At 35.5% G+C, this 72,089-nt stretch overlaps 5 protein-coding genes across 7 annotated transcripts; 1 reads left to right on the forward strand and 4 right to left on the reverse strand.

Annotated features, from left to right (window-relative positions):
- Nucleotides 1-11,077: 11,077 nt before the first annotated feature.
- LOC121266152 (protein PLASTID TRANSCRIPTIONALLY ACTIVE 14) lies at nt 11,078-19,214 on the reverse strand. Of its 2 annotated transcripts, none has more exons than XM_041169888.1 (13): nt 19,055-19,214; nt 18,802-18,951; nt 18,226-18,363; nt 17,902-18,027; nt 17,591-17,719; nt 17,231-17,320; nt 16,969-17,119; nt 15,721-15,830; nt 13,644-13,715; nt 11,975-12,080; nt 11,670-11,867; nt 11,427-11,469; nt 11,078-11,291 (listed from the first exon to the last, which is right to left on the reverse strand). In XM_041169888.1, the coding sequence occupies exons 1-13, from the start codon at nt 19,109-19,111 to the stop codon at nt 11,213-11,215; spliced, it is 1,449 nt and encodes a 482-aa protein (XP_041025822.1). In that variant the 5' UTR covers nt 19,112-19,214; the 3' UTR covers nt 11,078-11,212. The 2 variants fall into 2 exon arrangements, with proteins under 2 accessions (XP_041025822.1, XP_041025821.1); XM_041169887.1 differs by having other exon boundaries at nt 11,670-11,870.
- Nucleotides 19,215-23,799: 4,585 nt separating this feature from the next.
- LOC121264139 (vacuolar-sorting receptor 6-like) lies at nt 23,800-30,033 on the reverse strand. The gene is made up of 13 exons (XM_041167214.1): nt 29,335-30,033; nt 27,841-28,533; nt 27,658-27,746; nt 27,277-27,346; nt 26,573-26,656; nt 26,386-26,465; nt 26,169-26,250; nt 25,781-25,863; nt 25,555-25,618; nt 25,295-25,423; nt 24,284-24,387; nt 24,075-24,192; nt 23,800-23,982 (listed from the first exon to the last, which is right to left on the reverse strand). Exons 1-12 carry the CDS (start codon nt 29,663-29,665, stop codon nt 24,076-24,078), a joined length of 1,926 nt encoding a protein of 641 aa, XP_041023148.1. The 5' UTR covers nt 29,666-30,033; the 3' UTR covers nt 23,800-23,982; nt 24,075.
- Nucleotides 30,034-32,131: 2,098 nt separating this feature from the next.
- LOC121265711 (disease resistance protein RPM1-like) lies at nt 32,132-34,957 on the forward strand. The gene has a single exon (XM_041169398.1). The coding sequence runs from the start codon at nt 32,132-32,134 to the stop codon at nt 34,955-34,957; it is 2,826 nt and encodes a 941-aa protein (XP_041025332.1).
- A 2,577-nt stretch (nt 34,958-37,534) lies between these two features.
- Nucleotides 37,535-43,724, reverse strand: LOC121264141 (vacuolar-sorting receptor 6-like). Its single transcript, XM_041167215.1, has 13 exons — nt 43,071-43,724; nt 41,578-42,270; nt 41,395-41,483; nt 41,012-41,081; nt 40,308-40,391; nt 40,121-40,200; nt 39,904-39,985; nt 39,516-39,598; nt 39,290-39,353; nt 39,030-39,158; nt 38,019-38,122; nt 37,810-37,927; nt 37,535-37,717 (listed from the first exon to the last, which is right to left on the reverse strand). Exons 1-12 carry the CDS (start codon nt 43,399-43,401, stop codon nt 37,811-37,813), a joined length of 1,926 nt encoding a protein of 641 aa, XP_041023149.1. The 5' UTR covers nt 43,402-43,724; the 3' UTR covers nt 37,535-37,717; nt 37,810.
- A 15,098-nt stretch (nt 43,725-58,822) lies between these two features.
- On the reverse strand, nt 58,823-67,539 carry LOC121264138 (vacuolar-sorting receptor 6-like). 2 transcript variants are annotated; one of them, XM_041167213.1, is made up of 13 exons: nt 67,008-67,539; nt 63,017-63,709; nt 62,834-62,922; nt 62,477-62,546; nt 61,773-61,856; nt 61,586-61,665; nt 61,369-61,450; nt 60,972-61,054; nt 60,734-60,797; nt 60,474-60,602; nt 59,464-59,567; nt 59,227-59,344; nt 58,823-59,135 (listed from the first exon to the last, which is right to left on the reverse strand). In XM_041167213.1, exons 1-12 carry the CDS (start codon nt 67,339-67,341, stop codon nt 59,228-59,230), a joined length of 1,929 nt encoding a protein of 642 aa, XP_041023147.1. In that variant the 5' UTR covers nt 67,342-67,539; the 3' UTR covers nt 58,823-59,135; nt 59,227. The 2 variants fall into 2 exon arrangements, with proteins under 2 accessions (XP_041023147.1, XP_041023146.1); XM_041167212.1 differs by having other exon boundaries at nt 58,823-59,152.
- Nucleotides 67,540-72,089: the final 4,550 nt, after the last annotated feature.

Below are 72,089 nucleotides of genomic sequence, written 5' to 3' on the forward strand. Positions count from 1 at the left end.
AGTATTAAATCTAAATCTAAATTCTTAACTATTTCTTTTTCAATATAGATAACTAAATTATTTGTTAGAAACTCATCTTCAATTTTATTACAAAGTCTTGTTTTAACAATCTTTATAATTGAAAATGCTCGTTTACTGGTCATTATAAATACTGAAATTTCTTAAATCGATTAAATTTTTTAAATTAAACTTATAAGTAACTAATTTATAAGATAAAAATAATTTTGTAAAAGGGGCCAAGATAATTTTTTAGAAAGAAGGCCAACACAAGATGATATTAATATTATCTTATTAAATCATAAAAAATTAATATTTATTTTTTTTTTCCAAACTTTTTGCCTCTGAGTGTGGAGTTGAGGTCCCTCTTTTGTTTGAAAAATGTAATTTGCTTTATTGAAAAAGGCGAGGCGGTGGATGAACTAATAAGTAATGTGATTAGCCGATGGTGGATCTCTTACAATTTTCAAAACTCTCCAAGCTCCGTAATGGTAAGAAAGTTAAAAGTATTGAAACAAAATTTAAAGTAATAGAATGAACAAGTTTTTAGCAATGTGACGTAACACAAACGATCTCTTTTGGAGGAGCTATAGGGGTTGGAAATAGAGAATGAGGCAAGATCTCTCTTTGAATCTGAGAGAACTCACAAGACCCAGGTAGCTATAGAATTTGAAAGAGTAACTTTGCTGGAGATCTCTTAGCGACAAAAATCAATGAAGTTATGGTTCAAGAAGGGAGATAAGTGGATGAAATTCTTTCATAGGGTGACTAATTCACATAAGAGAAATAATGATATTGATATGTTGATGGTAGATGATGCAATGACCTCGGATCAATCAGTCATCAAGATCTCTAAGGTGTTACAGACAAAAATATATATTTTATCTTTAAAATATCATGTCCTTTAAAATTATATAGTAATTTAACAAATAATCAATGAGATGGTTTAAAATGGACAATACTAATACTTCAGAATTTATATACGGAGATCGAAAAGGAGTTCAAAATTAAAATGTAAAGAAAATAAAATGTTCATATCCTTTAAAATTCCACGACCTTTAAATTTAATATAAATTTATAATCATTTAACGTAGGAAAAGATGAAGTGGCTCAACTGAAAAAGATAAAATATTATAAATAAAAGAAGACGAAATATTTCTAACTTTTAAAATCTCATGACTTTTTAAATTTATTTTAAAATTTTCATCATTTTTGGCAAGTAGAAATTGAAAGGACTTTTCAAATCGGAGCTGAAGGGTCTTTTATGTACTGAATTAGATAAAATTATATAGAGAATAATTTTTAATTAAGAAATCAAAATTATTTAATAATTATAATAAAATTTACTAAGAAAATCAATATTTTAAATTTCTTTCCAATAATCATTTTGGTTTAAACTGTCAAAAATATTTTTCTGACAGAGAAAAAACTGTCACTAAACCTTTATATAACCCCATCACAAATTAAATTTTGTAACGGTTTACTATTTAACCATTATAAAAGGAGGACTACTAAATCTATAAAATAATTATATAAAAATAATTTCACAAACTGACGTGGTTTTATATGATCTGTTAAATCTACTTTATAATAAAAATAACTTTACAACCTGACAAATCACATCAAACCATATCAGTTTGTAAAATTATTTTTGTATAATCATTTTTTGGTTAGAGTATTTCCCTTATAGAAGATATTTTTTGTGACGGTTTATAATCCAAGAGTTTTGCTAAATACAAGCAAGTTTGAGTACTAATCTGTATATTAATGTTGTTGTCTTCATATTCTAAATTCAAATTAATACTGTTTTCAGTAAAATCTACTTTCTGACTAATCATATTGAATAGCTGCATGTATTAATACGCAGAATCGCTTACAATTAGATTTTTTCATAACCCAATATTTGGTTGAAAGTTAAAATATCTTGTAACGGTTGGTTTGTCACTAAAATTACGTTCCAACATCATGTTTTACATTCAAACATATGGCACTCACATTTTGCATTCAAACATTTGAACGTAAACTGTAACATTCTTAAGTGACTTTCAATTCGAAAGTAAAATTGAAATTCAAACATAAATACAACATAATGTTCGAAAGTGAACTTGGTAATGTTCGAATGTCAAAGTCTTAGGACATGTTTGGATGCATAACGTATTTCAGAATTTTATAATAGTAAAATAGTTTGAATGAAGATGTTTTATTCAATTTTAATATATGAGAGAAAAAAAGTTAATAAAAATATGAAAATGAATTGATAAAGTCAAAAAGTTGTATGAATATAATGTTTAATATTATTTTTGCTTTGAAGTTTGTAAAAGTTATATTAATTTTTATGTTTAAATAATGATTATATAATAATTTGATAAAAATATTAAAATTTGAAATAGAGAAGTATTTTATATTTGAGTGATATTTAGAAATAAAGTTATGAGAAATTTTTGAAATTTCGGAAATGTTTGGTGTTACCCAAATATGTCCTTAATGTTCGCACGTTTGTATGTTCGAACGTTGGCATGATAATGTTTGAATATCAATAGTTTAGGGATTTCAGCTCATCTCAACTCATATTAACTCATTTTATCTAATCATTATAATTTTATCAAATTCCAATACAAAATATAATAAATAATTTAACTTTTTTAAATTTTAAAATAATAATAATATTAAAAAATAATATTCTAATAATATTTTATTTAACTTTCAATTTTCATCTCAACTTAACTCTGTTTAACATCTAAATACAGTCTAATGTTAAAATGTGATTTTAATAACATTCGAACCTTGATATCTTAATGTTTCAACGTCATCATGCCAATGTTTGAATGTCAACAGTCTAACGTTTGAACATAATATGGTTGAATATATGTAGATACATTCTAACATATTATAATTAACATTTGAACATAGATATAACGTTCGAAATAAATTAAAGCATTCAAGCTTAACATATTCATTTGAATGCTTTTTTTAAAGCAAAACTCTCTTAATTCATCATAAATAATCAAACAATACATTGTTATTTTAAATGAATACATTTCTTAATCCAAATCCGGACCATCTTCTAACCACACTAATTCCTCTTCACAAGAAAGAGCAAATCTAGCCATTTGATGCGTTGCATGGTTCCTTTCTCTAGGTATGTGTTAAATCCTCCATTGTAGTCTACCTTGCTATGAAGACTTAATGTCTTCAATCATCTGGCCAACTAGCCTATAGATCAACCATCGTTGCAGGCATTACAAAAGATAACTCAACTCAACTAAACACTTCAATAATTTTTCTTTTAAACAAATTACTCTTTGTAGGAAGAACTTCACTAGCAGCTTTCCAAATAAATATTTTAACAGAATTTGATGCATTCAATTCCCATATTTTTCTTCCATTCTACTATATCCCTTTTATTGTTTGATTGTTCCCATTCCACTGTTCTTTTCATATCAACTGCCAAATAATGATTTGTAGTTTGCTCTCCCTAAAAACTAGATCGTCTCTCTCTAAAAAATCCTCTCGTTTGAATCTAGTTGGGGGAAAGGGGAGCTTCAACTCCTTCTTCCTCTTCCTCTCCTCCCTCTCCTCGCCAATCCTTTGTCTTCGGTGGATTTGTTTGGTTTTTTTTTTTTTTCTACCTAATAAGGAAGAGTAGACAGTTCGAGCTTCTTCGGTGACCATAGTTTGACACGCACACTAACGGGAGAAGCCTCACCCGCCAATCTTGCCGTCAACCAGATTGGGCACTGATGCGCGATTTTAAAGAAAACGCAGGGGACACTCAATCACCGCGATTCATCTTCCATCGACACCATGCACGGCAGCTCAGGGCCCAGTGACTACGGCAACGTTTTGACCAGCCGATCGGCCCCTTCCCAGTGTAGTGCGCCACCGCTGCTTACCCTTTTGTTTTCCAATTTTGTTTTGTTAGTGTTGTTTGATGGTTTCCGTTTTCTATATTTCTAACTTTATGTCAGTGTCTTTTTGTTGGTATTTGTTTGTTGATGTTATTTTTAGGAAAAATAAAGTGAAATAGGCTATTGGACATATGTCCATAGCAGTGTTGGTTCCTCCCTCCTCTAGTTAAGAGGATGAGTGTAGTGTTTACTTCTTCTCCTTTAGATGATGGAATTTGGATGTGGGTTGGTTTTACCTCTGTTTTATACAGAGATTGACACTCTCTCTTATGAGAGTTTTTGAAGTTCAGACAATGTCGTCGCAAAGATATTTGTGTACGGAGAGCTTACAACAAGAATTTAGTTTAGCTTGTAATTTTGAGTCACAAATATAACTTTTTTATGGAATGAAATGATGTCTATTCCCTAAAAAAAAAAAAAAAAAAAAAAAAAAAAAAAAAAAAAAAAAAAAAAACAGATAATAAGCACTTCTCATGGAGAAAGAACCATTCTTGTTAGGACACCAAATCAATTTATCTCTAGACCCCTTATTACTGAAAGGTAAGCTACAAATTACTTCAACCTCTCTTTCAAGTTGGTTTGAATGTTGATGGACTACGAAGAACCATTCGAAAGTTAGTTACAAAGGAAATTATACATTTACAATTCTTTATAACTCTTTTACAACTCAGTTTTAATAAATTAATAAAATTATGCTACTCTATTAAAAATAAATTATAATATTATAAAATTACCTTTTATTTTATATAAAGTTGTAAAATAGTTGTAAAATAATTGCAAGCTTATCATTTTCCTAATTATAATGTGTTCGAACCTATTGTAGTTAATTGATTATATGTAAACGAAAAAATATGAATTGCTATAGATAAAAAGAAGAAGTTATTTTACCTTTAAAATCGCATTACCTTTAAAATTATATAATTATTTTAACACATAATCGATGGCATGGTTTAAAAGGTGCAAAACTATTACTTCAGAATTTATATACGGAGAAAAGAAGTTAAAATGTCATAAATGAAAGAAAATAAATGTTCATATCCTTTCAAATTCCACGACCTTTAAATTTATTCTAAATTCATAATCATTTAACATATCACATATGGATTGAAGATGTGGCTCAAAAGAAAATAAAATATTATAAATAAAAGAAGACAAAATATTTTTAACTTTCAAAATTAGAGGTAAAGGGCCTTTTATGTATAGAATTAGATTAAATTACACAAATAATAATATACGAGGGTTGTAAGAAGAAAAATGTTATCTGTATTTGAGAAAAACTTATAAAAAAATTATTTATCTATATGTCAGTCATTGATATAATAAAAATTATGAAATTTAAAATTCAAAAATTAAATTTTAAAAAAAAACTAACAAAATGAATCTTGTACCTAAATTTTTTTTTTTTTATAAGTAATAAAGATTTTATTCATACGAATGAAATAGGCATTGCCTATGTACACATGAAGTATATAAAAGAAAACACTTAATTACATTCTAGCTAAGGAAATAAAGTCATGGACATTGTTTCCATCAAGTATAATGGCTAAAAACCATAGCATTAAAGTGCGCATAAAAAAATTCTAAAACTCCTCCATTGTGCGTTCCCTATCCTCAAAACATCTCTCATTCCTCTCGAACCATGTGCACCACATGATACACAACGGGATCATCTTCCACACTACTGCCACTTGGGGACAGCCTTGAAGCTCCTTCCAACAAGCCAATAAATCCATCACCCGCGGAGGCATTACCCAAGTAATATCCATTCTTTGAAAGATCTCATTCCATAACCCCCTCATGACCTCACAATGCAAAAGTGATCTACAGATTCTCCCTGTTTTTTGCACAAGTAGCACCAATCCATCACTATGATTCTCCTCTTTCTTAAATTGTCCGTAGTCAAGATCTTCCCAAGAGCGGTAGTCCATACGAAGAAAGCTACCTTAGTAGGCACCCGTGATCTCCAAATCCTCTTCCATAGAAATGGTACATGGCCTTGGGTTGACAACCTCTTGTAGTAATTCATGACTATACATTTTTTACTACCATTAGCCCTCCATTGCAACCTATCCTCTTGAGCCGTAATATTTCCCATAGAATAGAGCAACCTGAAGAAATCAAAGACAGCCTGCAGTTTCCAATCATGAATATTTCTATTAAAAAGAATATTCCACCGGTAAGATCCGTGGGAGAATACCCTCATATCTACAATAGAGACTTCTCTGTTAGCTGCAATACTATTGAGTGCTGGAAATCTCCTGTATAAAGTGCACTCTTCACATCAAACATCATGCCAAAATCTGATTCTGAAACCATCTCCCACCACAAATTGTATGTGACTTTCGAAACCCTGTCAACCTTTCCTAATAAATTTCCATAAGCCAACACCATGTCTCCCTCTCACTTCCTTAGAACACCATCCAACCCACCCTTTCCCATGTCTAGAATCAATAATCTCCTTCTAAAGTGTGTTCTCCTCTAAGTGGTACCTCCATAACTATTTGCCCAATAAAGCTTTATTGAACGTTCGCAAATTGCAAATCCCCAAACCTCCATTCGGAATAGGAGAACAAACCTTGTTCCAGTTAACTAAATGGAATTTGGTTTCCTCCCCCATTCCCCCCCCCCCCCAACAAAAAAGACCGGAATAATCTTTCAATTCTAGTCGCCACTCCTGTAGGCAAATGAAAGAGTGAAAGGAAAAAAGTGGGGAGATTGGTTAATGAACTCTTAATTAAAGTAAGTCGGCCCCCTTTCGATAGATACATCCGTTTCCACCCTACAAGCTTCCTCTCTACTTTCTTCACCACCCCATCCCAAATGGCTTGAGCCTTAAAATTAGCCCCCAGTGGAAAACCCAGATAGTACATAGGCAAAGACGACACCTTGCAATCCAACAACCGTGCCAAGTTGTTAATATTAGGCACCACACCCACCGCAACCATCTTGAATTTACTAAGATTAACCTTAAGCCCCGACACTGCTTCAAAGTATAGCAAAAGAGCTCGCAGAGATTGAATCTGACTAGGATCCGCATCACAAAATAATAGTGTATCATCTGCAAATAAAAGATGAGATAGTGAAGTAGTACCATTTGTGCCATTACCCACCAAAAAACAGGATAAGAAACCTCCACCAACAGCAGCTTTCTCTAACCACCCCAGTGCCTCCATAACAATGACCAACAAAAGAGGAGATAAAGAATCCCCCTGCCTCAAACCACGTGAACTGTTAAAGAACCCAACAGAAGTACCATTAACTAATACTGAAAAGCGGACGATAGATATACAACAATGGATCCAAGAAATCCACCTGTCACCAAAACCACACCTGCCAAGCAAGTAAAGAAAAAAATCCCAATTCACATGGTCATAAGCCTTTTCTATGTCAAGCTTGCAAAGAATATCTGGGACGCCTTCCCGCAATCTATGATCCAAGCACTCATTGGCAATAAGCACCGAATTCAGGATCTGTCTCCCTCTAATGAAGGCATTTTAAGGCTTATAAATAATATGTTCCATCACTGAGCTAAGCCTATTTGCCAGGACCTTGGAGATAATTTTATAAACTCCACTCACCAGACTTATGGGGCGAAAATCTTCAACTACCTTAGCCCCATGTTTCGTTGGAATAAGAGCAATGAACGTTGCATTTAGGTGTTTCTCAAATTTATGGAAAGAATGGAATTCTGCAAAGACATGCATAATATCACATTTTACTACATCCCAACAAGCCTGGAAGAAACTCATTGAGAAACCATCTAGGCCCGGTGCCCTGTCCTTCGCCATGTTACTAATAACCTTACACACTTCATCTTCCTCAAATGCCCTTTCCAACCCATTAGCACTTTGTGCATCAATAGACTCGAATGGCAAGCCATCAAGTTTTGGCCTCAGGCATACCGGTTCCGAAAGGAGGTTCTCAAAATGCTTTATCCCCCTCTTTTAACCAAAGGGCCTTGAATTTTTGTCGCCACGAAATCTCTTCTATCAATAGCACCTTCTCTAGATGAGTTACAATCGCTCTTTTTCTAACAATGGCCTCCTCCGAGAGGTCTCCTGTCAATTCACTGTTCTCCAAATCTTGTAGTTCCTCCATAAGAGTAATCTTTTGATTGTCAATGCTACCAAACACCTCCAAATTCCACTTCTTTAGATCTTGCTTCAAAGCTTTAAGCTTACAAGCTAGAATGAAACTGGGGTTGCCTGTAAACATATAAAAGGACCACCAAGAACGCACATTCTCTACAAAACCCTCCGCCGTTAACCACATATTTTCAAATTTAAATGGTCTGCATCTACCAATAATACCTCCACAATCCAAGACAATAAGAAAATGGTCGGAGCACACACGGGGCAACCGTTTCTGAGAAAGATCAGGAAAGTACGCCTCCCATGACGGGGAGACAAGGAACCTATCCAATCTCGACCATCCCCAACCATTAGACCATGTGAACTCTCCCTCTAGAAGCGGGAGATCCATAAGATCTAAATCAAATACAAACTCCGAAAACTCCTACATAGCTGCCGAATGGCGGTGAGTCCCCGAACGCTCGCTGGGAAAGCGAACAATATTAAAATCTCCCCCCATGCACCATGACACCTCCCATAAATAAATAAGACCTGCCAACTCCTCCCATAATCACCTCCTCTCATTATCCAAATTTGGACCATAGGTACCTGCAAAGACCCATTCCTATCCATCAATCGTATTTTTAAAACAACTAGCAACGGAAAAATTTCCAACACATTTCTCAACTGACTCTACCACTCTTTTGTCCCATATTAAAAGAACCCCCCCCCCCCAAGATGCCCCCAACGACGCCAAATAAGACCACCCTACATATGGATACCCCCACAAGCTACGGATTATTCTTCTATCGACTACCCTCAACTTAGTTTCTTGAAAGCACACTACATCCACTTTCCATGACCTCAGTAAAGATCTTATATGCAGATGTTTATTGCAGTCATTCAACCCCCTCACGTTCCATGATAATATCTTAGGTTTCATAGTTACAAAGAGTGCCTCTCCCTTTCGGTTTATCTCTACCACCCCCTTCTTTAGCTTCATAGTTGACAGTGCAAGAAAGCCTTTTAAGTTCCCTGTCTCGCTTCGTGGTCGACTTCGAACGACTATTTTCAATAGCAATGAGAAGGGCTCTAAATTGATCCTTATAGCCTACACAAGAAATTCTAAGAGCCGAATACATCTCCTCCACCTGCTTAAAGACCCAATCCGATGCAGATAGATCCAGGTTAGAGGAAATTGTGCATAGAGGAGCTGGTTCCTCCATCCCCTCAATAGAAGGCCCATTATCTAGACTGGTCACTACCAAAGCCGCATCTTGATCCCACGGCTGAGGCTAAAAATGAGTTATCATGTCCATCGGTACCCCTTCCGAAAGAAAGATATCCACCTGCGAAGGAGATGAGACTACTACTGCCCTTGAGGACTCACCTAACTCCATCGGCATGTTTTGTGGCTCCATCGGCCTGTTCTGTTGAGGAAAAACAAAGAGACTGCTTCACACGGCACCTCCAGAGGAGAAATAATAGTTGCCGGCAGTGGAAAGGGTGCCACGATTGCCGTAGAAAGCCCCACAGCCTCAGTCGACCCTCTCTGTGTATGACCCAACTCGGCACAGCCACTCACGATGGTGCAAAAATTCATACCAGCTTCGGTATTTCCAAATCGGTGCTAATATGGTCACTGGTAACTAAACCTGGGGGGGACAGCCGTTGGAGACCCACCAGCCTCAATCGACCTTGTTTGTGCCAGACCCAACGCCTCCATGTCACGTGAGCCACCATTTTGAACATTTTCGCCAGTTGCCTCAACTAAGCCACAACTTTGAACACATTCTGACAGAGGTGCCACTACCTTCATCGGAGCCTTTGCTGACACCGGAGCAGGGCCCCCGCCGCCCTCGACACAAGCCACAGCTATGGGTGGAAGTGAGGCCCCGCGCCTCTTCCACACAGGCCCCGTGGGTCTGAGATCTACCCTGGAAAACCTGGGCCCATTGGATGGGCCCTTCCCCCTAACAGTCCTAGAAAAGGAACCATCTTCAGGCCCATACGGGACTGCCTTGATCTCCTTACCCTTTGGCTAACTCTTGGGCTCCTGGCCCAAGTAATATTACATTGCAGTACCCCCATATGCATTTGCATGTCAAACAAAACCTGCATGATATTTTCCTTTTGAAGGCGAACAAATCTCCTGCCAACCTCCTCACGTCCCTAAGTACCTACCACAACAGTGCTGCTGTCATCCCCACTAGCCACCTTCCTGTCCAACTGACGAGATATGTCCACAGTCCTTGATAGAGCCTCCTTATACGGCTGAGGAGTTTTCCAAATTGGTGGTGCCTGCCCACCAAAGCAAGTGGTCTCCCTTAAAACCTTAGCAAGATTCCTCCATCCCCTCTCATCTCTATCATCTGGGACAAAAATACAATTGCAACGCCCACCCCCTCGATGCTCTTCCATTGCCATGAATGCACCTTGAACATTTGAGCACCTCTGCACAGTGAAGCCCCTGTCCCCTTCACGATGACTAGCATAAAAACCCTTTCTCCTTGCATTCATGCCATCCTCCAAGACTCAGCAGAGCCACCGTGCAGTGGCTAACTCCATCTTCATGTTTTTCACAAACTTCTACCCTCTTTCTGTAAGGATCAGCCATCGACCCTCCCTAGAAATCTCAAAAGATTTAAGTTCAATGACAATGGTTTTCCCATGCACCATTGCACCTTCCAACCAATCACATTCAGACCTTCAACCAATCATGAACATCATCCTAAACTAATTTCACTTGAAAAAGAATTCTAAGAAAAAATGTGTACGGAGAGGATTTTCTCTCTCTAACTCTCTTTGTATCTAAAATTGTAACTACATCTGTAAGTATATAATATATATATATATATATATATATATATATATATATATGTAGATACACACACACTTCCATTGATTTTTTAAGTTCTAGCACAAAAATTTAACAATTTACATTCTTGTGGACAATACAATAAGTTTTTCAAATCATCGAACATTTTTTTTAGCAAGGAAAAACTCATATAAACATTATGCTTTGTCGTAAAAATAGTTCTGCATGAAATCGCTTGAAAGCTCTTTAACCATTGTGCTTGACCAAGGAGGATTCACGAAAGGTAAACAAACAACGTTTTCGCAAAACTGAGATTTCCAAAAATTTCAGATGGTGTTGACATTAACCATTCAACTAATGTGCCTATGGAAAACTAGCTACACAAAATTTTCCTGTCTTTTAAGCTGAAAACTTTAGAATTAGAACAATATCCGCTCTTGATAGATCTCTAATGCTTGAATGGTCTTTTCTATGAACAACTTCCGGTGCAATCTATACCTGCACATGCCCAGGAAGACAGCAATCACTAAGAGGGGGAGGGGGGTCTCACTTTCAGAACACGTAAAAGCCAAATTACACAAAATAAATGGGAAAGTTCTCAGAAAACAAAAATAGTATGTGAAGACCACATACTTGATTGCGGCTTCAAGTGTTCTCGTAGGTTCTGGCATAGAATCTGTTGGTAGCAACATGGGGGAAAATTGGAAGCTTTAAATGTGTAAATATTATATTTCAGGCATATTAATAGACTGCTAGCTATCCCAATGTTCAGAATATTGGAGATTTTAGCCATAACTTAACTCATAGGCCAAAAGTTGGTAGAATCCTACTATCAATGCAGTCATTAGAGTGTGAAGATTAGCATTGCAACTATACCTAGCAATTTCCGGTCTTGCTCAGAGGTAGTAGGAAATTCTGCCAGCATTTGTTGGCATTCTTCCTGTAACTCTTTCACAGCTTTCCTTTCCATGCTTGGGATTGGGGGCACATCCCCATCTGACCAAGTAGGAATTGTTCTTGCCGCTGCTATGACCGCACCATCAACAAAAGTATCTCCACCATTAGAAAGACGACCTGCTACAAATTTATTTGAATCATTTGGATAATAATTCCAGATTTGAAGTGCAAAAAGAATTAAATATCAAGCAAGTCATGAAATGAAAATATCAGATAATTCATACTGTTATGATAATACTCTTCAGGTAGGCCAGATATATTGAAGACTGACAAGAAGGAATCCAAATGAATATGTGCATTGCCTGAGAACTGGATCTCATCCCAAGGATTCTGTACACTCGAGCCATTAGAACTTAATTCCAAGAAAATTACCCCAAAGAAAATATTAAATTTTAAAAACAAATAAAACTTTCAAAGCATTCTAAACAGAGGGCAAGAAGAGGATGCTAGCATACTTCTACCCACAAGCACTCCACTAATTGAGAGGATTTTGGGCAAGAACATCAATCATATGCCATCAAAAAACTCATATGAAGCACTTTAGATTGATATAATTCACCTGTTGGAACATTGCTAAGTTCTTTATCTAATGGCTAGGCTCATGTCTTGAAACTTATGTAAGACATTCAAATGAAAGAGATCCGATAACAAGCTTTTCCTATTCAAACAGATTTGCTCATTTTAAAACATACCAGGGACAATATGATGAAATATTGCCAAAAGGTTAAGACTATAAAATGATAGAAGAAAAAATAAACTGCCCCAGAAAATGTAGCTCCTACAAGTAACATTCAGAAATAGTGTGCGATGTCATAAATCTGCTACATTAAGATTTAGAAGTTAGAGCTCTAACTCAAAGATTTTCATACCATTTGAGGAAAAAAAAAGGAAAAAAGCCACCAACCCCAGATACAGGTATCACATGCCTTCTTAATCTCGGGAAATAAAAAGAGTAAAGGGAACTTTAATATGTCATCTAGTATAACTTCACATAGAGATGTCCTTTGGTACTAATCTTAATTGAAAAAAGAAAAGAAAAGAGTGAGTGGAGGAGGGGAACCGTTTGACACATATACTTTAGTCTTTGCCCTTAAGGGGAGGGGAGAGAGGGGGGGGGGGGGGGGGGGGGTGAAGAATATAGAGAGTATCATAACTTTAGAACCGAGACTTGACCATCATGTCAGATATGATGAACCACTAAAACCCAGTTTGAAACCAAGAGGATACATGGATTGGAAACTGATTCAAGGTACAAGCGCATAGCATAACAGATACAAACAGCAGTCACTCAACTGTTTTATTCCATTATTTAGTGTTGCAGACCATACAATTGCACATAAACACTCTCATATGCAAAAAGAAACCATAGTTTTAGTTTCCAAACAAGTTAGATTGCAAAATGATTACTGCTAATGATTTCATTGTGCACGGAGATCAAAGTGCTGAAAATGTGACATTTAACTCAAAGGGCTCCTGCATGTTACACAATAGCATAGAATTTATAATTTCTCATTTAGTTGTTGCTACACTTTCCAGGACCAGCCAATATTTGGTTGGTGCTGTATTCCAAGGTCGTCAAGATATTTCACTCAGGCACCCTTGAAAAACTATTGACCATCTTTTTCTTTTTCCTCCCTCCTATTTTAAGGCTTGAAACACTAGTCAACAGAAGTTCACAAATAATTAGGATTCACAAAAAGCTATGGATAGTTTTAAAAAGTTGCATGAAAAACTCACCATTTCTGTAAAGAGCAATTATTTCCTTTTTGTTTCGACTTGAACAAATTGATTATTACTTTTTTTTATTTGTATTACAATCTCAACTAGATTAGTGCCTGGTAATTGACGCGCATCCAAAACAGGAAAAAGAAGAGTAGAGCTAAAAGAAAATACCACTGGTGATGAAAATCCATATCTTTGCATGAACACGTCATTCTTCTGTCCACTCAGGTAATTGACAGTCATCTGTGTGAATTTATGAAATTAGGAGCAGATGGTGCAGCATTAAGAATTCTGGGTTTCTTTTCTACCTATCATAAGTGATAAGTTGTTCTACATGTAGAACACAAATGATAACGAGTAAAATATTCAAAATAACTACCTGAAGCAAAACCAATTCTAGTATAGAATGTCATACCATAATCTCAACATTAGCTTTATGCATACCAAATAGCTTTGAAAAGTTGATATAAGAGATTGCCTTGGGAGGTACATTATCCAGAGCTGTGCCAAAAGAGATTGCCTAGCGTGTGTTCAGATCATTTCCCTATTTTGCTGGACAGTGGTGCTGTTCATGGGGGTTGGAGGTATTTTAAGTTTGAAAACATGTGGTTAGAGTTGATGGTTTTGTTGATAAGGTTTGGAGTTGGTGGTCTTCTTATCAGTTCATGGTAGGGGTGAGCACCGACATAGTCAGAGTCAGAGTCCCCTAAATCCGAACTCCGGCTCCGACTCCAACTAATTCTCCGACTTGTTGGAACTTTTTCTGCAATCTTTATTACTTTGGTTTTCTGCTTTATGGGTTTTCTGTTTTCTGTTGTTGCTCTCTGTTTTTTATAATGTATTACTTCCAATGTACATAAGCTTCGCCTATAAATTCGTTTCTAATAAAATTACTTCTTACTAATAAAAAAAAAAGTTGATATGACTTTCTGCAGCTAGATATTATCAAAATGTCATAATCAACTTGATTTCATGAATAGCAGTGCTAAGATTTTATCAGGACAAGCACTATTATGGCGGCATTATACATCCCCGTTCTGATTTTATGATAAATAACTTCTTTACATGCTCTTCAATTAGATAATTTATCCAAAAAATGCGAGGAAAACAAGCTGAGATGTAAATTAATAATTTTATAACAAGAGCAAAATCACAAATAAAATTATGTAGCCACCATGGTTTTACATTTGAAACAATTTATTTTAATTGAAGAAACAAAACTCAAAACTCCACTCAGTGCATGTGTTCAGTATTAGGTTACACATTTGTGATGAGTAAGATAAATTTTATTGAGACTAAAAAGGGTGTTATCCCAGTACACAAGAAGTATACAAAGAAATCTAACTAACTAGCAATTAAGGCAGGAATGTAATAATATTCAAAATTGATCACTCAATTGAGCAGGTCACCCCGCCAACATGATATACCTCTTGTAACAACTTTTGCTTTTATATTCCCTCGGCACTAAAGTCACGTCCTCACATAAAGCCCATATTATTCTGAAGGGAAAGCAACTGCTAACAATGATCCTAAATATATATCTCGTAAAGTCATTCACTCTTCAGTGCAATAGTATAACTCCAGACAGTACTCTTGTAATCTCCAGTGTTCTAGGGTTCTTCCTACAATGGGTCGTTACAAAATTTATTTGCACTGTTTAATTCATGTGCAAGCTCAAAGGCACAATTAATTGGAAAAAAAAGTGAGTATAGGAGTGCTCAGTATCTGTCCTGGCCCTATTCGATAGCACATCAAGGTGTTTCTCTGGTACATCCTCCACAATACTGTGTATAACATTGTTCACTGCCACTTTGTCCTTAGTCATTAGGACTATGAGCAGATCAAGCTAATATTAAATAAAAATTAATAAATTCAGATCAAGAATATACATGTAATGATTAATGACAAAGATAACAGAGAATTCCAAACACTCTATTGGTTACTGCTTGCCTCCCGGTAAGTGAAGTTCAGTTTTGAGTTCTATAAACGCTAAGCTTAACAATGGTTGGAATTCTATGTTTGGTTTCTAGACAGAGAAGGATAAGTTATGCCACTTTATACAATAATGAACAGTGTTCATTCTTTTAACCTATAGTTTAATTTTGCAATCTTTTTTTATAAGTCTAATTGTACAATCTTTACCATCATGGATCTATGCTGTTAAGCCCATGTATTCATTCCACTTGAAACATTTCACCCGTGCAGAGAATTGATCAAAACAATATTTGATAAACATAACAGATATTACCTCATCTCCTTTTTTAATCCGTTGCCCAGCATTTATCATCACCTCAAGCATACGATCCTTAAAACGCCAATGGAAAAAACAATTTGGCTGGAAGGAATGGTTTAGCATGTCTGCAAAAGTAAGAGCAAGTTGGTCAAACATATATCCAATGACAAACCAGCCAATCTACATAATAAATCTAGACGTTTGAGAAAAACTGAGTTGGCAATTTGCTTAGTTGTAAATAGTGTGACTACAGTTAAGAGTCCATTAAAGGAAGGAAACAACTGATCCAAAAAGGAGTCCTGGTATTCTGGCTTTAGAAGTGACAATATTTTGTCCTTTAGTCGTCTTCATATGTGGTGTTGAATGTAAAACACTATTTTTAGGCTTAAACCCTTATTGGTCCTTCCGTGTAACTGTCAATTTGGTATTTTCATCTGAATAATTTAGCCCTTCTGAATTGCATTCAAGGTAATCCCCCATCAAATACATATTATACTGTACAGAAATATTAATTCACCCTAATGGCAAGTCTAGAAAACTTTCTATTTCAGGGAACATACACTTATTTTTTATAAGTGCTTTTTTTAATAAGGGAACTTATACTTGTTTTCAGGAAATGGAATATCACACTCTTTAGAAATGCACAAGATAGGGGAGTTGACGCATTTTCAGAGTTTTATGACTTATACTCTACTCTTATGAGGGGGGAAATCGAAGACGATTTTCTGGCGTCACTTCCAGAAAGGAAAGTTCACCGTCCACTCATTTTACCAAGTCATAAACACGCATAACACAAGTTCATTCCCATGGAAGAGTATTTGGAAGACAAAGGCACCCTTAAAGGCAATCCTCTTCGTATTTACGACTTCCTTGGGAAAGATCCTCACCCATAAAGTCAAAGAATGCAGAACAGAGATATCTGAACTAGAAAATAAGATCAAACCAGATATGAACCTAAATATCTGTTTCACATTATCTATCCCCACTGCTAGATTTAACGGGATTCATGCATAACAGTCTGACGATCAAAGTACCATGTCTAAATTTTATAATTTACAAAACTAAAAATTGAATTCCATGCGCAATATTACATGACTCCTTTATCAATTATCATATTGATAAAATTCTGTTACAACGAAAAAATATCTTATCGTGAAATAGAACACAGTTGATTGTTAGGTTTTAACTTTACAGCATACAATCATCTTTGGCAATATACTAGACAAAATGATTAGAAGAATGTTTACATGGATAGAAGCTTACCAGCATAAGGAATTAGCATATTTGAATCTTGAACTAGTGCACCAATCCTCAATTGCATGTTAATGCATCGTGATTGTGCTGTACCCACCGCCCAGATGAATCTCTCAGGATCATTGGCAAGGCGCTTGATTTTAAGGGGTACACCTGAGTGCTGATCACACGGATACAAATATCTTTAATGATATTTCAAGAAGATACTGGGGTACATAATAGCAAAGGACAAACAGAATGCACAGTACAAGGCAGACAGGTTTATTCGTACCCAGTTCTTTTCCCAAAACTCCAATGCTCGGTGTCGCTGTTCTCTCATAGTTGAAGCAAGCTTAGGATCCTGAAGCTCCAAAAGCTCCTCCTATAACATATATAGAGCAAAAGGGAAGAGCAGCATGGCTATAAATTGTTTATAAGGCTGTAAGAAAGGAATTATTAGAAAAACTGCAAAGAATCATAAACCTGAATTTTAGAACTGAACTAAGAGACTGACTACTGGTCAAAAAACGTACTTAGGCTCAAGTGTATAAGAGACACCTCTAATTCATGTTCATGTGAAATTTCTGTGATAAGGACCTCTATGTCATTAGTGATGTGAAATTTCTGTGATAAGGATTTCTAAGTCACGCACCTCTGTAGCTAAAAGCAAGCTAGTGCACTCCTCTGCACTAGGTAAAAAGTCACCATACAACCTCCAAAAGTTATTCTCCAGATCAAATGCATATAAAAGAAGGCATGCTAATCGTAGGTCCAAATCTGTCTGCCACAAAGAGTAAGCTAATATAAGACTATAAGTACTCAATCCAACAAATTACAAGAGAAAAACAAAAGGATACCAAGTGAACATTTATTTTAATGAGTAAGCAAGCTTGTTCACCCATTGACCAAATTGAACAAATGAATATATCAAATGCTGGGCCTACATTCAAAAAATACAATTACCTCTGGATTGGTTGAGTTTATAATATCAAATATAGGATGACCCACTGGTATTATGTCTGGAAAGAACATCCATGGGAGCTTCTGGCTTATGGTTAACATTAATTCCAGTGGAATTTCCATAATTACCTGCACAATATAGTAAAACTTCATTTACAGTAGAATACTCGAAATGAGGCTCCAAGATTAACCATGACAACAAAAAACTTTATTAGTCTTGTAAAATTATGCAAGAAAGAAACCAATAACTAAATCAAAGTTCACTTAACAGACACTCTAACGATCAGGAAGCTATAATACAAGCAATAAACGGTCTACACAACTCACCCTGGGTCGGCGAAGTGGCTCAACATCTTTGGATGCATACACTCCAAATCCATCTGGCCCTTCTTTAAATTCAATTCCATAAGCTCTCATGCTCCTTACATACCCTATCTTATAGAAGTCAGGGTCTGCTGGCTCCAACTGTGTGGAGAAAAAAATGTATTTATAAGTCAACTAATCAATTATTGAGAAATGAAAAATAACATACCAAGAGAAGTCCCCACATCAAAAGGGAATGTGTTAGGATAGATATACTGATCTGTGGATTGACATTTTCTGTCGGGTTGGTTTGTCTTGGGTTATTCCTAGCAAAATAGTGGATCCTTTTTTCCTCTTGGGATACTTGGAGTACGCATTTGAGCATTTTCATAAATTTGTTTCAAATATAAAAATAACTATCTAACCTTGAAATTAGCATATGTTCTCTATTTCCAACGAACGCGAAAGTTCGTCGTCTTGCACATATGAGCTTTGAAAGAATGCACTATCGGCTTTCAAAGGTCCAGTCCAACGTTCTTACCCTTACGTTCCCTCAGAAAGTAAACAGCAACTAGATGAAGAAAAGAGACGTAATTTTACCTCAGATGGCGATTCGTCAACTTGAGGAGTTTGGAATATCGGATATTGTGGAGTCTCGGTGGTTCCTTTAATGGCTTTAACCAGATTTTCGGTGTCAGTAGCAAAAGAGAAACTGGGTCTTCGTGACCACCCATGGTGGAAATTCTTCAACTGCTTCACAAAGAAATCAAAATTAGGCAGAAAAAATCGACATAAAGAGTATGCGCGAGTGTGTGTACACAGAGAGAGAGAGAGAGAGAGAGAGAGAGAGGACCTTCGAATTGGAGATGAAGCAATTGGCGGGATTGTAAAGAGGAAGAGAGGAGGCCATTGGTGAGAGTCGAGAAAGTTCAGTACATGGTTTTGTTTACTGTGTTTAGCGATATCCCGGCGAAGACCAGCATTCCGGTTACAATTTCAAATAAACCTTATCCGCTTCCCTTGTCTGACTATATTAATTTTTGGCTTTTTTTTTTTAAAATAAATTTATAAGCTGTATTATTTAATATCGTATATCAGATTTATTTACATTAAAAGAAAATTAAAATTTAATATATCATATCAAATTATATGAATTTTAAGTTTATTTTTATTAAATTTATTTATAAATAAAGCATTCCTCTTACTTGTTATATTAAATTTGACTTCTAACTAGTAAGATTAATTTAAGTAATAACTGACCCATTGAAAACTAAATTAAGAGTAATACTATATGTACTTACAATTTTATTTATATTTTTGTTTACAAGATTCATTTTATTAGTTTTTTTTTTAAATTTAAATTTTGAATTTCAAATTTTATAATTTTTAACATATTAATAACTAACATATGGAGAAATAATTTTTTTGTAAATTTTTATTAAGTACTCGATTTTAAGAAGGACCTAATTCCACTATTGAGTGGGATTTTTTATTTTGACTCAAAATGATCGTGTTTCCAATTTGTTGCTGGTAATACTAGCGGTAACGATGTTAACACCAATAAAATTACGACCCATGTCCTAACTCTATTCTATATGTACGAGAATACATATTAAGATCCCGAGTGAGTGGAGATAAGCATATATAATTTACAGCAAATTACCCAAGACTCAACGTATATTAAATCTCTCAAAATTTATAATTTACAGCAAATTACCCAAAAGGTATAAATTAGGGAAAAATAATCATATTCTTTATTGGTTAATTAGCTTTTTTGGGCCAAAAGAAAAGTTATCTGACCATAAACCTAATTTTGTTTAGGATTAAATTTATGTGATTTGCTTTTGGACAGGCTGATTCGTACACTTTATTTTTTAACCTTTACTCCCGGTAATTTAAAGTTTGATAAAATTGATCTTTCTGTTAATATTTTGTCAGTTTAACTGTTATAAGTTCTGTCGTTGTTGGGAGTGATAATATGTGATACAACCTATTAACTTAACACGAATATAATACGATAAAAGTGGGATAGGATTTAGTATTAATGAATTCGGGTTAAAACGGATTGACTCGTTAAGACACGATTACTTAACGGGTTGATAATGAGTCAACCTATTTTGACCCGTCAAAATTACAGTTATACCATTATACCTAAAAATAAAATTGTGAGGATTTTACTTTCAATATTTTGATTATTTGGATTGTAATTTTTAACTTGTAGTTAGTTTTTTATTTTTTTTTATAGATGTTATGATTTTAAAATTTATATAAAATTATACTAAACTTAACTAAGTCAAACGGGCTAATTTCAAGTCTGTTCAACCCATTTACATAAACGGATCAAAACGGATCAATAAAAACACAATCCGTTATGTTAATAAATCGTGTTAAGATTTGAAATTTTGACATGATAAGATTAACGGATCGGATTAAGATTGACCTATATAATATAACATATATGTCTTGACATGATACGAACACAATCCATTAACATGATTTGACACCCCTGATTTGCTGCCATGTTATAGAAAATAAAAGGGAGAGGCTACCAACCGAATGGGTGACATTGCTAGTTTTACACCTACAACCAATGAGCTGACACGTAAGAATTGTAACATATTGAAGAATAGAATCGAATGTAGAGAATCAACATTCACACAGTTCGGTCTCTCTTTTCTTTCTCCGTTTTCCCACTTCCCTCTCTTCATAATAGACCAAAACCCATGCCCTTCTCTCTCTCTCTCTCTCTCTCTCTCTCTTCACTCTCTCACATTAGTCAATTGCAAATAGAAAATTGGAGAAAAAACACGTGCGGAGTTCTTTCGGATTTTCTCGATAGTGTGAATTATCCCTTGAGCCTTGCTTCTAAATGGTATGGTTGGGACTGAGCTGCAACTCAAAACTCCCAAGTTTCTGTCATAAATTTGCCAAGACGCATGCTTAATGGCACTCTTAAGTCCTTCGATTAGAAAGTTAAGTTCCCTGATTGAAATCAGGCTCAGAGAAAACAACTTAAATGGCTTAGTCCCTAATAATTTTACTGAATTGAAATCATTAAGGTGGTTGGATTTGAGTGGAAACAATCTTTCACCCACCACTGTCGAGATTTTTGAAGGTTATGATTGAGGGAAATCCTCTATTGGTTGCTAATACAACTGATGTATCTCCCTTACCTGCTAGTAGTCCACCACCTGTTAACCTACAGCACTCAACAGAGAGGAGAAAAAGGAGAGGGCACGTGAGAGGAGAATTAGGAGAGGCGTTGTGTAGAGAAGAGAGAAGGAAAAAGGGGAGAGGAAAATAAGAGAGGAGATGGCACGGGAGAGAGTACAGAGAAAGGAAGAGAGCTGCTTCAATAGACTAGCACCCACCATAAGACGTATAAAACCTCATATATATTTAGATTCTATTGGCCGATATAAATTGAGATTTCTCATCAGACTGGTTTTGAGTTTTTCTCAAAATAAAAATATTTAAAAGGCCCCTTCCCCTCTCGATGGAAGGATAGTCTCGATAAAGGAAAATGATATTCCAACCTAAAAATATCATAGACAATATCTATCAATTTTTTTTTTAATTTAGTGGTTATGAAATATTTTTTAATGAATTTATGAATTTTATTTTTTTAAATATTTAAAGTTTAAAATAATGTTTGAAAAAATATTTGCTCGTTGAGTAATGATATACTCACAATATTTTGTACAATATATTGTACAACAATGTGTTAAATGAAAGATATTTTTATAAAACATCTTATAAAAATAATATAATTTTATAAAAATATCTTTTATTTAACACATTATTATATAATATATTGTACAACAATACATTCCAACCAATTAAGTTGTCCCAAGTCTTTTGCCAATTGTTCTCATTGACATTTAGATGCGGTTGGGATGGTGAATCTCATATCATCTCATCTTATTTTATCATTACAATTTTCTTAAATTTTCACGCAAAATACAATAAATAATTTAACTTTTTCAGCAAAACTTTCAGTTCTGCAGCAACAGACTGAGCTTGTAAAAAGGACATACCTCTTTGAATAAGATGTTACTGTTTTGAACGACCAATATTTGTTATGTGCTCAGATCGGGAAGGGGGGGGTTCTGATGAAGGTTCAGTTCTGGGCGACAGAGGGAAGTAAGAAGTGTGATGTATCAGTGTTGAAGTGTTAGTGATAGGGATAGAGTAGAACTAGAAGAAGTCTAAGCGACGTCGTTTGCTACCTGGGATCAGACGATGCTGTTTTGCTAAACAAACGAAGTGTTGCGTTTTGGAAGCAGGGTATGGAATCTACTCCTTTCTCATCTATCTGTCTTCCTTCTCTCTTCAATTGATCATCTTTTTAATTTTCCCTCTAATTCCAATCCGTCCTTCTACTACATGAAAGCTCTTCATATGAAATCAATCAGCTTGTTTCTTGAATCCCTTGCAAGATTTTCCACCTCCAGAATTACTTTTTGTACGATTTTGAGCCAAAACCCAGAGAGAAATACTCAAATCTTCAACTTTAGTAAATTCACAGACCTATATTCTCTATTCCACTAAATCTAACAAGAAAGACAGACATTCCCAATTCACTTTTACAAACAACAATTATAACTGCCAATGGAACAATCAGCAAAACCCGAAAATAAGATAAATAATCCGAACTCTATTATCAAATCAACGAACTCAATCGGAATAAGGGAATTCGATGGCACCTGGCAACCGGATCGTGTGGTTTGGATTCTGTACCAACAGAATATCGTGGTGTGTCATTTGAACGCCATGCCTTCCGAGTTGTTATTTTCTTCTTCATTTTTCTTCTGTTTTTTTTTTTTTTTTTTTTTTTTTTTTTGAGCTGAAGATTTGTTGGGTTGCGTCGGGTTGAAATTGCATCGATTAAATTCATCCTAGTTTAACACATTTATGACTCGTTTGATAGAGGGGTGATATGAGATAAAAAGATTTAGTTAAATAAAATATTATTAAAATATTATATTTTAATATTAATATTATTTTAATATTTAAAAAATTGAATTATTTATTATATTTTATATGAAAATTTAATAAAATTGTGATAATGATATGAAATGAAATAAGATGGATTGAGAGTTTTTTTGTATTCAAATGAGATTTGAGTAATGCTATACACCACACTCTCATTCTATTTTGATCATAACAAATAGAATGTGGTACATTAATCACTATTAGATGATAAAAAAAAAATGTAATAAATGATCATTTATTGTGCAGAATTTGCAATCTTTGCTACTCTTCAAGTTCTAATACGGACACACCATTTGTACTCAAGCCATGCGTGCGGTTTCATATGGCAACTTTCGAGATAACCACCATTACTAATTATAAGAAACCTGCCGGCAGTATGTCTGAGTAGAGTATGAAATCTGTTTGTAAGTAAAACATTTATCCAGTAATGTTAAGCCTACGACCCGTGGACTCGAGGCAAGGCAGATCTTATATTACCAATCCTTATTTTCATTTCATTTTCCTTATTTATTCGTGTTTATCATTACATTCATCTCACTTTCTGCTCAATACTACATGATCGTGCCAACAACTGTGTCTGTGCTCGCAGAAAAAGAAGTGTTCTGCATAAAAAGTTGTCTATATAGCTAGGTATATAGCTCATAGTCATCCTAAAATGATACTGATATTATAAAGGAAGAACTGGATCTGCCCTTTGTTTTCCACATGTGAGACGTGGAATGTATCTGAATATTCACATCTAGCATTCATATGGTCCTCTTGAATGGATTCCCTTTGATCTCATTCCTGAAAGATAGCAGCAATATGTGGAGAAAATTGTGAAAACATGCGAGCACATAGGAAGCAGAAGTTGCCAACAAAGGTAAAGAAATAATTACCTTACACCGAGCCTCGTCGTAAAGGTTCGGCTTGATCAGTTTGGACTTGATTATCATGCTGGTTGTCTAGTGGCATGTATTGTGACATGATAGCCATGATCTCTGTGTCCATGTAAGACTACAAATGGGAAGAAATTTTTTCTTTTAGCTAGTTAGTATATACCAAAATTGGACACAGAGCATTTTAGTGGAGTGTTTTTATATATTACCCGTAGCCTATATTTATAGAATATATAACCAGCTATACAAGCTGCCGCCAAAGCTGCAAGGACCAAGAAGGATGGAAACCATCCAAATCGTGATCTATTTCTTTCTGCATAAAAAAGCAAGAATCAGAACACAAATCTCCAATTAAGCAATAACCAGTGGATTATAAAATCAATGGTAGATACTGATAGGAATTGACATCATTCAAGAAAAATCCAAGGTAAAGGATAACAGTAATGACAATTAAAACTTTGTATGGTCATTAAGCTGGGGCTATCAGATAAAACTAGTTTCAGTATCCAAAAAGTGGAGAGTACTAATAATCTAGTAAGGGTTATACATGATGTTCTTTCACAAATCTATGAGTGGGGGAAGTTAGTAAAGAAATCTAACTGATATTACTTCCATTTGTTTCTGACAAAAAACCACCAAACAGACTGGAAAACAGACTAGACTAGCAGGAAAATAGTGAACTGACTGCCTTGCTTCCAAACATGCTAAAAACAATATTGAGTGTTTTTTTTATCTATTATGATCTCTAGATGCTCCCTAATCTTACATTTTCAATTTGAATTCAGGAAAGATATGGTTGGCTTATTATTCACATACTCCAAACTCCCATGCTTAGAGTCCTGTGCATGAGTTTTAGACAGAATCACTCTTTCACAAAACTTTTGGAGAGGGAGCTCCAAAATCTTTCAAAGGACCACGGTTTTTGCCTGTAAGATGTTCACTCATGCCATCTCTGTTGTCTTTTAGCTAGTCCTACTTTATTGCAAAAGAAGAAAAATTGATAGGAGGTTTTAGACCCCATCAAGTACTTTGGTCCAAAGAAACCCCCCAGAACCATCAAGTAAGGCCCCAACATCCTAGCCTAGGAGACATAAGGCACAACAGCCAGGAAAGAAGGAAATTAATAGTGGATTACTTCATATTTTAATGCAGATGGCTAATTTTTTATTGTGTTGCAAACCACAGTAATTTTGTTCAATGATTTGAATGTGCTTTCATACCAATACAAGCATCTTGCTCCTTTATATACAGAAGGTCCCCCTTACACTTGCATTCATAACTACCCCAAGTGTTTCTGCAGCTGCAACCATTACACCGACAACGACTGTGTTCCTTGCATTCATCAACATCTGGTGCTCAACCAGTGAATAAAAGGAGATGAATGTTAGCATATTAGATTTGAAAAGCATTCTAAAGTTGAACAAGTAGAGCATATACATAAATTGTGTATTAAGTAATAAAAACTGGTATGCTGGATCACCTTCGCATTTCTGACCATCCCCATGAAAGCCAAGTGGGCAGCGACAGCCATGTAGATCAGACTCCTATTTTGCATATGAAAATAATATTGGTAAGATGTATGAAAAAATGAGGAGTCTTATACAAGTGCTAAGAAAAAATGAAAAAACTTCTACGATGAGTAGAGATAACTGAAGAAGCAAGAAACAATTGGTAAAAGCAGACGATTAGGATAACAATCACTGAACTGAGCAAGCCGAGAAGGTCAATCCATCTCTAACTTCTGACCAGCAACCTCCATTATATATTGAGCATCTTGCAGATCCAAAAGCTGTCAGGGAAGAAGTAAAAAGTAAGCAGCTCACACCGGATAAAGTCCATCCTACTTAGATAAATTTATAGCTCATAGCAACAGAATTAAGAAAATAGCACTCTATTGCTTGCATATTTACGTCTTAACTTCCACTCTAATCTTATCAACAAAATTCCTAAGATCATCCCAACAAATACATTTTCTGATACTCTCAAACAATAGCAAGCTGTGAGAGGGGATTAGACATCACGCTCATTCACCAAAAACTTGATGGACGAGGTGTCTTGCTTGGAAATTTATCAGAAGTTGGAGGAAAAACGCACGTGTACAAGATGTGTAACCATCTCCTTGATATTGAACGCCATTTACCACCGGGCACTCGCAGACTCTTCCTCTAAATGTGTCCTGTCCAAGTGCAAGACTTCTGTCACTAGAAAATTGCTAAATATAGAGAATGATCTCAATATATAAAACACGTAAGGAGAAATTTTAATGAGAAGAATTAACGAGAATGAGTGAATTCCGAAATTGTCTTTGTACCTTACAAGCAGTTACATTAGAGCGTGTGTCCCGCCAACAGCCACCATTGTGTTCATGAGCGCACTCATTAGTCTCAATATCTGGGAAATGAATATAAGGAGGAAAAAAACAGAAGATATCATTACATCTTTTAAGTTCAAAATAACAGTAGCATTGAAGAGTGAAATAAACAAATAAGCAAATCAACCTCCACTTAAACAAACTGGAGGATCAGTGGTCTCTTTGAATCCAGCACATATGGCTTTCAGCACAGCACTTCTCTCCAATTTTCCTTCAAGGAAAGTGGCATCAGATTTTTAGTATCATATGGTAAACAACTAGCCTATCAAAAACATGGAACTTGGGGAAAATATATCATATTAACTGAAAAATCAACAGGGAGTAGATAAAAATTGGAGAAAGCAAACTGGATAGGCTTTGCCCAAGACAAGGGGCAAGCACAGGACCATTTGAATGGGGAAAACAACCATGAAATGTAAAGCAAAGCACAATAAAATTAGTTGGAACAATGAGAACGCTTTTATCTGTAGTTGATGAAAGCCAACAGAAACAAATCGTGGTGCCAACCACCAAAACTTGGAAAAGGTGAGCTTGTATTGACCATATATTTCGCTAGTGTGCTCACTTTACTTTCCCTATTAATCACATGAATAAGATATTAGTTTCATTTTTGAGTCAATGGCGAGTGGTAACCATTTGATGTTGCCATGTTTGGCCTCGTGTTCCATAGAGGAAAGCCAACATAGACACCCAAAGAGGTGTTTTTGACTGAGGCCATCATAGTCTACCCATGAATTGCATGTCTACAGGCTCGGAGATAAAACAGAATTCATGTATAATTGCAGGGAAGAGAAGAGTTACAGCTTACAGAGCAATATATATGCAACAAACCTCGATACTGAACATTGTTAATGACCACTGTTGGCAAGATGGTTACATCACCACGAGATCCTCGCCCGACCTAATCAACAAAAATTAATGACGGCAATTAGAAAAATGAGAGCACCTACTGTTAAACTTGATTATATCATCCAATGAAAGGTTTGACATCCTTGCTCTATTATTATTATTTTTTAAATAATGAGATATATTTGATCATTTTAATAACTTATTTCAAAGTTAAGAAGTAATAATAGTTTCAGAAAGTCAAATCACTTGAATAAAAAAACTCGTTTGATCACCTGACTTATCACTGTATAATTCTATGCATCCATGATGACAAAATTCAGGAAAAAAAAAAAACGCATTTATCAAAGAGATAAGGAGCATGACCTGGAGTTCTTGCTCAGTTCTTAGGACTTCATTTTCCATATCAGCTTCAGGGTCACCGATGCACTTTCTAATCTTCTCGATGGGAAGACCTGAGTCAAACAGATTCAAGCCATCAGTAACACAACATTAAAAGAATAGAATGTGCAAAAGAGTAGCACCATCCTTATATGGATCGGAACTTACCAAGTGCTTCAATGACATACTCAGCACAATCCTTGCTATATCTCTTCTCCTTCATGGAACACCTAATATGGAAATCTGTAGCATAATCCCACCAAACCCATGGCCGGTTGCTCTCCTTGGCGACTCTATGCACACAGAGCTGCCTCAAGTTCTCAAGGACCACATCTTTCCCTTGATATCCCTCTCCAAAATCTTTCTCTGGGTCTGGAGCACAGTATCTTCCATTGTTTATGCACTGAGATTTGCATCGACTGCTATGGATGAATGCGAGCGGGCAGTACCAAGTTATGTAGTGTGGTGTGAAAAGGGTGTAACCCCCCTTCTCAAGAATCTGAGCGTGGCCCCTGAAATTCCTCACAAAATCCATCTGCTCGTCGCAGCGAGCCCCACATTCGTCGTTGGTGTTCGTCCAAAACTCATACTCAACCCTCTCATCTGGATGGGGCACAGCCTCTCTCCAGTCTATTCTTATTATAACGTCCTCTTTTTTTTTCAGACCTTCCTTCAAGCTTTCGCCAAAAGACTTCTCTATCAAAGCTGATGGAATTCCAATCTTCTCTATGTACCCATCTGAATCAATGCTTTCCGCGGGAGAATCCATGGTAATTAGAGGCTCGTCAACGTTATCAGCCACTAAAACAGCTGCAGCTCCTGCCTGTTGTCCATTCCATACTTTCAAGGCAAAGTAGCATCCTACATTTGCAACAAAAGAAATATATATAATTTATCCACAGACGTCATTCAAAAACAAAGAAACCGCAGTGCATTTGTAATACCATATCACAACAACTATAGCTAAAAGGGTAACAACCAAACAGCTATAAAGGAATGGCATATAGGAGTTTAGCACCAAGAGATGGCATATATGAATTATAAAGGATGTATCAACTATAGCTAAAAGGCTTTTGCTGTCAAAATTTCCTCATCTTGTGTAGGTTAGGCATGATTTACAGAAAGAAAACAAAGATGGTATGGGAAAACAGGGGGAAAAGCAGAGTAAAAAACAGGGTAACTATGTTCAAAGTTCATGTCCAGAAAATTGGATGATCTTTTATAGCAGGGGGTGGAGTGTCTTGAGATTTTGTACCGATAAAGAGTGTTTCAATGATGGCAAAGTGAGTCCTCTTTTTCTTTTTTCCTTTATTTAAAAAATCCAGAAAATTGAGAATAACTCATCATTGCATGCTATTCAAACACCTAACCACGACGAACAAGAACTCATAACTGAAAAAAACCTTATTGCATAATCTCTCAATCAAATTCCTAACAAACAAGTTATGTTAGACGATCTGATGTTCTACCCATTAAGTTTTAAAAAAAAAGATATCAAAGTCAAACGAACATCCATCTCTGCAAAAGCTTTATGACATGAATCTCAATCATCGACCATTATCTTAATAAACATGATAAATTATAGAAATTTTTTACCTACCAATCAAAAAGTCAACGTGAGAAATTTAGAGAGGGGAGGGATTTCCTCTTCAGATTGCATACCTCCTCGGTCAAGAAGAAGAACATTGGGGCGAGAGAATTTGGACTTGAAAGGCTTATCACCCTCAAAGGCCTCGCACCCGTTGGAGCCTTTCTCGGGATAGACCAGAGAGCCCGCCAGATAGCCTCCATAATCTGGAACTCCAAAGTTCCCTATGGCGCCGTCGCGCTTTGAATGCATGTTCATGGGAGATAGAACAGTAATACTACTCTTCTCCACCACAAACCTTGCACCCACTTCATGATTCTCAAGAACTGATATTAATACCAAAACCAAAGCTGTCAGCAGCTTCACGAGAAAAGCCATGCAAGTTTTCTTCTCCATGGCCATCATCACCTCCTCGTCAAGCTCTACGGATTCTTTATAGCTTTTGTGAGTTATCCGAGGGGAAGAGGTGGATATAAAGCAAGACAAAGGGAAAAGGGATGGTTGTGTGAAGAAACTTTGCAACGGTCGTACAGGTGGGGAGAGAGAGAGAGAGAGAGAGAGAGTAATGTACTGTATGTTTCATTTAGACTTGGGGGAGGGGGGGTTTAAAGTTTCTCAATCTGAGTGTGACGTAAAGGGAGAGGACATGGAAAGAGAACGGTGGACGGAGTCAGCGGAGCTACAACTTCCATTCTGAAACTACTAAGAACAGGCATGGCTTAGCAAAGTACGCCCTTATCCTCTTTGTTTAGGTTGTTTTGTCACGTACAAGCTATGGAGGAATAAAAAATATAATACAGTTGATGCTCGGACAAGTACAAAGAGATAGTACCAAGTAGAACCACCTCATCAAGATACAGCTCTTAAAATTCTCAAAACATGACAGACATAGATAGATTGTTTTTTGCAGATACAACAAAACGATGTTTTCTAGAGTGGAATCAGACAATTGGGAGACAAGTAGGAAATAGTGGATATTTTCAAGAATTTTCTGCTTGGTAGTTTCCGTCTCTGCAATTCAATGTAGGGGGACATTTGAGTACTTATGCCAATTGGGTGAGGGCATATATGTCTAACCATAAGTCAATGTAGATAGTCGAACGACGACTAGTCTATTCGTTAGACGTGAAATATTGGAGTAATATTAGGGTCCGGACCACTAGAAAGGATGGAAAAATATGAGAAGTGAAAATTGACCTTGAAACTTGGAAGGCAGTTTGAGACTTTGAGTGATGGAAGGGGCGGGCAATTAATTATCTACTTATAACTATTTTTTAGTGTTTTTATTTTTATTTTTTTGATTTTAATGCATCGGTATTACCTATGGAAGTGGACCAAGTGGTGGCATGATTGGACTATATTCATGCAGTAGAGTATTTATTTATTTATTTAAAAAAAAAAAGACTTTTGATGCAGTTCAACTAATTTTATTTTACATATATGGCCAAATTTTGGTCGCTTTCCTCCGTGACAAAATACACTTTCTACACTCTAATTAATAGGGTTTTAAATTTTTAAACCGTTTGAATATTTAGAATATCTCAATATATTTATAAATAATAATGAGATAGTTTATGAATAATAGTAAAATAATTTGAGTTAAGATGTTTGTTAGATTTTGAAAAATGAGAGAAAAAAATTAAATAAAAAAAATTATAATGTTAAAATATTATTTTTATTTTGAAATTTGAAAAAGTTTTATTATTTTTTATATTTTGTTTGAAAGTTTGAAAAAATTATAATGGCTAGATAATGATTAAATGAAAAACTTGAAAATGTGTAATTAAAAAGTATTTATACTTGAGTAATATTTGGGAAAGAAATATTTAAGAATATCTTAGAATACTCTTGTACACAAATGGGGCCTAAGAGCATTCACATTGGAATGACCAATGTGGATTCCCGGAGATACTAACGATCATTGATTGCATACACCAAAAGTGAAAAAAGTGATCTTCTGCATGGAAAGGTATGGACTCTAGTTATAGTCGTGAACCAACTATTATCATAAAATCGATGACATCATATGATATTTGGATATGAGATGCATTTTTTGAATTACCCGGTTCTCATAATGATATCAATATACTTGAGAGATCTTTTATTTTCACTGAACATGCCATCAATTACTCAATTAAAAGTAATGACTACACTATAGGACACTACCTTGTCAATGATATTTATCCAAAGTGGTCAACATTTGTGAAAACGATCTCATCTCCACAAGAGACTTTATATGTCTACGACCATGCACTTTCTTTCCTGAGATAGCTATTTAAAGGCACTAACATCAACAACCACTCTTGCAAATCTCAAAACAGTTCCAAACATTGGCCGCGTGTGTACTGGTTCAACTGAATTTATTGCCTCTGCTGATTAGTCAAGAGTAACATGGCCTCGTTTATTTTCAAAAAATATTTCATCTCATCTCATCTTATTTTATCTCATCTTACTTCATCATTATAATTTTTTCAAATCTTTACATAAAATAAAATAAAATAAATAATTCAACTTTTTTAAATCTCAAAACAAAAATAATATTAAAAAATATATTCTAACAATATTTTATTTAATTTTTTAACTTTAATCTCATCTCTGAAAACAAACGAGACTTCTTCATCTGCAGTATCAATTCCTGCAAAAGAAGTAACTACCTGTTTGAACAACTATAGAGGCTTTTCTAACAAGTTTCAAAGTATAGGGGCGAAAAATAGCCGAGTCAATAAAAAGTAAATTAGGAGCATGACCAAGGGAGCTACTCCATTCTGCTTTCTAGTTTACAACATGTCTAGAGCCTAATTCGTTGCCTATGAGAACAATATCGTCCATGTTTTTCCAGTTTCTCATTCAAGGTGAAGAAGACAGGAAATAATGACAGAGATAGCAGTGACCCTTGTCATCGACAAATTATTCCAGTTGCTTGCTCAGGAGGCAGAACTGCTAAAGGACGTGCAAAGGGAAGTTGTCTGTATTAGAGATGAACTGGAGAGCATTAAGTGTTTCCTCAATGATGTAGAGGCAAGCGAAGGTAAAGGAGACCTCCATGATGGTCTAAAAACATGGGTGAAACAAGTTAGGGAGGCAGCGTTTCATATAGAAGATGTTATAGATCAGTACATTCTTCATGTTGCACAATATCGTCATCAGCATAGTTTCGTTGCTTTCCTCAACAAAATTGGTCGCATTCTGACAAAACTAAAACCATGTCATGAGATAGCCACCAAGATTCGACATATCAAAATATCAATCCGTGAGATCAGGGAACGAAGTGAAAGATATGGCTTTACTTCCACACAGCAAGGATCAGGTTCTGGCGCAACAAATGCTGTGACATGGCATGACTCTAGAGTGGGTTCCCTTTTCACTGAGGAAGGTGAAGTTGTGGGTATTGAATCCACAAGGAATGAACTGGTAAGCTGGTTGATAAGAGGGGAAGCTAGGCGCTCGGTGATCTCCATGGTAGGAATGGGGGGGATTGGTAAGACAACTCTTGCCAAGAAATTATATGAGACTGAGTCAGTCGAGGGACACTTTGACTGCCGTGTTTGGATCACTGTGTCTCAGTCATACAACTTGCAGAAGATACTCAAGGCCATGACAAAGCAAATCTATCAGGAAAAAGAAACGACAGTTCTGATGGAATTAAACATAATGGATGAGATCACACTAATTAGTCAGCTGAGGCATTATTTACTGCAAAAGAGTTATGTTGTGGTTTTTGATGATGTCTGGAAGACCGAGTTTTGGGAAGTTGTGAAACATGCCTTACCATGCAATAACAGAGGCAGCAGGATAATCATCACAACACGTAGCCATCATGTTGGTGTTTATTGTAAAGAATCTCCATCTGATCTAATTCACAATCTACAACCTCTGTCTCAGAAAAAGGCTTGGGAATTGTTTTGCAGAAAGGCATTCCAGGCTGAGTTTCAGGGAAAGTGTCCAAGAGAGTTGGTGAGATTGTCGCTTGAAATTGTCCGGAAATGTGAAGGCTTGCCTCTTGCAATTGTGGCCATAGGTGGTCTTCTGTCTACAAAGGAGAAGGTTCCATTAGAATGGAGAAAGTTGCATGATAGCCTCAGTTCTGAGCTAGAAAGTAATCCCCACCTTACAAGTGTGGCAAAGATTCTGTGTCTCAGTTATCATGATCTGCCTTACTACCTCAAGTCTTGCTTCTTATACTTCAGCATCTTTCCAGAGGACTATTCAATTACTGATTCAAGATTATTTCGCCTGTGGATAGCTGAGGGCTTTATAGAAGGAAAAAAAGGAAAACAGTTGGAGCAGGTGGCAGAGGAATGCTTGATGGAGCTTATCCACAGAAACTTGGTTCAAGTGTCATTCGGAGATCTGGATTATGAGGTACGTAGAAAGTATAGAATCCATGACCTGTTACATGAAATCATCCTATCAAAGGCTGGAGAGCTGAATTTCTGTCAAGTTTTGGAGGCAGATGACTTGAGCTTCAATGGAAAAGGTCGACGCCTATCAATCCATGATCCTAGACAAAATGTTGTGGATACCATTGAGCCCTTTCAGGTACGTTCTCTTTTTCTCTTCAACCTGAATGAAATGCCCAGGTCTTTCATGGTTAAATTGTTCAAGAAGTTCAAGCTTTTAAAAGTGTTGGATTTTGAAGATGCTCCTATCGATTATATTCCTAAAGAAGTGGGTAATTTATTCCACTTAAAGCACTTAAGTTTGAGGAATACGAAGGTGAAGATACTTCCAAAGTCTGTTGGTAGGCTACAGAACCTACAGACATTAAATGTCATGGAAACCCCTGTACGTGAGCTACCGATTGAGATATTTAAGCTTTATAAGCTGAGACATCTTTTGGCCCATTATTATGACTTGGGAATTAAAAGTAGTTTGTACTCGCTGCAAGGAGTGAAAATACATAACAGGGTAGGATGTTTGAAGGACTTGCAGACACTATCACTTGTGAAGGCAAATCATCATGGGGCAGGTATAATCAAAGAACTGGGAAAGCTGAGGCAGTTGAGGATGTTGGGTGTCTCAAATATAACTGCAGAAGATGGGAGGGTTCTGTGTGCCTCCATGAAAAATATGAACCACCTTAAAATTTTGGTTGTAAGCTCAATCAGTGAAGATGAGATGCTAGATTTACAATGCATTTCATGTCCACCACAACTTTTAGAGCATGTTATTTTAAGGGGGAGATTGGAGCAATTTCCCAACTGGATTCCAGAGCTTCACAATCTAGTCACTTTAGGTTTATATTTCTCAGGGTTAGAGGAAGATCCACTAAAATGCATCCAGGCTTTGCCCAGTTTAGTTAATCTTTTCCTCAATCAGGGGTATGCTGGGGAACACCTGCATTTTGAGGAAGTTGGCTTTCGTAAACTCAAAAAGCTCACTCTCAGAAAGTTGGACAGATTAAAGATGGTGGAAATAGACAGAGGAGCATTGCCGCTTCTTGAGCAACTAGAGATTGGGCCATGCCCCCAGCTAAAGGAGGTACCCCCGGGGATCCAGCACCTGGAAAACCTCAAAACACTGGACTTTTCCGAAATACACAGAGAATTTGTGCTCAAAATGCAGCCGGATAGAGGCGAAGATTATTGGAAAGTCAAGAAGGTAACTACTGTCCGATTCAGGTATAGGATTCAAGGAGAAAGATATCAAATATACAGGCTTGGTGACTTGGACTTGTTGGAGCGTCTACAGGGATGAGTGTTGGAGGGTCCAACTGCCAAGGAGTTTCACTGAAAAAGACAAGGATGGCCACAAAATTTCAGAAGTTTTTATCATGTGTACTTATGAGACATTTCACATTATTTGGCTTACTACCCAAACTTCTATGCGTAAGACCTACTTTGGCTTGTGAATTTCCCACCTGAGCTACAGCTGAATATGTTAACACAGCCTTCTGCACTTTTAGCCTATTTTACAATAAAAGATCCAGATGTGGTTATTAAACTTTGGCCAGCACAGTGGATCTTTGATAATCAAAAGCCTTAAATCTTTCAATAGTTTCCTTCTTAGTTGTAAAGAGGATTGAGGACTTGGAAATAGATGTTATGATGACAGTTTAATGTTCAGTATCCGAAAATGTGATTTATATTTGTCAATGTGGTATTGTTGAAGTTCCATAAAAAGTTAATATATATGATATTTCACCATTAATTGGAAGGGTTTGAGCCATCTCCAAAATTAAATTATACTTAACTACATCTGAAGTACCTTACACATATATACAAGAGCTATGCATTTTAAACTCCACTAAAATGCATAGAAGAAAGGCTTAAGGCCTCGTTTGGATAGTTAAAGTAATTCATCTCATCTCATTACACACAAAATATAATAAACAATTCAACTTTTTCAAATCTCAAAACAATAATAATATTAAAAATTAATATTCTCACAATATTTTATTCAACATTCAACTTTCATCTCAACTCACTATCCAAACTACACCTAAATATTTGGCTGATAGACTTGGACGATGTCCAATCAGTTTGACTGATATAATAAACTGTTTGAAGAGCGAGCTTGGAATGCATTCCAACCAATTAAGTTGTCTCAAGTCTTTTGCCAATTGTTCTCATTGACATTTAGGTGCGGTTGGGATAGTGAATCTCATCTCATCTCATCTTATTTTATCATTACAATTTTCTTAAATTTCCACACAAAATACAATAAACAATTTAACTTTTTCAGCAAAACTTTCAGTTCTGCAGCAACAGACTGAGCTTGTAAAAAGGACATACCTCTTTGAATAAGATGTTACTGTTTTGAACGACCAATATTTGTTATGTGCTCAGATCGGGAAGGGGGGGGGGGGGGGGGGGGTGTTGTGATGAAGGTTCAGTTCTGGGCGACAGAGGGAAGTAAGAAGTGTGATGTATCAGTGTTGAAGTGTTAGTGATAGGGATAGAGTAGAACTAGAAGAAGTCTAAGCGACGTCGTTTGCTACCTGGGATCAGACGATGCTGTTTTGCTAAACAAACGAAGTGTTGCGTTTTGGAAGCAGGGTATGGAATCTACTCCTTTCTCATTTATCTGTCTTCCGTCTCTCTTCAATTGATCATCTTTTTAATTTTCCCTCTAATTCCAATCCGTCCTTCTACTACATGAAAGCTCTTCATATGAAATCAATCAGCTTGTTTCTTGAATCCCTTGCAAGATTTTCCACCTCCAGAATTACTTTTTGTACGATTTTGAGCCAAAACCCAGAGAGAAATACTCAAATCTTCAACTTTAGTAAATTCACAGACCTATATTCTCTATTCCACTAAATCTAACAAGAAAGACAGACATTCCCAATTCACTTTTACAAACAACAATTATAACTGCCAATGGAACAATCAGCAAAACCCGAAAATAAGATAAATAATCCGAACTCTATTATCAAATCAACGAACTGAATCGGAATAAGGGAATTCGATGGCACCTGGCAACCGGATCGTGTGGTTTGGATTCTGTACCAACAGAATATCGTGGTGTGTCATTTGAACGCCATGTCTTCCGAGTTGTTATTTTCTTCTTCTTTTTACTTCTGTTTTTTTTTTTTTTTTTTGTGCTGAAGATTTGTTGGGTTGCGTCGGGTTGAAATTGCATCGATTAAATTCATCGTTTGAGAGAGGGGTGATAAGAGATAAAAAGATTAGTTAAATAGAATATTGTTAAAATATTATATTTTAATATTATTATTATTTTAATATTTGAAAAAATTGAATTGTTTATTATATTTTGTATGAAAATTTGATAAAATTGTAATAATGATATGAAATGAAATAAGATGGATTGAGAATTTTTTTGTATTCAAATGAGATTTGAGTAATGCTATATACTACACTCTCATTCTATTTTGCTCATAACAAGTAGAATATGGTATATTAATCACTATTAAATGATAAAAAAATATTTAATAAATGATCATTTATTGTGCAGAATTTGCAATCTTTGCTACTCTTCAAGTTCTAAAACACATACACCATTTGTACTCAAGCCATGCGTGCGGTTTCATATGGCAACTTTCGAGATAACCACCATTACTAATTATAAGAAACCTGCCGGCAGTATGTCTGAGTAGAGTATGAAATCTGTTTGTAAGTAAAACATTTATCCAGTAATGTTAAGCCTACGACCCGTGGACTCGAGGCAAGGCAGATCTTATATTACCAATCCTTATTTTCATTTCATTTTCCTTATTTATTCGTGTTTATCATTACATTCATCTCACTTTCTGCTCAATACTACATGATCGTGCCAACAACTGTGTCTGTGCTCGCAGAAAAAGAAGTGTTCTGCATAAAAAGTTGTCTATATAGCTAGGTATATAGCTCATAGTCATCCTAAAATGATACTGATATTATAAAGGAAGAACTGGATCTGCCCTTTGTTTTCCACATGTGAGACGTGGAATGTATCTGAATATTCACATCTAGCATTCATATGGTCCTCTTGAATGGATTCCCTTTGATCTCATTCCTGAAAGATAGCAGCAATATGTGGAGAAAATTGTGAAAACATGCGAGCACATAGGAAGCAGAAGTTGCCAACAAAGGTAAAGAAATAATTACCTTACACCGAGCCTCGTCGTAAAGGTTCGGCTTGATCAGTTTGGACTTGATTATCATGCTGGTTGTCTAGTGGCATGTATTGTGACATGATAGCCATGATCTCTGTGTCCATGTAAGACTACAAATGGGAAGACATTTTTTCTTTTAGCTAGTTAGTATATACCAAAATTGGACACACAGCATTTTAGTGGAGTGTTTTTATATATTACCCGTAGCCTATATTTATAGAATATATAACCAGCTATACAAGCTGCCGCCAAAGCTGCAAGGACCAAGAAGGATGGAAACCATCCAAATCGTGATCTATTTCTTTCTGCATAAAAAAGCAAGAATCAGAACACAAATCTCCAATTAAGCAATAACCAGTGGATTATAAAATCAATGGTAGATACTGATAGGAATTGACATCATTCAAGAAAAATCCAAGGTAAAGGATAACAGTAATGACATTTAGAACTTTGTATGGTCATTAAGCTGGGGTTATCAGATAAAACTAGTTTCAGTATCCAAAAAGTGGAGAGTACTAATAATCTAGTAAGGGTTATACATGATGTTCTTTCACAAATCTATGAGTGGGGGAAGTTAGTAAAGAAATCTAACTGATATTACTTCCATTTGTTTCTGACAAAAAACCACCAAACAGACTGGAAAACAGACTAGACTAGCAGGAAAATAGTGAACTGACTGCCTTGCTTCCAAACATGCTAAAAACAATATTGAGTGTTTTTTTTATCTATTATGATCTCTAGATGCTCCCTAATCTTACATTTTCAATTTGAATTCAGGAAAGATATGGTTGGCTTATTATTCACATACTCCAAACTCCCATGCTTAGAGTCCTGTGCATGAGTTTTAGACAGAATCACTCTTTCACAAAACTTTTGGAGAGGGAGCTCCAAAATCTTTCAAAGGACCACGGTTTTTGCCTGTAAGATGTTCACTCATGCCATCTCTGTTGTCTTTTAGCTAGTCCTACTTTATTGCAAAAGAAGAAAAATTGATAGGAGGTTTTAGACCCCATCAAGTACTTTGGTCCAAAGAAACCCCCCAGAACCATCAAGTAAGGCCCCAACATCCTAGCCTAGGAGACATAAGGCACAACAGCCAGGAAAGAAGGAAATTAATAGTGGATTACTTCATATTTTAATGCAGATGGCTAATTTTTTATTGTGTTGCAAACCACAGTAATTTTGTTCAATGATTTGAATGTGCTTTCATACCAATACAAGCATCTTGCTCCTTTATATACAGAAGGTCCCCCTTACACTTGCATTCATAACTACCCCAAGTGTTTCTGCAGCTGCAACCATTACACCGACAACGACTGTGTTCCTTGCATTCATCAACATCTGGTGCTCAACCAGTGAATAAAAGGAGATGAATGTTAGCATATTAGATTTGAAAAGCATTCTAAAGTTGAACAAGTAGAGCATATACATAAATTGTGTATTAAGTAATAAAAACTGGTATACTGGATCACCTTCGCATTTCTGACCATCCCCATGAAAGCCAAGTGGGCAGCGACAGCCATGTAGATCAGACTCCTATTTTGCATATGAAAATAATATTGGTAAGATGTATGAAAAAATGAGGAGTCTTCTACAAGTGCTAAGAAAAAATGAAAAAACTTCTACGATGAGTAGAGATAACTGAAGAAGCAAGAAACAATTGGTAAAAGCAGACGATTAGGATAACAATCACTGAACTGAGCAAGCCGAGAAGGTCAATCCATCTCTAACTTCTGACCAGCAACCTCCATTATATATTGAGCATCTTGCAGATCCAAAAGCTGTCAGGGAAGAAGTAAAAAGTAAGCAGCTCACACCGGATAAAGTCCATCCTACTTAGATAAATTTATAGCTCATAGCAACAGAATTAAGAAAATAGCACTCTATTGCTTGCATATTTACGTCTTAACTTCCACTCTAATCTTATCAACAAAATTCCTAAGATCATCCAAACAAATACATTTTCTGATACTCTCAAACAATAGCAAGCTGTGAGAGGGGATTAGACATCACGCTCATTCACCAAAAACTTGATGGACGAGGTGTCTTGCTTGGAAATTTATCAGAAGTTGGAGGAAAAACGCACGTGTACAAGATGTGTAACCATCTCCTTGATATTGAACGCCATTTACCACCGGGCACTCGCAGACTCTTCCTCTAAATGTGTCCTGTCCAAGTGCAAGACTTCTGTCATTAGAAAATTGCTAAATATAGAGAATGATCTCAATATATAAAACACGTAAGGAGAAATTTTAATGAGAAGAATTAACGAGAATGAGTGAATTCCGAAATTGTCTTTGTACCTTACAAGCAGTTACATTAGAGCGTGTGTCCCGCCAACAGCCACCATTGTGTTCATGAGCGCACTCATTAGTCTCAATATCTGGGAAATGAATATAAGGAGGAAAAAAACAGAAGATATCATTACATCTTTTAAGTTCAAAATAACAGTAGCATTGAAGAGTGAAATAAACAAATAAGCAAATCAACCTCCACTTAAACAAACTGGAGGATCAGTGGTCTCTTTGAATCCAGCACATATGGCTTTCAGCACAGCACTTCTCTCCAATTTTCCTTCAAGGAAAGTGGCATCAGATTTTTAGTATCATATGGTAAACAACTAGCCTATCAAAAACATGGAACTTGGGGAAAATATATCATATTAACTGAAAAATCAACAGGGAGTAGATAAAAATTGGAGAAAGCAAACTGGATAGGCTTTGCCCAAGACAAGGGGCAAGCACAGGACCATTTGAATGGGGAAAACAACCATGAAATGTAAAGCAAAGCACAATAAAATTAGTTGGAACAATGAGAACGCTTTTATCTGTAGTTGATGAAAGCCAACAGAAACAAATCGTGGTGCCAACCACCAAAACTTGGAAAAGGTGAGCTTGTATTGACCATATATTTCGCTAGTGTGCTCACTTTACTTTCCCTATTAATCACATGAATAAGATATTAGTTTCATTTTTGAGTCAATGGCGAGTGGTAACCATTTGATGTTGCCATGTTTGGCCTCGTGTTCCATAGAGGAAAGCCAACATAGACACCCAAAGAGGTGTTTTTGACTGAGGCCATCATAGTCTACCCATGAATTGCATGTCTACAGGCTCGGAGATAAAACAGAATTCATGTATAATTGCAGGGAAGAGAAGAGTTACAGCTTACAGAGCAATATATATGCAACAAACCTCGATACTGAACATTGTTAATGACCACTGTTGGCAAGATGGTTACATCACCACGAGATCCTCGCCCGACCTAATCAACAAAAATTAATGACGGCAATTAGAAAAATGAGAGCACCTACTGTTAAACTTGATTATATCATCCAATGAAAGGTTTGACATCCTTGCTCTATTATTATTATTTTTTAAATAATGAGATATATTTGATCATTTTAATAACTTATTTCAAAGTTAAGAAGTAATAATAGTTTCAGAAAGTCAAATCACTTGAATAAAAAAACTCGTTTGATCACCTGACTTATCACTGTAAAATTCTATGCATCCATGATGACAAAATTCAGGAAAAAAAAAAAAAACGCATTTATCAAAGAGATAAGGAGCATGACCTGGAGTTCTTGCTCAGTTCTTAGGACTTCATTTTCCATATCAGCTTCAGGGTCACCGATGCACTTTCTAATCTTCTCGATGGGAAGACCTGAGTCAAACAGATTCAAGCCATCAGTAACACAACATTAAAAGAATAGAATGTGCAAAAGAGTAGCACCATCCTTATATGGATCGGAACTTACCAAGTGCTTCAATGACATACTCAGCACAATCCTTGCTATATCTCTTCTCCTTCATGGAACACCTAATATGGAAATCTGTAGCATAATCCCACCAAACCCATGGCCGGTTGCTCTCGTTGGCGACTCTATGCACACAGAGCTGCCTCAAGTTCTCAAGGACCACATCTTTCCCTTGATATCCCTCTCCAAAATCTTTCTCTGGGTCTGGAGCACAGTATCTTCCATTGTTTATGCACTGAGATTTGCATCGACTGCTATGGATGAATGCGAGCGGGCAGTACCAAGTTATGTAGTGTGGTGTGAAAAGGGTGTAACCCCCCTTCTCAAGAATCTGAGCGTGGCCCCTGAAATTCCTCACAAAATCCATCTGCTCGTCGCAGCGAGCCCCACATTCGTCGTTGGTGTTCGTCCAAAACTCATACTCAACCCTCTCATCTGGATGGGGCACAGCCTCTCTCCAGTCTATTCTTATTATAACGTCCTCTTTTTTTTTCAGACCTTCCTTCAAGCTTTCGCCAAAAGACTTCTCTATCAAAGCTGATGGAATTCCAATCTTCTCTATGTACCCATCTGAATCAATGCTTTCCGCGGGAGAATCCATGGTAATTAGAGGCTCGTCAACGTTATCAGCCACTAAAACAGCTGCAGCTCCTGCCTGTTGTCCATTCCATACTTTCAAGGCAAAGTAGCATCCTACATTTGCAACAAAAGAAATATATATAATTTATCCACAGACGTCATTCAAAAACAAAGAAACCGCAGTGCATTTGTAATACCATATCACAACAACTATAGCTAAAAGGGTAACAACCAAACAGCTATAAAGGAATGGCATATAGGAGTTTAGCACCAAGAGATGGCATATATGAATTATAAAGGATGTATCAACTATAGCTAAAAGGCTTTTGCTGTCAAAATTTCCACATCTTGTGTAGGTTAGGCATGATTTACAGAAAGAAAACAAAGATGGTATGGGAAAACAGGGGGAAAAGCAGAGTAAAAAACAGGGTAACTATGTTCAAAGTTCATGTCCAGAAAATTGGATGATCTTTTATAGCAGGGGGTGGAGTGTCTTGAGATTTTGTACCGATAAAGAGTGTTTCAATGATGGCAAAGTGAGTCCTCTTTTTCTTTTTTCCTTTATTTAAAAAATCCAGAAAATTGAGAATAACTCATCATTGCATGCTATTCAAACACCTAACCACGACGAACAAGAACTCATAACTGAAAAAAACCTTATTGCATAATCTCCCAATCAAATTCCTAACAAACAAGTTATGTTAGACGACTGATGTTCTACCCATTAAGTTTTAAAAAAAAAGATATCAAAGTCAAACGAACATCCATCTCTGCAAAAGCTTTATGACATGAATCTCAATCATCGACCATTATCTTAATAAACATGATAAATTATAGAAATTTTTTACCTACCAATCAAAAAGTCAACGTGAGAAATTTAGAGAGGGGAGGGATTTCCTCTTCAGATTGCATACCTCCTCGGTCAAGAAGAAGAACATTGGGGCGAGAGAATTTGGACTTGAAAGGCTTATCACCCTCAAAGGCCTCGCACCCGTTGGAGCCTTTCTCGGGATAGACCAGAGAGCCCGCCAGATAGCCTCCATAATCTGGAACTCCAAAGTTCCCTATGGCGCCGTCGCGCTTTGAATGCATGTTCATGGGAGATAGAACAGTAATACTACTCTTCTCCACCACAAACCTTGCACCCACTTCATGATTCTCAAGAACTGATATTAATACCAAAACCAAAGCTGTCAGCAGCTTCACGAGAAAAGCCATGCAAGTTTTCTTCTCCATGGCCATCATCACCTCCTCGTCAAGCTCTACGGATTCTTTGTAGCTTTTGTGAGTTATCCGAGGGGAAGAGGTGGATATAAAGCAAGACAAAGGGAAAAGGTATGGTTGTGTGAAGAAACTTTGCAACGGTCGTACAGGTGGGGAGAGAGAGAGGAGAGAGAGTAATGTACTGTATGTTTCATTTAGACTTGGGGGAGGGGGGTTTAAAGTTTCTCAATCTGAATGTGACGTAAAGGGAGAGGACATGGAAAGAGAACGGTGGACGGAGTCAGCGGAGCTACAACTTCCATTCTGAAACTACTAAGAACAGGCATGGCTTAGCAAAGTACGCCCTTATCCTCTTTGTTTAGGTTGTTTTGTCACGTACAAGCTAAGGAGGAATAAAAAATATAATACAGTTGATGCTCGGACAAGTACAAAGAGATAGTACCAAGTAGAACGACCTCATCAAGATACAACTCTTAAAATTCTCAAAACATGACAGACATAGATAGATTGTTTTTTGCAGATACAACAAAACGATGTTTTCTAGAGTGGAATCAGACAATTGGGAGACAAGTAGGAAATAGTGGATATTTTCAAGAATTTTCTGCTTGGTAGTTTCCGTCTCTGCAATTCAATGTGGGGGGACATTTGAGTACTTATGCCAATTGGGTGAGGGCATATATGTCTAACCATAAGTCAATGTAGAAGAATAGTCGAACGACGACTAGTCTATTCGTTAGACGTGAAATATTGGAGTAATATTAGGGTCCGGACCACTAGAAAGGATGGAAAAATATGAGAAGTGAAAATTGACCTTGAAACTTGGAAGGCAGTTTGAGACATTGAGTGATGGAAGGGGCGGGCAATTAATTATCTACTTGTAACTATTTTTTAGTGTTTTTATTTTTATTTTTTTGATTTTAATGCATCGGTATTACCTATGGAAGTGGACCAAGTGGTGGCATGATTGGACTATATTCATGCAGTAGAGTATTTATTTATTTATTTAAAAAAAAAAAGACTTTTGATGCAGTTCAACTAATTTTATTTTACATATATGGCCAAATTTTGGTCGCTTTCCTCCATGACAAAATACACTTTCTACACTCTAATTAATAGCGTTTTAAATTTTTAAACCGTTTGAATATTTAGAATATCTCAATATATTTATAAATAATAATAAGATAGTTTATGAATAATAGTAAAATAATTTGAGTTAAGATGTTTGATAGATTTTGAAAAATGAGAGAAAAAAATTAAATAAAAAAAATTATTTTTATTTTGAAATTTGAAAAAGTTTTATTATTTTTTATATTTTGTTCGAAAGTTTGAAAAAATTATAATGGCTAGATAATGATTAAATGAAAAACTTGAAAATGTGAAATTAAAAAGTATTTATGCTTGAGTAATATTTGGGAAAGAAATATTTAAGAATATCTTAGAATACTCTTGTACACAAATGGGGCCTAAGAGCATTCACATTGGAATGACCAATGTGGATTCCCGGAGATACTAACGATCATTGATTGCATACACCAAAAGTGAAAAAAGTGATCGTCTGCATGGAAAGGTATGGACTCTAGTTATAGTCGTGAACCAACTATTATCTTAAAATCGATGACATCATATGATATTTGGATATGAGATGCATTTTTTGAATTACCCGGTTCTCATAATGATATCAATGTACTTGAGAGATCTTTTATTTTCACTGAACATGCCATCAATTACTCAATTAAAAGTAATGACTACATTATAGGACACTACCTTGTCGGTGATATATATCTAAAGTGGTCAACATTTATGAAAAAGATCTCATCTCCACAAGAGAACAAGAAGAAATATTTTGCAGCAGCAGAAGAATAGCAAATCAGTATGTAACGCGTGCATTTGGGATCCTTCAACAACGCTTTGCAATCATTCGTGGACTAGCTTGAATATTCAAAATTAGTGAACTAAAAAAATTATAAAATAATGCATAATTTTACATAATATGATTATTGAAGGCGTGAGATGATAATGGAGTTCTCGATTTCGAGTACGAACAATTTGATGATAATCCTCCTGAATTGTCGATACATATGAATTTATCGAGTTCATTCAATGTCATCATTAAATTAGAGACGCTTCAACTCATTCTCAATTCCAATTAGACCTAATTGAGCATCAATGGCAATTATATAGCCGACTTTAGAAAATATCCTCAACTAGTGTAGCATTTGTTGTCAATTTCGTGTTTTCATTCTTATGTACGATTTTAGTTCTCTAATAAAATTTATCATAACAAGATTTGGGACAATTATCCTGAGCATTTGTAAAAAAAAGTTGCTATACAAGCATTGTCCTCAATAACATGCATCTAACATAACAAACATTGTCCAACATCATAGACAATGTCATGAAGTGTTAAAAAAAAAAAAAAAAAAAAAAAAAGAAGTTAGGAAGATAGAAATTAGCCAACGATTGTCGTTGGTGAAAATTGTTCAATGATGAAAGAAGTTACACAAAATTGTCACTCTCAACTATCGCTGTTTATCTGCACTACGTTTTGCCATAATTTTTGTTTGACGTTGTTGGAAATATATTTGTTGTTATTCAAGTAACACAGTGACATCCATCAACATATTCCACTCTTTCCTTTTTAACCACTCCCTCTTTGCTTTCTCATTGACTTTAAATCAGGCAAATTGAAATCTATCCATTTCCAACCTTAGCCTTTTGTCCTCCAACCGTATTTTATGATCCTCCATTTCTCGATCATAATGTATTTTCTGCCCCTTAAGATGGAAATATTCTTTCTCTTAAGCACATGACTCCTCAAGAAAAGTATACTTTATTACGGAGATCTCAACAATATTCTCAGCTGGACTATTTAGGGCCTTTCATTTTGCTTTCTTTGTTTTCCTTCCCATTGGCCTCTCTAAGTCAACAACATCATTGTCAAGAACATGCTCCGCTTGGCATAATTTACTGAATCTAGAGAAACAGAGATACGAGTTGGATTTGGTGACATCATGGACCTTCACTTTGAACTATCCTTGGAGTAATGCTTAACCCATTTTTGTTGGTCCTTCAATAGATGCAACCAATGCTCGAATGGAAATTGGGTTTTCTCCCGTTATTAGTACATAAGTTTCGCTTTGTCAAACTTGCAAAACACAAACAAACAGAAAAATAATTAGTGTGTATTTATCCAAAGCCAAAGAAACACAGTATGTACAATAGCAAAAAGAAGTTAGTGGACGGATATACCTTGTCTTACTCGGTCAAGCCGCTTTGATTTAACCTTTCCACTTAGGCTGGCTTTGCACATAATTTATTAGTCACTTTTTGAATCGCCGATCACCGATGCACTAAAGACCCAATGATCCACTTTGTTGTAGTTTGCTTATACTAATTGAGGTATAACAACATTTTCTCTCAAAGTTGGGTATGTTTTTTATCAGTCCCTTGGATTGCATCTAAGCTAGCATTTAACCATGCCGACACAAATAGCTTATCTTCTTTTTGGGTGAAGTTGGCACCCCTCTGTGATTTTTCATGGTAAAAACCTCTAGTTGAGGTGGGTGTGGAGCGTCTTTCACCAATATTGGACTGTGTTGAGCTTGACTCAAGAAAGTGTGGTCAATGTTAGGGTCCTAATTTAGAAGGTTCGTGAATAACATACTCCCATACTCTTATGAATCCATCTCTATAAAATTGTAGACAATTAAGCAATTTAAACATGTTAGAAACTCAAAATCAATGGTGAAAGCAGGATTACCAAATCGGCTCAGGAAATCAATGGTGTCGTAGAGGAATGGGCAAAAACTTATGACCGCAACAATTGGTTGCCAATATTATGAGTCTTGACATAGATAGTGGTCATTCGGGTTACTCTGCCATGGAGTTTATGCCTATGTCCCTTGTCCCAAATGAAGTTTGACATCATCACGAGAATGACGAATCCGAAATAAAGAAAGGGGATGCATAGTGACTCCCTTATAAATATGGGAATCCACAATAGCATCCTCAAACCCAAACTCTATTTTGGAAAGCCAGATGAGAGTGCTCTAAACTGATGCATTACACCCTCGTTGTCGGATGCCTCTTTTCACCGTGAAAGGGAGTTGATTGTACCACAACATTAGAATGCACTGGGTATATTAGAGTGCTATTACAAACTTCTCCTCCACTTTGTAAGAGAGTGGTGAAGAAGTGGTCCTCCTCAAATGGAGTGTTCATTCCTTAAGAATCGTAATGTTTAACTTGTTAAAAACTGCAGCACAAGAAAATAGATAGAAGGCAACACATTTAAAAAAAATTCAGACCCCTACTGCATGTTGCTTCCCCAAAGTTCATTTAGATTAAACTGTTAAGTACTAACAGTTTTCTTCAAAAGATTATGACAACTTGGGCAGTATCTAAAATAAATTTAGACAATAAATATCTAGAATGTGAAAAAAAAATATCAACAAAAATAGAGACGGTCAACTGTAAAGAGAAGAATCAGCCCATCATATTGACATCTGGATGGCTGTGTAATGTACATAAGTTGATTTATAAGAGTCTTACCAATCAAGGCATCATATCTCTAGAGATCAAGTCATCACATTGACAATAAGTTTTCTGTATGAACTTCATTTTTATACATGTTCATGTGAAGAGAATAATCCACAAAGATAAGTTTTTCCCTCGTAACATGAAGTTTTCCCAAAATATATATGACTGAAATGGAAGTAGGTTTCTACTTCCTTCCATTTCAGTCATATATATATATATATATATATATATATATATTTATATATATAATCGAATAAAACATATTCGGTTTTAGTCACCAGTCATTTCCGCTGATGCAAAATATCATTAATTATTATCATACCGCCTAAAACCCAATTTTGCTTATTCATAATATCCAAATCGTCTGTCTTTTTGGCATCAGAGTCATTTGGCTACTGATAGTCCGTAATTATTTCTCTTCATTTCACTTATCTTGTTGGCTTTCAACCTAATACCTGAATTCTTACTTTGTCTGATCTATCTCCTTGTTGTCCATCTAGTACTTTGGTAAGACCCATTTGTCGAAGAGCGTTGAGGGCAGTTAGGTTGTCGGGTCAGGATAAGGATGTTAGTTTTAGGCATTGAAGTGTGAAAGATTGTGTTGACTGGTGACGAAATGAGTAAAAAGTTTAGATCTAATTCAACTATTAGTTCCAGATCGTCTGTTCCACCAAACATTGTTAATGAAGAAGATTATTCTTTTAAAGAAACTGCTTTAAGTGATTTCAACCAATGAAATATTTTAAAAATTAGTTCAAATTCTATTTACCGAACATCTTGGGTTCAATATACTTTTAACACTGCTTTTAATGTTAAAAATGTTGAACAAACCTATGCTATTTCAAAATCTCAAGAAAAATATTGCCTCTTTACTAAAAAATTGATTTAAGATTTTTTAGTAAAAGCTTACAAATATTTGCATATTGGTTCTGTTCAAGTTGCTTTCAAACCTTTAACAAGGAAATGCATCAACGCCTCTATTTTACTATGTTTACAGGATGTTAGATTCAACAAGTTTGAAACTACTATTCTTTGTATGACAATCCTCTTTATTCAGAGGACCTGTCCATTTTTACTGTTTTCCTGATTTAACTCTTGCTTTAGATGACAATAACATTGTCAAATCTTTAACTTTGAATATTTTAACTTCTGGTTATGATATGTTAGAAGGAAGCAAGCCACTTGCTCCTGTTTATCGAATTTATTATCATTTTTTAAAAACAAATTTAAACCCAAAAGCTATTTCAAAACCAACCGCAGGAAAAACTCTTTTAATTCAGAGTTCTACCCCAGATGCGAATATTCAAGTTTCAAATATGGTTTATTGGAAAGATATTTCTCTTACCAATGAATGGACTCTGGAACATGAAGTTCCTCCTGTTAAAACTATTCCTGATGATTGCAATTTAGATTACAGTTATGGAGAGATTCACACACGAACACACTGTACACATTGTTCATCAATCATTCAAACCACATGCACAATCAAGTCTCCACAGCACACAATTCACAAAATCTTATCTTTCATCTCCGATTAAACCCCATCCTTCCTCCAATCTCCATTCCATAAAATAAATATCACAAAAAACTAAATTATAGCAATAGGGTTTCTTAACTTCGGCAACGAAGATGAAGACAGAGTCACGAAAGGGTACAGAGACGGCTACGGTGACGAAGATGCAGAATGTAAACGACTGAGCGGCGACTGCGAGAGAGAGAGAGAGAGAGAGAGATTCTGGGTACTGGTAGGGTGATCTTGCAAGGGGTGGGATCTAAATAAAAAATGAAACGATACCATTTTTCCATTGACGAAACGACGTCGTTTCATGCCTGGGTTATATATATATATATATGGGTGGGGCAGGGGTTGCCCCTATCCCGCCCCAGCCCCCGCCTTGGTGGTCAGATGCTGGAGGGGCCACCCGCCCCCCACATCTGACGAACGGGAGGCTTCACCTCGTTTAACGAGGGCATAGCAGAAGACGGCGGGGCAGGGCCCTACTGCCCACACCTAGTTCGTCATGAATTTTAATTTTCTATTGTTGCTATGATTGACTCTGGATCAAATATGAACTGTATCCAGAAATGATTAATACCTAGTAAATATTGAAAAATCTACTGAACGACTGTTCTCGGCAAATGTATCTCAGATTACGATCAATTATGAGCTCAATACTACTCATGTTTGCTAGGATAATGTTTGTTTTAAAATTTCTTCTGTATTTGTTAGAAATATGTCTGACAAAGTGATTTTAGGAATACCATTTATTTCATCTTTATATCCATTTCTTACTGATAAGGATGGTATTACTACTGATCCTTTCGGATAGAAAGTCAAGTTTAAATTTGGTCCAAGATTTGAAATTGATACTGATAAAAGTCTGAAATCTTTGCTTTCTGCAAAAACTAAGCATTTGAATTTCCTTCAACACGAAATCAAATACAAAAATATTTCAGAACAATTATCTAGTACTTTACTTCAATCTAAAATTGATGATTTTAACAAACGTTTAATTTTGGATGTTTGTTCTGATTTACCCAATACTTTTTGATATAGGAAGAAACATGTTATTCTTCATTATATCAAAGATTTCAATGAAAAGAATATTCCAACCGAGGCTCGACCTATTCAAATGAATAGTGAGACTTTGAAATTTTGCAAAAAAGAAATCACTGATCTACTTAATAAAAAAATAATTAGGCATAGTAAGTCTCATTGCTTTTGTACAACTTTTTATATTCAGAAAAATGCTGAGATTGAGAGATGAACCCCCCCGCCTAGTCATTAATTATAAACATTTGAACAAGATCTTAGAGTGGATCATGTATTCTATCCCCAACAAAAATGACTTAATTCATAGGTTGAGTGATATTGTTATCTTCTCCAAATTTGACCTAAAGTCAAGATTCTAGCAAATCTAGATAGATAAGTCAGATATGTATAAGACTGCTTTTACTACTCCCTTTGGTCACTACGAGTGGAATGTGATGTATTTTGGTCTCAAAAATACCCATAGTGAATTCTAAAACATCATGAATGATATTTTGAATTCATTCACCCATTTCACCATTGTTTATATTGATGATGTACTCATATTTTCTAAATCTATTGATGAACACTGGAAACATATGAATTCGTTTTTAGATATCATTAGACTAAATGATCTTGTTGTTTCAACCAAGAAAATTAAATTATTTCAAACCAAGATTCGATTCCTTGGTTATGATATCTCTGAAAGCAAAATTAGACCCATAAGCCGGGCTATTGAATTTGTAGACAAAATTTTTGATGTCATCCTTGATAAAAAATAATTACAACGTTTTCTTGATTTCCTCAATTATGTTACTAATTTCTACCAAGACATGAGAAAACAATGTCGCCCACTCTTTAAAAGGCTACACAATAATTCTCCTCCTTGGATAGAAATCCACACTAATTTGGTCAAACAAATCAAGACACATGTCAAAACTTTTCATGTCTTGGTATCTCTACTTCTGATTCATTTAAAATTGTTGAAATAGATGCCTTAGACATTGGTTATGGTGGCATTTTGAAATAAGTTGTTTCACCAGACTCATTTGAACAGATTGTTCGCTTCCATTATGGAGTCTGGAATTTTGCACAGGATAATTATAATATTATTAAGAAAGAAATCTTATCTATAATACTATGTATTTCAAAATTTCAAAGTGATTTACTTGATAAGAAATTTTTATTACGCATTGATTGCAAAAGTGCTAATATGTTTTAGAAAAAGATGTTGAAAATATTGCATCAAAACATATTTTTGCTCGATAGTAAGCTATTTTAAGTGTTTTTTATTTTGATATTGAATATATTAAAGGCATCGAAAATTTTATCCCTGATTTCCTTACCATGAATTCTTGTAGAAATCCAACCATGAGCAAGAAAAAGGGCAAAGAAAAACAAACAGCTGCTCCACCTCCCATTCCTGATAAGAAACTTATCAAGAATGAACATGCTTCATCCATCGAAATTGCCAATAGGTTTACTATCCTTGGTAAAATAATTTAACCTGCTTCATTTGCTTCAGCTGTTTCAACCTCATATGATCCATATGATAAAGCCATTGCTTCAGAATCTACTAATATTCAGTATTTGCTTTCAAAATAAAAAACTGAGTATATCGGAAAACTGTAACACCCCAAACCCGGGGTGGCTTGGAGAATTACTACCTGTCACTTATAAACATATTTCCCAACACAACTAAAATAAATCTAAAAAAAAAAAACTTTATTAGCAAAACTCAATCTCATGCCTTCTAAACAAACACCCTGAAAACTCCATAAAGTCATTACCGCAACAGGACAAAAATAAACTAAGAAGTCCACAATCTCCCGGTAGTCATAACAAACCAAACTAATAACTTAACAAGTCTTACTAAACCCAAGATAAAATTAAATTTAAGAGACATTAAATCTGAAGGATATCAGAATTCTTTCTTTTAACATCCCCTCCTCAGCTTAATCAGGCTCACCAAACTAATTCTGGTCCTCAGTTGGACTATCCACATCATCTGAAAATATTATGAAGAAAGGGGGTGAGTTATCAACAACTCAGTAAGCAGGAGACATATGCTAGCGTGCAAACATGAGCATTTACAAAGTTCAGTATGTAGAACAAAATATTTACAGAGTTATCATGCAGAACAAAATATGTTTTCCAAAAGTAACAGAGCGATGGTTTTAAAACAAGTAAAACCCGTAATACTTTGGCATAACAAAAACTGAGTATCATCATCACATCAAAACAGAGCATCACACAGAGCAAAAACCATGTTTCACCCCCGTAGTAGGGTTGTGCTAGTCCCGTGGCCAAACCAGGCAGAGACAGAGGTGAATTATTTCCTTTATTCTTCTCAGAGCCTTAAGTGTGCACACAGAAAAGACCACAATGAAACCACTTTGCTTCCAAAGTGGGTGCACTCAGAGAAAGAAAAGTTGGTACCGACCCAAACAGAGCAGAGCATAACAGAGCAGAGCAGAGCAAAACAGAGACAGAGTCAGATACAAAAACCAGTACACCATGCCAAAGGTTTTCAGATATTATATCAAAATAATACAGAGTACCAAAACAGAATCAGACAGTTTACACACAGAAAACAAAAGCCAGAACATCTTTCTAAATAAATGCACAATTTTTCAGATTCTCAATATCGCTCATTTTTCAGATTTCAAAAACCACATGACAGAATTTAGCTCATGTCTACGCAATGCATGTCAGAACATATTTTTCCTTTTTTCACACAAATTTCATGAATAATGCAAATAAGTAACCGAGGTTGATCTTTGTTTTTCCCAAGTTCCTATTACATCACAAAATATGCAAGTTTTCATAATGTCAACCTCAGTCTTATTAACTTGTATAAAACCTAGCATAGGAACCCTGTTTACCTGACTTCTGCAGCGTATTATCTATGTCTTGAATTCGACCTCTAAAAATCTCATCACCTATTGATAGAAAATAAATATGCACTAAGTGTTAAAAGACAATTGACACAACTTCCATCTAAATAATTAAAACCCATAATCCCAAACCATATTATAGCAAAAAAAAAAAACAACTCACTAAGACAAACATATAGTAATCTGGACAGCCCGCACTTCAACCCAAAATACCATATACTAATCTTGATATTGTCCTATACGCCCAACAAAACCAATGTCAACTCAAATAATCAATAATTCATACTCATTTCAGCAGCTCATAACCCCAAGCAACCACCAACAATTTAACTAAAATAACATTACACAATTTCAAAACTCCTCCCACACCATCTCGTCAAAACCCAATAGCCACCCTTTATAATTATTCTTCAACAACAAAATACCATCAGATTACAAAGCCGCCAAATTTGATTATAAATAGTAGAAATTTTCCAATGATCATAATATCAAAAGTCCCGGATTTACACCATGAAAAAGGAATGTAAAACAGCACTCGGTTTCCTTACCCGTTTGATAGAGCTCGGCGTCAACACTATGGCGAGGAGATTAACCACTTCACAGACGGGCGAGAACAAAAGAGAAGCGAGAGTGGATGAGCGTCTAAAAGCCAAACCACCAGTAGGGAGAGAACACAGCAACACCACCTGGAAAAACCCCACGCGGCAGCGCATTGAAATAGAGGATACAATGAAGAAAAAAAATAAATAAAAGGAAAGGCGTCGACTTGAGAGGAAAGAGAGATACCTGAAGATGACTACACTTCACAAGAGGGAGAGAAGAGACTAGTTTGAAGAGAGAAATGCTAAACTGCAGTGACGAAGGAACGCGAGAGAGAGACGTCGACTTTGAGAGAAAACTGAAAGTGAGAGAAAAGAAAATGGAGAAAAGTTAGGGCAGGGATTTCGGACTCACGAACACGGACCAAACGAAAGGGAAAGATGAAATCGATAAGTGAAATGTGATTTACGTGTGAGAGAGACGTTTGAACGAGGGAAATCGAGAAAGAAAAGAAACTGAAAGAGAAAGAGGGGGAGAAGGAATTGGAGGGAAAAGGAAAGCTGAGGAAGAAGATACTTACCCCCAAAACGGCGTCGTTCGCACTCATCCAAGGAAATGGGCTAGGCCTTCGAGCACGATCCGGGCCTCACAAATAAAAAGAAAAACAAAACTGGGCCTTACAAAAACTCTATTCTTGGAATCTATTTTACATAGAATCCAACTGTTCTATGTATACAGATCCATTCAAAATTGCTTCATCTTATTTTTCCTTGGATTTCACTGGATCCTGGAGAATTTCACAGAAACACTCCAATTTTATTCCAGTATTTTAGTCCAGACTGGTTCTATTGTCATGAAACCTATTTATGACAAGACTGATAAATTCAAATTAATCTATCACAGTGCTTATATCCTTCAAGTCGTTATAAAAGAAGATTGGGGCACCAATCCCTTTACTTCTAAAAGATTTGCTGATTTTGAAATTGCTTACAATTATTATAACTATATTGATGCTTGATCCAGATTTATGTTGTTCCAAGTACTCGATATGAGTCATTCATAGTTTTTTAATTTTGAAAAAGTTCAAGGAAAAACTTCATCTTTGGTTTCTTAGATGGTGGAATCGGTTTGGTCTTATTCTTGAAAACTTCCCTGACATACTCCTAAAAGCATTCAAATGCTTCACCAATGTTGTTGTTTCAAAATTAGACAGACATATGGCCAAGTTTTCCTACTCTCTCAATTTCTGCAAATGGTACAAGATCCATTGGATCATGAAATGGAACTATGAAAGAAATGACGATATATTGGTTTGATACTTCTTTACAAAATGGTGGGATAGGTTTTCCTATACCAAAATATCATTGATTATGTGATAAGGGATTTCTCGCAGACTGCCCTAGATGTACAAAACAAAGAATAATTCCGGGCATTCACTTATGGTTCTCTTACTTCAACTGGATATCCCCAAATTCAGGCCCCTGCTTCACCACCTACTTCACAGAAAGGAAAGACAACTACTTCTTCTACTAAAACTAAATCCTCAAAGACCAAAAAGAAAAGTGATGTTCTTGATGACCTTACTAAAAATGATTTAATTCACTTACTCAAGAAGTCTTTAAAAAATGATAATTCTGAAGAAGAAAAATTAGAAGCATCATTTGAAACTTCAGTTATTGACTCCTACGGCAATATTTTCAGACATGATTCTGAAGGAACTCCTAGGTTATCTGAAGATGAATGATCTGCTGACACTACAAGACAAAAGGAAGATTGCCGTCTCCCAGACTGACTAGTCCCCTCTGTGAAGATTCTACCACTTTATGTCAACAACAGGCGCTCCCGCAAATTACGCTAAAGACATAATAATGATCCTACTTTCAGGTGAATAAATAGTATTATTTACTATTCACTCACGACTTTTATGCTTTTACTGTTTCACTTTAATTATTGTAAATAGGAACTCCTTAGTCTTTAAAATGAGAACCTTGTGAATGAGGAAGACATGCTTTTTTATTGACCTTCCATTCCTTACTCTTGCATTCACCTTTCTTCTCTTCTTCCCATACCTCTTGTCTCTTTTCCACCTATTTCTCTTTTAATCTGTAAGTAAGTTATTTTAACTTGTAATTTTGTAATCTTATATTTCAATGCAAATTGTTATTTTTGCATCTATTTATTTTCTGTATTTTGCATACATGCATATGGTCGGTTATACTGCCTGCTATTATATAATATATATATATATATATATATATATATATTGGTATGTATCCTACTAGTAAAAGTTACACTAATGATCATACTGTGAGGAAGCTCAGTACATGACATTAAAGACAAAGAGAAGTTTGCAGTTGAAATTTTAACTTGATGTGAAAGGATGACTTATTCTGGACAGTCATCCACAACAAAAGGCATTGAAATTTAGATTAATCTAACTCAATAACAAGCTGCTATCATCACACAAAATGCTGCCATCACATAAAATAAATAGCAAGCATCTAAATATACCCTACATTCAGATTAATCTAATTCAAGTTGCAGCCATCACACAAAATAACAAGCATCTAAACATACCCAACATCAAGTCACAATTCAGAAACCAATTAGACCATAAAAAGTTAACATTTCCAAAATACAATCATCCATTTAAAAACAAAAAACAAATTCAGATCTCAATAGTGGCTGCCCAAGGAAAGATGTTTAGTAATGTTGTAAACCCATAATGAAATTAATTGAAAATGCCTGTGAAGAAACAAAGCTGAATGTAATGCTATCGATTAAATACAAAGCTCTAAGAAAATGAAATTAATTGGAAATACCCGTGAACAAACAACAGAATAATTGAAAAAAAGGATTGAAAAAACAACATTTTGTTTCAAACAACTCAAACAACAGAAGGATTGAAATATATATATATATATGGAGTGCAACATTTCTTCACGGGCAAAAATACATACATAAGCATATAAATCTCTGATAAAAAATTCTCATACATGCATATAAATCGCTTATTAAAATTTTTCATACATGCATATAGGATTAATATATAAAGACGGGGAGAGAGTGAACTCACAGAGATAGATCACATTCGGAACGGAGAAACTCATAAATTCGAAGAAGATAAGGGAGCTGTAACAGCTTGCTTGGAGGTGATGGAGGTTCGTACTCATAGAAGAGCGGAGAATCGAAGAAGAGAAGGGACCCCATACTTGTAGGAACTTGAACTTCAGTGGAGGTTTAATTTCAAATGGACAAAGACGAAGTGCTTCCCATTCACGACAAAGGGAATGGATAGCCTTACAAAAAAAAAAAAAAAAAAAAAGGAGAGGAAACAGAGAGGAAGAAAGGGATTGGGGATTTCTGGAAATCGGGAAGAAAGAGAGAGGAAGTGAAAAGAGATTGAGGATTTTGGGGGGGGGAGATGAAGAAAGGCAGAGGAAGTGATGGATTTTGGGATTTTTCGGGAGGGGGGGGGGGGGGAGGGGGAGAAAGGGATTTGGAGATTTTGGAGAAAAAGGAAGAAAGCAAAGGAAAAGAAAGGGAAAAAGTAACGATATCACGGGCGAAATGAAATAATTTTTCTAATAAAATAATGCGGTTAATCATGAACAGGATGCCATCAAATTTGAAGATGAAGAAAAATGTATTGTAACTAAAAGCTTGACATTTGAGCATGTGGTGAATCCAATACCAAGATTTTAAGGATAAAATCATCAAATTTTGAAAATTAAACTCATTTGACAAGTCCAATACCAATTAAGGGGACTAGTGATAGTTTTTTTTATCGAATATCTTGTATTAGGAATTTTCCTTTTCTGAAGGTAGGGATTTCTTGAACTTGTGACGTTATGAACTGTCAATGAGATTTCTATCATTTTCGTCAAACAATTTCATCAAGATTCACAATTTACATTACTATTACAGAAGCGTTGAGTTGAAATAGGTTATAAATCTCACGTGTAAATAAGTTTTGAGTTGAAATGAGTCTAATTATTTAAGAATTGAGTATTTAGATATTAGATTCAATTTAAAATTAGATTGAAGTCCAAAGTTCCAAACGGGCGTAAGTAAAATATTTACTTTCTCGAGTACCTTTTGGAAGCAGGGTATGGAATCTACTCGTTTCTCATTTATCTCTCTTCCGTTTGTCTCTCTGATCATCTTTTTAATTTTCCCTCTAATTCCAATCCGTCCTTCTGCGACATGAAAGCTCTTCATATGAAATCAATCAGCTTGTTTATTGAATCTCTTGCAAGATTTTCCACCTCCAGAATTACTTTTTGTACGATTTTGAGCCAAAACCCAGAGAGAAATACTCAAATCTTCAACTTTAGTAAATTCACAGACCTATATTCTCTATTCAATCTAATAAGAAAGACAGACATTCCCAATTCACTTTTACAAACAACAATTATAACTGCCAATGGAACAATCAACTGCCAATGGAACAATCAGCAAAACCCGAAAATAAGATAAATAATCCGAACTCTATAATCAAATCAACGAACTGAATCGGAATAAGAACCGGGTACCTCAAATGGGAATTCGATGGCACCTAGGAACTGGATCGTGTGGTTAGGATTCTGTACCAACAAAATATCGTGGTGTCATTTGAACGCCATGCCTTCCGAGTTGAGCTGAAGATTTGTTAGGTTGCCTCGGGTTGAAATTGTATCAATTAAATACATTGTAGTTTAACACATTTATGGCTCAATGAGATTAGATAAGATGATTTTAGATGATTTGAATCAAATATTGTTATAATATTATTTTTTAATATTATTATTGTTTTGAGATTTGAAAAAAATTGAATTATTTATTATATTTTATATGAGAATTTGAAAAAGTTATAATGATGAGATGAAATGAGATAAGATGGATTGAGAGTCTTTCTGTATCCAAATGGGTTTCCAAGTTCTCTAGACTTGCCTTATGTTACCAATCCTTATTTTCATTTCATTTTCCTTATTTATTCGTATTTATCATTACATTCATCTCACTTTCTGCTCAATACTACATGATCGTGCCAACAACTGTGTCTGTGCTCGCAGAAAAGAAGTGTTCTGCATAAAAAGTTGTCTATAAAGCTAGGTATATAGCTCATAGTCATCCTAAAATGATACTGATATTATAAAGGAAGAACTGGATCTGCCCCTTGTTTTCCACATGAGAGACGTGGATGTATCTGAATATTCACAGCTAGCATTCGTATGGTCCTCTTGCATGGATTCCCTTTGATCTCATTCCTGAAGATAGCAGCAATCTGTGGAGAAAATTGTGAAAACATGCGAGCACATAGGAAGCAGAAGTCGCCAACAAAGGTAAAGAAATAATTACCTTACACCGAGCCTTGTCGTAAAGGTTCGGCTTGATCAGTTTGGACTTGATTATTATGCTGGTTGTCTAGTGGCATGTATTGTGACATGATAGCCATGATCTCTGTGTCCATGTAAGACTACAAATGGGAAGAAATTTTTTCTTTTAGCTAGTTAGTATATACCATATAGGGCTAATCCAGGATGCAAATTAGCAAATTTGGACACAGTATTTTAGTGGAGTGTTTTTATATATTACCCGTAGCCTATATTTATAGAATATATAACCAGCTATACAAGCTGCCGCCAAAGCTGCAAGGACCAAGAAGGTTGGAAACCATCCAAATCGTGATCTATTTCTTTCTGCATAAAAAAGCAAGAATCAGAACACAAAATCTTCAATTAAGCAATAACCAGTTGATTATAAAATCAATGGTAGATACTGATAGGAATTGACATCATTCAAGAACAATCCAAGGTAAAGGATAACAGTAATGACATTTAGAACTTTGTATGATCATTAAGCTGGGGTTATCAGATAAAACTAGTTTTGAGTATCCAAAAAGTGGAGAGTATTAATAATCTAGTAAGGGTTATATATGATGTTCTTTCACAAATCTATGAGTGGGGGAAGTTAGTAAAGAAATCTAACTGATATTACTTCCATTTGTTTCTGACAAAAAACCACCAAACAGACTGGAAAACAAACTAGACTAGCAGGAAAATAGTGAACTGACTGCCTTACTTGCAAACATGCTAAAAACAATATTGAGTGTTTTTCTATCTATTATGATCTCTAGATGCTCCCTAATCTTACATTTTCAATTTGAATTCAGGAAAGATATGGTTGGCTTTTTCACATCCACCAAACTCCCATGCTTAGAGTAATGTGCATGAGTTTTGGACAGAATCACTCTTTCACAAAACTTTTGGAGAGGGAACTCCAAAATCTTTCAAAGGACCACGGTTTTTGCCTGTAAGATGTTCACTCATGCCATCTCAGTTGTCTTTTAGCTAGTCCTACTTGATTGCAAACGAAGAAAAATTGATAGGAGGTTTTAGACCCCATCAAGAACTTTGGTCCAAAGAAACCCCCCAGAACCATCAAGTAAGGCCCCAACATCCTAACCTAGGAGACATAAGGCACAACAGCCAGGGAAGAAGGAAATTAATAGTGGGATTACTTCATATTTTAGTGCCGATGGCTAATTTTTTATTGTGTTGCAAACCACAGTAATTTTGTTTAATGATTTGAATGTGCTTTCATACCAATACAAGCATCTTGCTCCTTTATATACAGAAGGTCCCCCTTACACTTGCATTCATAACCACCCCAAGTGTTTCTGCAGCTGCAACCATTACACTGACAATGACTGCGTTCCTTGCATTCATCAACATCTGGTGCTCAACCAGAGAATAAAAGGAGATGAATGTTAGCATATTATATTTGAAAAGCATTATAAAGTTGAACAAGTAGAGCATATACATAAATTGTGTCTTTAAGTAATAAAACTGGTATTCAGGATCACCTTCGCATTTCTGACCATCCCCATGAAAGCCATGTGGGCAGCGACAGCCATGGAGATCAGACTCCTATTTTGCATACGAAAATAATATTGGTAAGATGTATCAAAAAATGAGGAGTCTTGAGCTGGATTCTTATACAAGTGCTAAGAAAAAATGAAAAAACTTCTACAATGAGTAGAGATCACTGAAGAAGCAAGAAACAATTGGTAAATGCAGACGATTAGGTAACAATCACTGAACTGAGCAAGCTGAGAAGGCCAATCCATCTCTAACTTCAGACCAGCAACCTCCATTATTTATTGAGCATCTTGCAGATCCAAAAGCTGTCAGGGAAGAAGTAAAAAGTAAGCAGCTCACATCGGATGAAGTCCATCCTACTTGGATAAAATTTATAGCTCATAGCAACAGCATTAAGAAAATAGCAATCTATTGCTTGCATATTTACGTCTCAACTTCCACTCTAATCTTATCAACAAAATTCCTAAGATCATCCAAACATATACATTTTCTGATACTCTCAAACAATAGCAAGACCTCCCTCTCTGTGAGAGGGGATTAGACATCATGCTCATGCACCAAAAACTTGATGGACGAGGTGTCTTGCTTAAATTTATCAGAAGTTGGAGGAAAAACGCACGTGTACAAGATGTGTAACCATCTCCTTGATATTGAACGCCATTTACCACAGGGCACTTGCAGACTCTTCCTCTAAATGTGTCCTGTCCAAATGCAAGACTTCTGTCACTAGAAAATAGCTAAATATAGAGAATGATCTCAATATATAAAACACGTGTGAAGAAGTTTTAATGAGAAGAATTAACGAGAATGAGAGAATTCCAAAATTGTCTTTGTACCTTACAAGCAGTTACATTAGAGAGTGTGTCCCGCCAACAGCCACCATTGTGTTCATGAGCGCACTCATTAGTCTCAATATCTGGGAAATGAATGTAAGGAGGAAAAAAACAGAAGATATCATCACATCTTTTAAGTTCAAAATAACAGTAACATTGAAGAGTGAAATAAACAAATAAGCACATCAACCTCCACTTAAACAAACTGGAGGATCAGTGGTCTCTTTAAATCCAGCACATATGGCTTTCAGCACAGCACTTCTCTCCAATTTTCCTTCAAGGAAAGTGGCATCAGATTTTTAGCATGATATGGTAAACAGCTAGCCTATCAAAAACATGGAACTTGGGGAAAATATATCATATTAACTGAAAAATCAACAGGGAGTAGATTAAAATTGGAGAAAGCAAACTGGATAGGCTTTGCCCAAGACAAGGTGCAAGCAAAGGACCATTTGAATGGGAAAAACAACCATGAAATGTAAAGCAAAGCACAATAAAATTAGTTGGAACAATGAGAACGCTTTTATCTGTAGTTGATGAAAGCCAACAGAAACAAATCGTGGTGCCAACCACCAAAACTTGGAAAAGGTGAGCTTGTATTGACCATATATTTCGCTGGTGTGCTCACTTTACTTTCCCTATTAATCACATGAATAAGATATTAGTTTCATTTTTCAGTCAATGGCGAGTGGTAACCATTTGATGTTGCCATGTTTGGCCTCGTGTTCCATAGAGGAGAGCCAACATAGACACCCAAAGAGGTGTTTTTGACTGAGGCCAGCATAGTCTACCCATGAATTGCATGTCTACCGGCTCGGAGATGAAACAGAATTCATATATAATTGCAGGGAAGAGAAGAGTTACAGCTTACAGAGCAATATCTATTCAACAAACCTCGATACTGAACATTGTTAATGACCACTGTTGGCAAGATGGTTACATCACCACGAGATCCTCGCCCAACCTGATCAACAAAAATTGATGACAGTAATTAGAAAAATGAGAGCACCTACTGTTAAAGTTGATTATATCATCCGTTGACATCCTTGCTCTATTATTATTATTTTTTTTTTAAATGATGAGATATATTTGATTATTTTAATAACTTATTTCAAAGTTAAAAGTAATAATAGTTTCAGAAAGTCAAATCACGTGACATATCACTGTATAATTCTCTGCATCGATGATGGCAGAATTCAGGAAGAAAGGGGAAAAAAAAAAAGCATTTATCAAAGAGAAAAGGAGCATGACCTGGAGTTCTTGCTCAGTTCTTAGGACTTCATTTTCCATATCTGCTTCAGGGTCACCGATGCACCTTCTAATCTTCTCGATGGGAAGACCTGAGTCAAACAGATTCAAGCCATCAGTTACACAACATTAATAGAATAGAATGTGCAAAAGAGTACCACCATCCATATATAGATCGGAACTTACCAAGTGCTTCAATGACATTCTCAGCACAATCTTTGCTATATCTCTTCTCCTTCATGGAACACCTAATATGGAAATCTGTAGCATAATCCCACCAAACCCATGGCCGGTTGCTCTCCTTGGCGACTCTATGCACACAGAGCTGCCTCAAGTTCTCAAGGACCACATCTTTCCCTTGATATCCCTCTCCAAAATCTTTCTCTGGGTCTGGAGCACAGTATCTTCCATTGTTTATGCACTGAGATTTGCATTGACTGCTATGGATGAATGCGAGCGGGCAGTACCAAGTTATGTAGTGTGGTGTGAAAAGGGTGTAACCCCCCTTCTCAAGAATCTGAGCGTGGCCCCTGAAATTCCTCACAAAATCCATCTGCTCGTCGCAGCGAGCCCCACATTCGTCGTTAGTGTTCGTCCAAAACTCATACTCAACCCTCTCATCTGGATGGGGCACAGCCTCTCTCCAGTCTATTCTTATTATAATGTCCTCTTTTTTTTTCAGACCTTCCTTCAAGCTTTCGCCAAAAGACTTCTCTATCAAAGCTGATGGAATTCCAATCTTCTCTATGTACCCATCTGAATCATTGCTTTCCTCGGGAGAATCCATGGTAATTAGAGGCTCGTCAACGCTGTCAGCCACTAAAACAGCTGCAGCTCCTGCCTGTTGTCCATTCCATACTTTCAAGGCAAAGTAGCATCCTACATTTGCAACAAAAGAATATATATATATATATATATATATATATATATATATATATATATATATATAATTTATCCACAGACATCATTCAAAAACAAAGAAACCGCAGTGCATTTGTAATATCATTCAAGATGATTACTGTGATTAGGGGTGGGCAGCAGGGTCCCGCATCCCGCTGACCTGCCCGTTTACCCCGCCCCCGCCTAAGTCGGATAAGCGGGGTGCGTTCTCCTCTCTCCGCATCTGTTTTCCTTCTCATTTTAGAATCCAGACCTTTTCTCACTCTCCTCTCTCACTCTCGTGCTCGCTCACTTCTTAGTCTCACAGTGCCAGTCTCTATCTCTCATTCGATTCTCCGTCTCGCACAAGTCCATGACTGCACGAGCAGCACCACTGCCGCCACTTCTCCGTCTCCATCTCTCACTTCGAATTCGCCGCCACTCAAAAGTAAGAAATCTAAAACCCATTCTTTCTTTTTTTTTTTCAGTTTTGGATTGGAGATTGGAGGAAGGTTGGGTTGAATCGGAGATGGACGATGAGAAAATTGTGAATTTGCGTGCTGTGGAGAAATTTGTGCATGTGTTTGATTCGTGTGTTTGTTTGTACTTTATGTATTTTTTTATTTTTGTTTGTAGATTGGAACCCTAAATCAATTTAGGGTTCCAATCCGAAACCCTAAATTGAGTTAGGCGTTTCAATTGAAACCCCTAAAATTTTAGGGTTTTGGATTGAACCCCTCAATCAGTTAGGGGTTCAATCCAAAATTCTAAATTGAGTTAGGAATTTCAATTATTGAGTTAGAGATTTCAATTGAAACCCTTTAATTTTCAATTTATGGGTTTCAATTGAAACCCCTAAAATTTTAGGGTTTCGGATTGAACCCCTAAATCAATTTAGGGGTTCAATCCGAAATTGATTTAGGGGTTCAATCCGAAACCCTAAATTGAGTTAGGGGTTTAAATTGAAATCCCTTAATTTTCAATTTAGGGCTTTCAATTTAAACCCCTATGTTTTTTTAAAAAAAAATAGATAAATTTGAAATTCACATTAAAAGGTCCATAAACTAATATGATTGATTACTTATAAAAAAAAAAAAACTAATATGATTTTACCACTTCATTAAAAAGTATTTTCAATCTTACATAATTATTTTACTATTTAAACATAATAATACACCTATAGCTTTTTTATAATTATTTTACTATTTAAAGGTCCATAAACTAATATGATTGATTATTTATCAAAAAAAAAAAAAAAAAACTAATATGATTGTACCACTTCATTAAAAAGTATTTTCAATCTTACATAATTACTCTTTATTTTAAATAGAATTATTAAATAGTTGTAAACTATTTGTAGGTTTATCTTTAATGGCCCAAAAAACGCATATTATAAAACAGTTATATATGAATATGGCTTGTTTACGTGAAGAAAGATAAGTCTATTAACTATTAAGTTTATTTAGAAACCAATGTTAGTGGAAATAGTAATGTGATTGATTTATTATTTTGATTTATTTATATTCATTTCAATTTCATCAGTATTAATTTTAGTATTGATTGTTGTAGCAACACATGAGACGACTCAAACGATGTCTACCTCCACTGCAATATGAATATGTGCTCAAGCCTCAAAAGAGTCAAAGACTACCCATCCAGCCGCCCCAAATGTCACAGTCAAAGACCCAAACAGTTCGCCTCTTTTTTTTAGATAGAATATTGAATTTTGAATCAGATGTATGTATTATGTATTTGATTTGTAATTTTGTAATGTTGATACAATGTCCCTCGGACACTTTTTTCTTTGTAATTTTGTAATTGTTTAGACTTTCTATTTTATTTTTGTAATAGCTTAGTTATTATTATTATTTATTAGTTTATTGGTAGTAGACTTGTAGTCTATGGTAGTACTTCATTAGTCTTAATTATATAAAATTGTGTATGTATATATTATTTTCATTCATGATTCATGTATTTTTTTTTTTAAACTCTTTTTTTTTTCAAAAAAAAAAATTCTATTTTTACGAGCCTAAAATGGCCCAGAAGCTGTTTCTAGTTCTTTAGCCCAGTAGGATGCGGGGAGGCGGACGGAGGATCCCCTCCACCCGCACCCCGTCATCCGGGACGGGGTCCCCCACCCCCGCACTCCGGGGGCGGGGGGGTGAATAATCAAATTGACCCCCCGCCCATGCAGGGGCCGGCTACGGGGTGGGGTAGCCCCCCTAACTGTGATTGGTTATGTTGTTAAACACCATGTCAAGTATGCATAATACTTCTTTTTCATTCAAAATTTTAACATTTTCAATTACACTGTTAATGTGATACGTTTTATAATTAGTTTCATATATTAGTCACTCAAATGGACAACCACTTAAAATATGTCATATCAACAAATATGAGGAGAGACGATGAAATATAATTTAAGAAAAGGCATTTTCTTTTAATATAAGATTGTCATGCTCAAATTCACTGGCCAAAGCCTATGAATTGCAGCCGTGTTTTGACCTGTTGTGTTAAGCTCTCACACTAGAGATTCTCCAAGAAGTTTGTCGTAACTCCCACAAACCGCAATGTCACAAACCATATCACAACAACTATAGCTAAAAGGGTAACAATCAAACAGCAACAAAGGAATGGCATATAGGAATTTAGCACAAAGAGATGGAATATATGAATGATGAAGGATGTATCATCTATAGCTAAAAGGCTTTTGCTGTCACGATTTCCTCATCTGGTGTAGGTTAGGCATGATTTACAGAAAGAAAACAAAGATGGTATGGGAGAACAGGGGGAAAAGCAGAGTAAAAAACAGGGTAACTATATTCAAAGTTCAAGACCAGAAAATTGGATCACCTTTTATAGCAGGGGGTGTAGTGTCTTGAGACTTTGTACCGATAAAGAGTGTTTCAATGATGGCACAGTGAGTCCTCTTTTTCTTTTTTCCTTTTTTAAAAAAAATCCAGAAAATTGAGAATAACTCATCATTGCATGCTATTCAAACACCTAACCAAGACGAACAATAACTCATAACTGAAAAAGGCCTTATTGCATAATCCCAATCAAATTCCTAACAAACAAGTTATGTTAGACGATCTGATGTTCTACCCTTTAAGTTTCAAATAGAAAGATATCAAAGTCAAACGAACATCCATCTCTGCAAAAGCTTTATGACATGAATCTCAATCATCGACCATTATCTTAACAAACATGATAAATTATCGAAATTTTTTACCTACCCATCAAGAAGTCAACGTGAGAAATTGAGAGAGGGGAGGGATTTCCTCTTCAGATTGCATACCTCCTCGGTCAAGAAGAAGAACATTGGGGCGACAGGATTTGGACTTGAAAGGCTTATCACCCTCAAAGGCCTCGCACCCGTTGGAGCCTTTCTCGGGATAGACCAGAGAGCCCGCCAGATAGCCTCCATAATCTGGAACTCCAAAGTTCCCTATGGCGCCGTCGCGCTTTGAATGCATGTTCATGGGAGATAGAACAGTAATGCTACTCTTCTCCACCACAAACCTTGCACCCACTTCATGATTCTCAAGAACTGATATTAATACCAAAACCAAAGCTGTCAGCAGCTTCACGAGAAAAGCCATGCAAGTTTTCTTCTCCATGGCCGCCATCATCACCTCCTCGTTAAGCTCTACGGATTCTTTGTAGCTTTTGTGTGTTATCCGAGGGGAAGAGGTAGATATAGAGCAAGACAAAGGGAAAAGGGATGTGTGTGGGAAGAAACTTGGCAACGGTCATACAGGTGGGGGGAGAGAGAGAGAGAGAGTAATGTACTGTATGTTTCATTTAGACTTGGGGGGGGGGGGGGGGGGGGGGGGGGGGGGTGTTTAAAGTTTCTCAATCTGAGTGTGACGTAAAGGAGAGGACATGGAAAGAGAACGGCGGACGGAGTCAGCGGAGCTACAACTGCCATTCTGAAACTACTAAGAACAGGCATGGCTTAGCAAAGTACGCCCTTATCCTCTTTGTTTAGGTTGTTTTCTCACGTACAAGGAGGAATCAAACGTATAATACAGACTATACAGTTGAAGCTCGGACAAGTACAAAGAGATAGTACCAAGTAGAACCACCTCATCAAAATACAGCTCGTAAAATTCTCAAAACATGACAGACATAGATAGATTGTTTTCTGCAGATATGTGAGGGCATATATGTCTAACCACAGGTCAATGTAGAAGAATAGTCGAACGACGACTAGTCTATTCGTTAGAATTGAAATATTGGAGTAATATTAGGGGCAGGACCACTAGAAAGGATGGAAAAATATGAGAAGTGAAAATTGACCTTGAAACTTGGAAGGCAGTTTGTGCGGTGGAAGGGGCGGGCAATTATTATTATTATTATTATTATTTAATGCATCGGTATTACCTATGGTAGCGGACCAAGTGGTGGCATGATTGGACTATATATTCATGCAGTAGAGTATTTATTTTTATTTTTATTTTTTTAAAAAAAGACTTTAGGGTTTTAAATTTTTAAACCGTTTGAATATTTAGAATATATCAATATATTTGTAAATAGTAATGAGATAGTTTGTGAATAATAATAAAATAATTAAAATTAAAATGTTTATTAGATTTTGGGAAATGAGATAAAAAAAATTTTGAATAAAAATATTATAAAGTTAAAATATTATTTTTATTTTGAATTTTGAAAATTTGTTATTATTTTTTCTGTTTTGTTTAAAAATTTGAAAAAATTGTAATAATTAGATAATAATTAAATGAAAAACTTGAAAATTTAAAATTAAAAAGTATTTATTTTTTAGTAATATTGAGGAAAGAAATATTTAACAATTTCTTATAATACTCTTGTACACAAATGGGGCCTAAGAGCATTCACATTGGAATGACTAACGTGGATTCCCAGAGATACTAGGGAGCATTGATTGCATACATCGAAAGTGAAAAAAGTGATCGTTTGCATGGAAAGGTATGGACTCTAGTTATAGTCATGAACTAACTATTATCTTAAAATCGATGACATCATATGATCTTTCGATATAAGATGTATTTTTTAGATTATCCGGTTCTCATAATGATATCAATGTGCTTGAGAGATCTTTTATTTTCACTAAGCATGCCATCAATTACTCAATTAAAAGTAATGACTACACTATAGGACACTACCTTGTCGATAGTATTTATCTAAAGTGGTCAACATTTGTGAAGACAATCTCATCTCCACAAGGGAACAAAAAGAAATATTTTGTAGCAGCAGAAGAATTAGCAAATAAGTATGTAAAGTGTGCATTTAGGATCCTTCAACAACGCTTTACAATCATTTGTGGACCAGCTCGAATGTTCAAAATTAGTAAACTAAAAACATTATAAAATAATGTGTACTTTTACATAATATGATTATTGAAGGCGCGAGATGATAATGGAGTTCCCGACTTTGAGTACGAACAAGTTGATGATATTTCTCCTGAACTGTCGTGCAATCATACAACTGAATTTGTCGAGTTCATTGAATGTCATCATCAAATTAGAGACGCTTCAGCTCATTCTCAACTCCAATCATACTTAATTGAGCATCAATGTCAATTACATAGCAAACTTTAGAAAATATCCTCAACTACCGTAACATTTGTTGTCAATTTGGTTTTTTCATTCTTATGTATGATTTTAGTTCTCCAATAAAATTTATCATAACAAGATTTGGGACAATTATCCTGAGCATTTGTTAAAAAAAAGTTGCTATACAAGCATTGTCCTCAATAACATGCATCCAACATAACAAACAGAGGTATGAGTTGGGGTCGGCGACATCATGGATCTTCGCTTTGAACCGTCCTTGGAGTAATGCTCAACCCATTTTTATTGATTCTTTAACAGATGCCAACAATGCTTGAATGAAAATTGGATTTTCTCCAATTATTAGTACATTAGTTTCGCTTTGTCAAACTTGCAAAATGTAAACAAACAGAAAAATAATTAGTGTGTATTTATATAAAGCCAAAGCAACACAGTATGTACAATATCAATAAGAAGCTAGTGGACGGATATACCTTGTTTTGTTCGGTCAAGCCGCTTTGATTTAACCTTTCCACTTAGGCTAGCTTTGCACATAATTTATTAGTTGCTTTTTGAATCGCCAATCACCAATGCACTAAAGACCCAATGGTCCACTTCATTGTACTTTGCTTATACTAATTTAGGTACAACAACATTTTCTCTCAAAGTTGGGTATGTTTTTTTATCGTCCATTGGATTGCATCTAAGCATGCCGACACAAGTAGCTTATCTTTTTCTTAGGTGAAGTCGGCACCCCTCAGTGATTTTTTCATGGTAAGAACCTCTACTTGTGGTGGGTGTGGAGCGTCTTCCACCAATACTAGACTGTGTTAAGCTTAACTCAAGAAAGTGTGGTCAATGTTAGGGTCCTAATTTTGAAAGTTCGTGAATAACATACTTTCATGCTCATGTGAATCCATCTCTATAAAATTGTAAACAATGAAGGAATTTAAACATGTTAGAAACTCAAAATCAATAGTGAAAGTAGGACTACCAAACTGGCTCAGGAAAACAATGGTGTCGTAGAGGAAGGGGCAAAAACTTATGGCTGTAACAATCGGTTGTCAATATTATGAGTCTTGACATAGATAGTGGCCATTCGGGTTACTTTACTATGGAGTTTGTGTCCATTTCCTTTGTCCCAAATGAAGTTTGACATCATCATGGGAATGACGAAACCAAAATAAAGAAAGGGGATATATAGTGGCTCCTTTATAAATATGAGGATCCACAATAGCATCATCAAACCCAAACTCTATTTTGGAGAGTTAGATGGGAGTGCTCTAAACTAATACAATACACCCTCGTTGTCATATCTAAAATGTGCACCATATGTATATACTTTTGGTCAATATTGTATGATATCACTTTTCCACTCATTTTTCATCAAGTTAATGGGCAAAACTATCAGTCGAATTATAGTTCAATTAGTAGATCCTCAATTTGCTGCAACTAGAGGTGTAAAAATTAACCAGAAAACTCAGACCGGTCCGGTCCGGTCCGGTCCGAGACCGATTCCCTTAGTTTCAAAACTAGCTAGTATCAGTCCAGTTCTAGATCTATGCTTTCTAAGACCAGATCGGTTCACTATATTATATATTTTAAATTAATTTTCTAAATATTATATATAATATTTTTTATGTTATATATAATTTTTATATATAATATATTTAATAATATATATTATAATTATATATAAAATAATGTTATTATATATAATATAAAGTTTTAATCTTAAACTTGAAAATTTATTTGATTATATGCTTTAAACATAATATATATATATAATAATAACTTTTTATAGCCTGATAAATTCTCAACATATTTCTTTTGGTAAATACATAAAACATTAGTAATACTAATATGCATTAGTATATTAATTACATTTAATGTCTTAATACTAATACTATTAAAACCGAAAAATCGAACCGAATAAGACCGGAATCAATAAAACCGGAGGTACTAGTTTAGAAGGTTAACCAATGCGTAATTGATTTTCGAAAATACAAAATCAGTGCATACCAGTTCGATCCTAAATTTTGTCCAAAACCAAACTAGACCGGACTGGTTACACCCTTAGCAGTAACGGGGGAAAGGAGAAGCCATAGATAAAAGAGAAGTGCTACAACTACAAAGAGATCCTACAAAAGTAAATTTATGAACTAATATGACTTCATATGATATGTTAGATCTATTTTACAATAAAAGTAACTTCACAATCTAACCTTTCACATCAAATTACGTCAGTTTGTGAATTTACTTTTGTAAAATCTTTTTGTGGTTAAAATATTTCTTCAAATAAAATCATCACAGGTGACTCACATACTAACATGGATATAATGTGTAAGAGATAAAAAAGAATGCACCTCCGTAATATCTTAACGTGAGATTGTAAATGTTATTCGGCAAATTTAAAAAGAAATGAACAAAATTAGCTTAATGCAGAGCATACTCAATGGATTAGTTAAAGTTAAATGACATTTTTTATGAATGTAAGAGAAATTTAACTTTTAACTTTTTTATTCACATAAATCTCCATACTAGAAAATCTATTTTTTTCATTATATAATAATGAATAATTAATAATTTCAAAAATATTTAATTTTTTTAATTATTAATTTAATTTATTTTATCATATTTTACTATTCTACCTATTATATATTAATTAATAATTATATTCTAATTAAATTAATATATCATTAACTCAAATTAATATATCAATTGTGATAAAATATGTAATAGAAAGAAAGGGAGAGAGAAATAATTGATAAAATATGTATTTGATGTATACACAGTAACTTTCAAATTTAGAAAAACTTTTAAAAATCACTGTGAATATATTTTGC

This window comes from Juglans microcarpa x Juglans regia, chromosome 5D (assembly GCF_004785595.1).
Source record: "Juglans microcarpa x Juglans regia isolate MS1-56 chromosome 5D, Jm3101_v1.0, whole genome shotgun sequence".
In the NCBI taxonomy this organism is placed as follows: domain Eukaryota; kingdom Viridiplantae; phylum Streptophyta; class Magnoliopsida; order Fagales; family Juglandaceae; genus Juglans; species Juglans microcarpa x Juglans regia.

Coding starts and splice junctions, on each gene's coding strand:
- LOC121264141 (XM_041167215.1), bottom strand. CDS start 43,401: ATGATGGCCATGGAGAAGAAAACTTGCATGGCTTTTCTCGTGAAGCTG. Junction 39,986..40,120: donor CTAATGTAACTGCTTGTAAG/GTACAAAGACAA, acceptor GCACTTGGACAG/GACACATTTAGAGGAAGAGT. Junction 39,159..39,289: donor GGATGGTCAGAAATGCGAAG/GTGATCCAGTAT, acceptor GTTGAGCACCAG/ATGTTGATGAATGCAAGGAA.
- LOC121264139 (XM_041167214.1), bottom strand. CDS start 29,665: ATGATGGCCATGGAGAAGAAAACTTGCATGGCTTTTCTCGTGAAGCTG. Junction 26,251..26,385: donor CTAATGTAACTGCTTGTAAG/GTACAAAGACAA, acceptor GCACTTGGACAG/GACACATTTAGAGGAAGAGT. Junction 25,424..25,554: donor GGATGGTCAGAAATGCGAAG/GTGATCCAGCAT, acceptor GTTGAGCACCAG/ATGTTGATGAATGCAAGGAA.
- LOC121264138 (XM_041167213.1), bottom strand. CDS start 67,341: ATGATGGCGGCCATGGAGAAGAAAACTTGCATGGCTTTTCTCGTGAAG. Junction 61,666..61,772: donor TCCAGTTTGTTTAAGTGGAG/GTTGATGTGCTT, acceptor TTCATTTCCCAG/ATATTGAGACTAATGAGTGC. Junction 61,055..61,368: donor TGGTTACACATCTTGTACAC/GTGCGTTTTTCC, acceptor CTTCCCTGACAG/CTTTTGGATCTGCAAGATGC.
- LOC121266152 (XM_041169887.1), bottom strand. CDS start 19,111: ATGGCCTCCTCTCTTCCTCTTTACAATCCCGCCAATTGCTTCATCTCC. Junction 18,952..19,054: donor GCTTCATCTCCAATTCGAAG/GTCCTCTCTCTC, acceptor TTTGTGAAGCAG/TTGAAGAATTTCCACCATGG. Junction 12,081..13,643: donor ATGGATTTTCATCACCAGTG/GTATTTTCTTTT, acceptor TCGAGTGTACAG/AATCCTTGGGATGAGATCCA.
- LOC121265711 (XM_041169398.1), top strand. CDS start 32,132: ATGACAGAGATAGCAGTGACCCTTGTCATCGACAAATTATTCCAGTTG.